Source organism: Narcine bancroftii, unplaced genomic scaffold, assembly GCF_036971445.1.
Source record: "Narcine bancroftii isolate sNarBan1 unplaced genomic scaffold, sNarBan1.hap1 Scaffold_294, whole genome shotgun sequence".
Taxonomy (NCBI): domain Eukaryota; kingdom Metazoa; phylum Chordata; class Chondrichthyes; order Torpediniformes; family Narcinidae; genus Narcine; species Narcine bancroftii.
In genome coordinates, this window is record NW_027212030.1 from 88,031 (window position 1) to 160,119 (window position 72,089).

The following is a 72,089-nucleotide window of genomic DNA, read 5'->3' on the forward strand; positions in this document are numbered from 1 at the left end:
CCACTCACCTTTAATACCTTGACTATTCAGATATGTCACGGAGTTGTGTTAACCTTTAATATTAATTTAATATTTCTCGTATATAAAAATGTCTTAGTAAATTAAATTACTGAGGTAAAATATTGTACCTGTATTCTTGATGAGTTAGCTTGGATGTTTCCAGGTGTACAGAAGCCATACCACTTGGGATCATTAAAGCAAACACTGTGTCTGGGGCTCGAGAAAAATTTTTTCAATTGGTTTGGTTTGCCTCAAGAAATGAAATCAGATCAGGGAAAGAATTTTATGTCAGATGTATTTCAACCGTTAGTTTATAAACAAGGAGCTCAACAAATTGCATTGTCAGGATTTAAATATGGCGGTTCGGAAATTATGTAAAGATAAAATGCCCAGGGTTTCTTTGGAAAAATTGACTTGGAAATATGAGTTGGTGGGGGGTGGGGGGGGGGGGTGGGTGTGGTTTGTGTCTTCCTCATTTTAAGAATTTTGAAAAGCAGCTCAATTGAGATTTATAAATATATTGAATAATTTAGATGATATTCCAGCTTGGGTTTCTGTTGAATTTAATGCAATAGGGAATACGAATCCCCAAGATTTTATTTACAAATGGAATCCTAAGCTTTATTTGGAAGTGGGGAATCATCTATTTTGAAACATTTGATTGAGTTGATAATGAAATTGGCATGAAAGGTTTAATATTGAAATAGGCATTTTCCTTCTTCAATAGACAACCAATCCTGGAAGATTTGGAGATGGAAGGGTATTAAGAAAATTAGTTTTGAGGATGTGAGATTGAAATCTTTGAAAGAATTATCTTGTTATTACCAAGTTAAAGCTTTTTTATCTGTAAAAATAGGTCTTACTTTGATGTTACCTAATCAAAGTGAATTAGAATTACTGATTTGTTATCCTACTGGAAATAAATTTATTTCAGTAATGTATAACTTGCTTCAATCTAAGACCTCCAAAACTGGAGTGAATAAATCTAGATGAAGATGGGAAATAGATTTAAATTCTCAAATAAGCGAAAAGGATTGGATGGATTTGTGTAAATAATATGACTAAGATATAGGTTGGTTCAATATAATTTTTTACATCAGTTCTATTTGACAACGTAGAAAAGTTTAATGAAGCTCATCAAGGCTGAGGGGGGTCGGGGACCCAGAAGGCTGAGGGGGGATGGGGACCCAGAAGGCTGAGGGGGGACGGGGACCCAGAAGGCTGAGGGGGGACGGGGACCCAGAAGGCTGAGGGGGGACGGGGACCCAGAAGGCTGAGGTGGGACGGGGACCCAGAAGGCTGAGGGGGGACGGCGACTCAGAAGGCTGAGGGGGACGGGGACTCAGAAGGCTGAGGGGGGTGGGGACCCAGAAGGCTGAGGAGGACGGGGACGGGGTCCCAGAATGCTGACGGGGGACGGGGACCCATAAGGCTGAGGTGGGACGGGGACGGGGACCCAGAAGGCTGAGGGGGGACGGGGACCAAGAAGGCTGAGGGGGGATGGGGACCCAGAAGGCTCAGGGGGGACTTGGACCCAGAAGGCTGAGTGGGGACGGGGACCCAGAAGGCTGAGGGGGGACGGGGACCCAAAAGGCTGAGGGGGGACGGGTCTGGGACCAAGAAGGCTAAGGGGGGACGGGGACAGGGACCCAGAATGCTGAGGGGAGACGGGGACCCCGAAGGCTGAGTGGGGACGGGGACCCACAAGGCTGCGGATGCCTGGAGCGCATGGCCGGGCAGGATAGTGGAGTCTGGAATAATAGGGACCTTTAACATTTAGACAGGCACATTGATGCAAGAAAAATAGTGGGTTACGGGTGTGAGGGGAGAACGGTTCAGTTTGTAGAAGGTTTGAGCTATTGTCTTGTGACACCAATACCCCTGAGCAAAAAGCTCTGCAAAAGTACGGACACCGCCCAGAACCCTCCACCATTGAGAACATTTGCAGGGAACGCTGCTGTCAGAGAGCAGCAGCAATCAAGGATCCACATCACCCGCTCTGTTCTCACTGCTCCCATCAGGGAAGAGGTATAGCCAGGTTCAGGAACAGCTGCTACCCCTTCACCACGAGACTCAACACACATTCAGGGACTCATTTAAAGACTCTCCCTTTTGCACTTTGAATTTTTTTCTCTCTGTTGCAGTTTGTTTTCATATCCACATTTTCAGAGATTACAAGTCGATGAGTCCAGTTGGGGAAACTTGGTTTTGGTCTATATAATGGTTACTTTCATCCCCTTTTATTGTTCATTTGTATTAGTGTCTGGGCCCCTATGTGGTCCAGGTACAGCTGACAGACCTTTACCAAAGGGTCACGTTTATGTGATTTTTTTTTCCCGTAGGTAACTGCAGTTCGTTTCCACAGCCCAACGTGCTATCGGACATCCAGTTGATCGTGATACATCTCTTCGCGAAGGCCAGTGCTATTTTTATAAATGAGATTAGATATTTGGTCAAGTTGTCGCTTGTTTCAATGAAGAGATTGTCAGGTCTCACGTGGAGGTCACTGCTGTGATCGTAGTTAATTTTTCTGCGCTTTCTTGCCAAAATGGCCTCACTTTCACGCACGACAACGTAGAAAAGTTTAATGAAGCTCATCATCCCATTGGCCTTCATAACTATCTTATCAACCTGAGCGGCAACCTTGAGGGATGTTTGGATTTGAACCCCAAAGTCCCTCTGTTTATCCTCACTCATGTAACCGACTGGTAACCTTGTACCCAGCCTTCTGGTTTGTCCTTCCAAAATGCATCACCTCACACTTACCTGGATTGAAATCCTTATCCTTCGACAACCTTCAGCATCATCCACAACTCCTCCAACCTTCACATCATCTGCAGACATACTGACCCATCTTCTGCCTCTTCATCCAGGTCATTTATAAAAATCATCAAGAGCAGGGGTCCCAGAACAGATCCATGTGGCACTCCACTCCTCTCTGCTTTCTTCCAACAAGACAATTTTTTATCCACAGCCAAAGTTACCCTGATCCTTTGCCAAATTGCTTTCTAATGAGTCTCGTCAAATTCTTGATAAAATCCATGTAGACCACATCTACCACACGACCCTCATTCATTTCCTTTGTTACCCCACTCAAATAAAACTCATTTAGACTCATGAGGCATGACCTTCCCATCACAAAGCCATGCTGACTGACCTTGAGAAGTCTGTACTTCTGCAAATGCTCATAGATCCTAACTGGTCTATAATTCCCAAGATTCTCCCCATTACCTTTTCTAAACAAGGCAACTGCATTTGATGGTTTGCGCTGGATTTTGGGGGCAGGGGGCTGGGTGTTTGTGGGCAAGGGCTGTGTTTGGGGGCTGTAGGGGACTCGGGGAATTCTCTTTTCCTCTTAACTGCAAGGAACACTATGTCTAACTTCCTGCTGATGTGACTCTGTCTGCTTTATGACTGAATGAAGTGAATTTTGTGTAATATTGCACTTTATACCATGACAATCAATTGAATTTTGATCTTGGCATGTTTGGAAGAATGTTCTTCGTGACAGTGACCCAGGTTCAAATCTGTCACCATGTAAGGGGTTTGAGTGTTTTTTTTTCTCACCCTTGTTGAAGTCGATTTCCTGTCAAGGTACAAAAAGGTACAGTAACAAACCACAAACTCTAAAACACAGTCTTTATTGAGTCATGCCAGCAGGAATGAGGGGTACCAGTGGTGGGTGAACAGACTCACCTCACTATCAATGTTTGAACGGCAGTTAAAGAACACACTCACATGGTAGAGCTTTTAAGACATTTTCCTGCCAACAAATTGGATAACATTTCTTGGAAGGTATTAGTACAGCTTCTGCTTTACATTTTGCACATCCTCTTCCTCAAGACATAGAAAGGATTTGTTGTTGGCAATTTAATCTCATGTGCCCATTATAATTAAGAACATCCTTCTGGTCTACAAAATTTCAACAGAAATCTGGAAGGGTTGCTCACAGTACACATTGGTAATCATTCTTTGCCTGTCTGATTTCTGGTTTCCAATTTACACATGTAAATGTCTAATTTCATAGGAATTTTTAATTCTTGAAGTTGACAATGGTGGCTAACAGTTCAAAGCAGAAACTGCCATTCTGGGACTGAGTGGTGCTGAAGGCTTATTGCAGCCTTTGGATCAGGCCTGATGAGCCTCCTTCAGGTGGCCAGAATACCCCCGATGTAAAGTCACATATTCTATCTGAATGCGGCTGATCGAGGTCTTTAAAATTACTAGGAGGATAGAACGAGTTGATGTGGATAGACTTTTTTCATTGCGGGAGCAGAGATTGAAACAGGAGGTAAAAGTTTGGAAGTAACATGAGGGGGAACTTCTTTACTCAGAGTGGTGGCTGAGTGGAGTGAGCTTCCGGGAGAAATAGTGGCGGCAGGGTCCATTTTGTCATTTCAGGGAAAATTGGAGGGGAGGGGAATGCAGAGAGGTGGTACGAGAGGAGAGTATTTAGTTCAGTGCAGACAAGAAGGGCCAAGTGACCTGTTTCTGTGCTGTAATTGTTATAGGGTTAAAATGTGTGGCAGTAACTTGGAAGTCCGATGCGTATTTGGGAATGGGTCGATAGCCACACTGAAATAGGCCGTTGTATCCCACTTGAAATAATTACATTGAATTCACGGAACAAATTTGAATTTCTCTTTTGAAGATTTGGGATGTGTATTTTCCAATTGTAGGAATTAAGTTGTAATCACCCAACACGAACTTTCTGACTCCTAAAACCAAGAAAAGCAAGATTTTATTTGAGAGTTTTGCTCAATTTTTATGAATACTATCTAGATGTTTCCTCTCTTTATTGTTTTCTATTGGGCAGCTGTGGGAGGGGTTACTTTTTAAATCACTATGCATTAATTTTATCTTATATTCAAATAAGAAATTTAGGTTTTTTCATGCATATGTTAAATTAAATGTAAAAATGTTACAAATAAGAAAAATGAAGAATTGTTTCAGGAACTGGCGATCTTCCATGAGTGCCATTAACCCCAGGCAGCAGGAATGTGTGAACGAAACACAAAACTGGCCAGAACAACTGAGGAAATACGGCTAAAAGTGCCCAAAAAGGTGCTGATGCCACCTTGATTTTAATGCAGGTGACACCGAGGAATGCGTTGGGGCAGAGATGGTACATGGACAGCCAATACGGACGTCTTGGGGAACAAAGCCCGCACCACCAGTCGGGATGGATAATGGTGGGTAATGAATTAGCAAATATTAGAGACACCGATAGAGAGCGACACACATACCCAGACAGACAGACAGACAGACAGACAGACACACACACACACACACACACACACACACACACACACACACACACACACACACACACACACACACACACACACACAGGCAGAGACAGAGAGAGACTCTGACAGCGAGAGAGAGACAGAGATACACACAGACGGAGACAGACACAGACAGACAGATAGAGAGACACACACAGACGGAGAGAGAGATACACACAGACAGAGACAGGGAGACACACATAGAGACAGAGAGACACACACACGACACAGAGACAGACATACACACAGACAGACACAGAGAGACACACATAGAGACACACACACGACACAGAGAGACAGATACACACACACACACAGAGACACACACACACAGACACAGAGAGAGTCACACATTGAGACACAGAGGGAGAGACAGAGAGAGAGACACACACACAGACAGCGACACACACAGAGACACAGAGAGGGAAACACACACAAACAGACAGAGAGAGAGACACAGAGAGAGAGAGAGAGAGACACACACACACACAGACCCACACAGAGAGAGACACAGACAGAGAGAGAGACATGGACAGAGAGACATGGACAGAGAGACATGGACAGAGAGACACAGACAGAGAGACACAGACAGAGAGACACAGACAGAGAGACACAGACAGAGAGACACAGACAGAGAGACACAGACACACGGACACAGACACAGACACACAGACACAGTGAGATACACAGAGAGAGAGAGAGACACACACACAGAGACAGACACAGAGACAGACACAGAGACAGACACAGATACAGAGACACAGACAGAGAGAGACACACACACACATACCCAGACAGACAGACACACTCACACACAGACACAGAGAGACAGATATACAGACACAGACACACAGAGAGACACATACAGACAGAGAGAGAGACACTGACAGCGAGAGAGAGACAGAGAGAGAGACACAGACAGAGAGAGACACAGCGAGAGAGTCACAGACATACACACAGACAGAGACAGACACAGAGACAAACACAGAGTGACACAAAGAGAGACACAGATAGAGAGACATAGACACAGACTGAGAGAGAGACACAGACTGAGAGAGAGACACAGACAGACTGAGAGAGAGACACAGACAGAGAGAGAGAGAGACACAGACAGACAGACAGAGAGAGAGAGAGAGACACAGAGAGATAGAGACACACACAGACTGACAGAGAGAGACCCCTTGGTTGTGCACTTAACTCCCTCATCTCTCCTGGCAGGATCTCATCACCTTTCCTACCCGTGGACCATGACATCTGTCTGCTCATCCTCCTTCCTGAGAATGGTGTGAACTCTACCCTAGAAACCCCACAGCAAAGAAAAGAGACCCTTCTGCCCTTCTCGTCCATGGTGAAATATCATTCTGCCAGTCTCATCGACCTGCACCCAGTCCCTAACCCTCCTGACTTCTCACATCCATGGATCTCTGCAATTGATTCTTAAAACGTAAGAGTTTGAATGTTAAATGGCAGACCATTGAGGAGTGTTGTCAAACAAAGGGATTGAGGAACTGTGGTACAGAACTGCCCGAAAGTGGAGTCCCTTGTAGAGATGGGGGGGTGGGGGGGAGTGAAGAAAGCTTCTGGTATTTTGGCCTTCAGAAATGAGAGGATTGAGTGCAGGAGGTGGGAGGCCACGAGGAAGTTGGACGAGGCATGGGTGAGGCCAACTTGGGAACGTTGTGTGCCGTTTGGGTGGCCGGAGGAGAGGAAGGATAGGAATGAGACAGCGCGTCGAGGAGAGGGACAAGAAGGTGGTCTGGCTTTCGGGGTTTGAGTTCCAGGGGAAGGTTGGACAGGCTGGGACTTTATTCCCTGGAGCGTAGAAGATTGAGGAAGATTTGAAAATTGTGAGGGGGGACGGATCGTGTCCATGGGGACAGGCTGTTTCCAAGGAGAGTGGGAGAGATTCAAAGAGGAGGACATGGATTGAGATTGAAGGGGGATTTTTTTCCCTCAGAGGAGGGTGGGAGCGTGGAATGAGCTTTGGGCCAAGGTGGTGGAGGTGGGATGGACTGGACTCTTGGGGGGGGGGGGAGGGAAATGTGGGGCAGGTTCTGGTGTGGAAATGTGCAGCCTGAAGGGGAGATGGACTGGAGGCCCGAGGCAGCTCTCGGACCCTTCCCCAGTTGGACGAGGTTCTCAGGAGAGAGGGGGCTCCAAAGGGCTGGAGCTCGAGCCCTGGGGCTCCATCCAGGGGCTCGGGGTGGTGGAGAGGAGATCCCGTGGAGGGGTGGCCCAAGCTCTCGCGAGAGCGACCCCTGGTGGCTGCCATGTTGTTGATCTTTGCCGCCTTTGGAGGAGTTGGTGGCGAGCGGGAGGGGGAGAGAGGTTCATGTCAGTTCCTCACGGGCGGGAATCGGGGCATTTTGGGAGCGAGACCAGGGAGGACAGAGATTCCACGGGTCGCCCTTTGGGTCGGGGGCGGCCGGAGCTCGGAGGGGAACGGGCAGGGGGATGGTTGTGAGGTGGGCCGGGGAACCGTGAGGGAGTTTGGGTCGGGGTGGCGTTAGGGTTTGTGGTAGTCGGGGACCCGCGAGGCTGAAGGGGGCGGTCGGGGTCTGTGAGGCTGTGGGGGGGAGGGGGATTCGCGAGGCTGAGTGGGATCGGGGACCCGCGAGGCTGAGGAGGTTTGCGGCCCGCGAGGTTGAGGTGGGTCGTAGCCCGCTACGCTGAGGGGCGTCGCGGCCCGCGAGTCTGAGGGGAGTCGGGGCCCACGAGGCTGAGGGGGGAACGCTCCAACGAGGCTGAGCGGTGTCGGGGCAAGCGAGGCAGACGGGTGTCGGGGCCCGCGAGGCAGAGGGGGGGGTTGGGGCCTGCGAGGCAGAGGGGGGAGAGGGACGGGGACCCAGAAAGGTGAGGGGGTCGGGGACCCAGAAGGGTGAGGGGATCGGGGACCCAGGAGGGTGAGGGGGTCGGGGACCCAGAAGGGTGAGGGGGGTCGAGGACCCAGAAGGATGAGGGGGACCCGCCAGAGGGGTGTGGGAGATCTGCCAGAGGAGTGAGGGACACGCAAGGCTGTGGGGGGCGGGAATCCTGCGAGACTGAGGGGGACGGGTATCCAGAAGTTTGAGGGACACGCAAGGCTGAGGTACTCGTGGAACCAGAAGGGTGAGGGGAATGAGGACCCAGAAGGGTAATGGTGATCAGGACACAGAAGGGTGAGGGTGATCAGGTCTCAGAAGGGTGAGGGTGATCAGGACCCAGAAGGGTGAGGGTGATCAGGACCCAGAAGGGTTAGGGTGATCAGGACCCAGAAGGGTGAGGGTGATCAGGACCAAGAAGGGTGAGGGTGATCAGGACCCAGAAAGGTGAGGGGGGACGGGGACCCAAAAAGCTGAGGGGGGATGGGGACCCAGAAGGCTGAGGGGGGACGGGGACCCAGAAGGCTGAGGGGGGACGGGGACCCAGAAGGCAGAGGGGGGACGGGGACCCAGAAGGCTGAGGGGGGACGGGGACCCAGAAGGCTGAGGGGGGACGGGGACCCAGAAGGCTGAGGGGGGACGGGGACCCAGAAGGCTGAGGGGGGACGGGGACCCAGAAGGCTGAGGGGGGACGGGGACCCAGAAGGCTGAGGGGGGACGGGGACCCAGAAGGCTGAGGGGGGACGGGGACCCAGAAGGCTGAGGGGGGACGGGGACCCAGAAGGCTGAGGGGGGACGGGGACCCAGAAGGCTGAGGGGGGACGGGGACCCAGAAGGCTGAGGGGGGACCGGGACCCAGAAGGCTGAGGGGGGACGGGGACCCAGAAGGCTGCTGGGGGACGGGGACCCAGAAGGCTGCTGGGGGACGGGGACCCAGAAGGCTGAGGGGGGACGGGGACGGGGACCCAGAAGGCTGAGGGGGGACGGGGACGGGGACCCAGAAGGCTGAGGGGGGACGGGGACGGGGACCCAGAAGGCTGAGGGGGGACGGGGACGGGGACCCAGAAGGCTGAGGGGGGAAGGGGACGGGGACCCAGAGGGTTGAGGAGGTACGGTGACCCAGAAGGCTGAGGGGGGACGGGGACCCAGAAGGCTGAGGGGGGAAGGGGACGGGGACCCAGAAGGTTGAGGAGGTACGGTGACCCAGAGGGCGGAGGGGGGACCGGGACGTGGACCCAGAAGGCTGAGGGCACCTGCGAGGCTGAAGGTGGGGGTGGGAACCCGCGTGGTTTGGTGGATCCGTATGGTTGAGGGGATCGGAGAACTGCGAGTGTGAGGGGGACCCGTGAGGTTGAGGGAATCCCGGCCCCATGGATGGGAATGAGCAGGAAGGTGTGCTGGTCAGTGGGACAAGAATATCAGTTCACCACAGACTGTAAGCTTTCAGCTCTGTAATGAGACGTCATTAACTATGACACCGACAGCCCAACCCTCTTTCTCCCAGTTTCACTGCAGACATTGGAAGACGGTCCTCTTTAAATTCTACAAATATGTTAATGGTAAGAGGAAAGCGAGAGACAAAATTGGTCCCTGAGAAAATCAGAGTGGAAAACTGTGTGTGGAACCTTGAGAAATGGGGGAGATATTGAACAGTTTCTTTTCTTCGGTATTCACTAAGGAGAAGGATATTGGGAGATGTGGGATAAAAAAAGCAAATTGGGTAAATATGGGGAATATAGAGATTACAAAAGGTGTAGTTTTAAGGCTTTTGAAGAATATAAAGGTGGATAAGTCTCCGGGACCAGACGGGATCTTCCCCAGGACATTGAGAGAAGTGAAGGAGGAAATAGCAGAGGCTCTGGCGGTAATTTTTCAAATGTCATTAGATATGGGGATAGTGCCGGAGGATTGGCGCATTGCGCATGTGGTTCCGTTATTTAAAAAAGGTTCAAGGAGGAAGCCTGGCAACTATCGGCCTGTAAGTTTGACGTATGTGGTAGGTAAATTAATGGAGAAAATTCTTAGAGATAGTACTTATAAACATCTGGATAGACAGGGTCTGATCAGGAGCACTCAACATGGATTTGTGGGAGGAAGGTCATGTTTGACCAATCTGATTGAATTTTTTGAAGAGGTGACTAGGAATGTGGATGAGGGTAGCGCAGTGGAAGTTGTCTATATGGACTTCAGTAAGGCCTTCGATAAGGTACCACATGGAAGGTTAGTTAGGAAGGTGCAGTCTTTAGGTATAAATTTTGAGATAGTCAAATGGATTGAACATTGGCTGAAAGGGAGAGGCCAGAGAGTGGTAGTGGATAATTGTCTGTCAGGTTGGAGGCCGGTGACCAGTGGTGTGCCTCAAGGATCTGTATTGGGCCCATTGTTGTTCGTTATATACATTAATGATCTAGATGATGGGGTGGTGAATTGGATTAGTAAATATGCAGACGATACTAAGATAGGTGGAATAGTGGATAATGAAGAAGGTTTTCAAGGATTGCAGAGGGATTTGGGCTGCTTAGAAAAGTGGGCTGAAAAATGGCAGATGGAATTTAATGCTGATAAGTGTGAGGTGCTTCATTTTGGTAAGAAGAATCAGAATAGGACATATGTGGTAAATGGGAGAGCATTGAGGAATACAGAAGAGCAGAAAGATTTAGGAGTGACGGTACATCGTTCCCTGAAGGTAGAAACTCACGTGAATAGGGTGGTGAAGAAGGCTTTTAGTATGCTGGCCTTTATCAATTATTGCATGGAATATAGGAGTTGGGAGGTGATGTTGAGATTGTATAAGACGTTGGTGCGGCCTAATTTGGAGTTCTGTGTGCAGTTCTGGTCGCCTAATTATAGGAAGGATATAAACAGAGTGGAGAGAGTGCAGAGAAGGTTTACCAGAATGTTGCCTGGGTTTAAGCATCTGGACTATGGGGAGAGATTGGACAGATTGGGTCTTTATTCTTTGGAGCGTAGAAGGTTGAGAGGGGATTTGATAGAAGTATTTAAGATTATGAAAGGGATAGACAGAATGGATGTGGATAGACTATTTCCGTTAAGAGGAGGAAAGTTTAAAACAAGAGGACATGAGTTAAGAATTAAGGGGCAGAGGTTTAGAGGTAACATGAGGGGGAACTTCTTTACTCAGAGAGTGGTAGCTGTGTGGAATGATCTTCCGGGAGAAATAGTGGCGGCGGAGTCAATTGTATTATTTAAGAAAAGGTTGGACAGGTATATGGATGAGGGGAAGATGGAGGGTTATGGGCATTGTGCAGGGAGGTGGGATTAGAAAGGGGTGTTTGGTTCGGTGCGGACTAGAAGGGCCTAATGGCCTGTTTCCGTACTGTAATTGTTATGTTGTTATGTTAAAATAATTCAAATACCCCTGGGAGCGGAACCGCCGAAGCCACAGATTAGAATCTGCATCTCAGATGGTGAAGTCTTCAGATTTTTCTTTAAAATATTGTTTACATTGTAAAACCATTTGGAAAGTGCATTAACATATATTGCAATGTTCAATTCAAAAGGAAAAACTAGCACTAAGCAAGGTTCAAAAAAAAACACAGGAATAAAGTGCCATCATCTTGGAGATGGATTTCACAGTGACTAAGGACAAGATTTGTTCTTGTCTCTACCTGTGCACACACGAGGATGAGAGCAGTGTTTGAGATGCTCTAGCCAGAAAGAATTCCGATCCATATCCCCACAGTTTTATTCCTCGTATTTCAGATTGAAATAGCAGAGAATGAGAATCCAGGCAAAAGGACGGAAGCCCAGACCAAGCAACAATTTGAGCAGAAGGATTTAGGTCCACCGGTATAGAGAGAGAGAGAGAGAGAGAGAGAGTGGAAGGACACTGTCAGAATGCCCATAGGATTTAACCTGTTTAAAAGCAGGTGGCACAAATCTGTGCAGAGGGGCACAATTTAAAGGCGATTGCAGATGTTTGATTGGGAAGCTGCAGGAATTCAGCCCATCAGAATGAAGTAAATGCAATATCCAGAGAGAGAAACCTTGGGCTTTTCTCTGGAGTGATGCAGGAAGCTCATAGAGTGAATGGATTTGAGGCAGAGCTTGGTGGAGGAGCAGGCAGTGCTGAGGAAACACAAGGCTGCTGAAGGACTTGTAGAAAGAGAACGTGCAGAAGGCTGCGGGTGCCTGGAGTGCATGGCCGGGCAGGATGGTGTAGTCTGGAATAATAGGGACCTTTAACATTTAGACAGGCACATTGATGCAAGAAAAATAGTGGGTTTACGGGTGTGAGGGGTGAAAGGTTCAGTTTGTAGTAGGTTTGATCAGTTGTCTTGTGACACCAATACCCCTGAGCAAAAATCTCTACAAAAGTATGGACACCGCCCAGGACATCTCATGTAAAAACCCGCCACATTTGGGAACATTTGCAGGGAACGCTGCTGTCAGAGAGCAGCAGCAATCAAGGATCCACATCACCCGCTCTGTCCTCACTGCTCCCATCAGGAAAGAGGTATAGCCAGGTTCAGGAACAGCTGCTACCCCTTCACCACGAGACTCAACACACATTCAGGGACTCATTTAAAGACTCTCCCTTTTGCACTTTGAATTTTTTCTCTCTCTATTGCAGTTTGTTTTCATATCCACATTTTCAGAGATTACAAGTAGATGAGTCCAGTTGGGGAAACTTGGTTTTGGTCTATATAATGGTTACATTCATCCCCTTTTATTGTTCATTTATATTAGTGTCTGGGCCCCTATGTGGTCCAGGTACAGCTGACAGACCTTTACCAAAGGGTCACGTTTATGTGATTTTTTTTTCCCGTAGGTAACAGCAGTTCATTTCCACAGCCCAGCGTGCTATCGGACATCCAGTTGATCGTGATACATCTTTTCGCGAAGGCCAGTGCTATTTTTATAAATGAGATTAGATATTTGGTCAAGTTGTCGCTTGTTTCCATGAAGATATTGCTCCAGGTCTCACGTGGAGGTCACTCCTGTGATCGTGGTTAATTTTTCTGCGCTTTCTTGCCAAAATGGCCTCACTTTCACGCACGACCACGTAGAAAAGTTTAATGAAGCTCATCATCCCATTGGCCTTCATTTCGGTTGAAGCACTGCATGCAGATTTTACAAAGCAGTCTGAAACCCTTTTTCCACGGGAATCCCAGTTCATTGGCCATGCAGTGTCTCAGGTTAGGAAGCCCTTGGTCCCATTTCCACTGGGACACAAGATTGCTTTTCCACTGAACACAACTCATCCCCGGGGAGCGGAGTGTTCTGCCTTCGACTGGAAACAGGTGATTTTCTGCTGTCTCTCTTCCACTGGTTTTACCATCAGGCCGACGTCGGCAAACGCCGCGGATATGAGTAGGGTTAGAGGTGGCGTGAAATGACATCGTTTGACACTGGCATTTGGACAGTGTCCCTTTTCCACTGGACCCTGTCCCAGTAAATTCCCGGGATTGGCCATGAGGGGCTGTACTTTTGAAGTTGAAACACTTTGCAGAGCAAAGTCTTGGAATTTAATTTCTTCAACTATGTACGCTATTCTGGCGCTCCATCCTGTAGGATGTAGATGGTTCCTTTCATAGCACCTGAATCAATTCCTGACTAATCACAGAGCACTTCTGGTGTAGGGATTGCTTCAAGTGGAATTTGAGTTTGAGAGCATTTTGAAAACCACAGGTCTAAGTTATAGGGAAAGGTTAAGCAAGATTTTTATTCTGCGGAGCATAAAAGGTTGAGGTTGGATTGGGTTGAGGTATTTAAAATTATTGGGGTATAGATTTGACGTGGGTTGAGAGAAAGGGGCAGAAGTTTCGAGGAAATGTGAGGGGGGGACTTTCACTCAGAGTGGTGGGTGTGTGGAATGGACTTGCAGATGAAGTGGAGGAGGCAGGCTCAATATTAGCTCTTAAGGAGAAGTTGGATATGTATTTGGACAGGAAAGGAATGGAGGGTCAAGGGGCGAGTGTAGGTCAATGGGATTAGGTAGGACAAAGTGTTCGGCGTGGACTCGAAGGGCAAAGTTGGCCTATTTCGATGCTGTAATAGTTGGAGAGGTAAAACGTGTATGTGAACATTTTGGGTCCAGTGACCATAGATTAGTTTCCAATCAATTATGGATAAGAGTGGGGTCTGCTGCAACAGCACCACTCAATCAATGCACCGGACACAGTTAATCAGGAAAGATGTTTATTCAGACTTGTTCCTCTCTTAGGTCTCTTGCCCACGACCTTACCAGAGAGAGGGGGATCTTTTTCTCTTCTATCCATTAGTGACTGGTGTCATCCTCTGTTCTGCTAATATTTCAAAACAGCACTGAGCCCACGTTAAATGTTCCACTTGAAACTCAAACATGTTACAGACTAAACCAAGCCAGTCATCTTTGCTAAAATTAATGATGAGGGAGAAAATGAAGGGAATAGAAAGCAAGGGAGTAACAGGGAGAGGATGCAGAAAATAATGCAGGCTGAATGAGAGGGGAAAGAAATCAGGCTTCAGATGATTAAGGAAGACGAGGCGAAAGAAGGAGACCCTAGGACACTGCCACCCTATGTTGAGAATGAGGACTCAAAAGATTCCTTGTGGGCAAGGCTATCTGCATGTGCTTCCCAGCAGCCACCGTGACCAGTCCTGCATCTCACTTGATTCAATAAAAGGTGGTTTCAGACTTGGCTCTGACGTAAACAATTTGCTCATTTTCAAACCAACTTTCCTCCCTCCGTCATTGACGGCCGTGACACTGTGCACGAGTGAGGAAGATGGGGTGAAAGATCTTGAACTGAAAGTTACCTGCAGTAATTGGAAAGCTGCCTTCCAGAGAGCTTCAATCATGTCAATGTTTCACCAGTTGTTGGACTTTACCAGCGATGAAACAGCGTCCCACTCCCACAGTGTTTCCTGTTACTAACTTGGACAGGAGTAAAAAAATGATTCACACAAAGAATTATAAACCAGGGGAAAGATATACTCTGAAAACAACAAGAAATGTTGTTCATATCCCACTGTGCTCCCGATAGAAGTCAAAATCCAATGGGCTTTATGAACTAAAACACAAATGGAACTTAACCCAAGATTATTCCCCCACCCCCCGTCCTATTAAATGTTGAATCCTGTTGTGTGAAGAAGGAGTTGCCTGGAACGTTAGCCCATCCCAGAAAGCTCACCAGACTTGGACTGCAGATCAACACTTAAGGATGACCAGCCGCAGCTTAATTTAATGCAATGCTTATTCCCCCCCCCCCCCCAGCAAAAATCTTCAGCATTGCTTCATTGAAACTGGTCTAATTCCAAATAAGATCAGCAATGTCTTTTGGACCGAGTACAAAAGAGAGAGAGCTGAGGTACCTTCGAAACCCAGAACCAAATACATGCAACATTCAGTGGCAGCTCTCCTTGCATCTAATCAAGCACTTTTGAGCCACTATGAACTGTTCCCCAAGAGAATTCATCCAACCATCCATGAGTGCATTCCTGTCAACTCGAAAGCCGAGAGGGGATTTGGTAGAGTATTTAAAATTACAAGAAGGATGGATAGAGTTGATGTGGATAGGCAATTCCATTGCAAGTGGGAGAGATTGAAACAAGAGGTCTTGAGTTAAGAGGCAAAAGTTTTGAAGTAACGTGAGGGGGAACTTCTTGACTCAATGGTGGCTGAGTGGAGTGAGCTTCCGGGAGAAATAGTGAAAGCAGGGTCCATTTTGTCATTTAAGAGAAAATTGGAGGGGTGGGGAATGCAGAGAGGTGGTACTAGAGGAGAGTATTTAGTTCAGAGCAGACGAGAAGGGCCAAATGACCTGTTTCTGTGCTGTAATTGTTCTTGGGGTAAAATGTGTGGCAGTAACTTGGAAGCTCAACATGAACCTTCCGACTCCTAAAATCAAGAAATTTAAGATGTTAGATTTTATTTGAAAGGTTTGGTAAATTTTTATAAATACTATCCAGATGTTTTTTTCTTTTTTTCTTTACATCAGGAAAAATTAAATGAAATGGTTCTTGCAGTCAAGAGCAAGAGAATTCCTCCAATCCAGCCCTTGCCCACAAACACCCCCCCCCCCCCCCCATTCTGGGATCAACCCATCAGCAGCGTCCACTTCAGAGACAAACCTCAGGCACGAACATCCCAAAACCATCATCCCAAGACAAGGGGTTAATTTTTTTTAATCACTATGCATTCATTTGATGTTATTTCAAATAAAAAATTAGTTTTTAATGCATATGTGAAATTAAATAATTTAAAAAATATAAGATGAATGAAGAATTATTTCAGGAATTATCAATCATCCACTACTCCCATTAACCCCAGACACCAGTACTGAATGAAAAACTAAACTGGCCAGATTGACTGAGTAAACACAGCTAAAATTGGCCAAAAGGTGCTGATGCCATCATTGATTTAAATGCAAGAGACACTGAGGACTGCATTGGGACAGAGATGGTCCATGGACAGCCAATACGGATGCCTTGGGGAACAAAGCCCGCACTGCCAGTTGGGATGAATTAGATTATGACATAAGCAAATATTAGATACCCCCCCCCCCCCCACAGAGAGACCCAGCCTTGATTTTCATTTTTTATATTGATAGAGAGATCCCAGACATCACCAAATGTACCGAGACCCCACCGCATGTTATCAGTTAAAGGCAACATATTCCTCTCTAATGGAACTTTTACTACCTCTATTACAGGAAACATCCTCCCTGCCTCATTTGCCATTGGAACGTTAGGCCCGCTTGTCGTCACAAGGCCAGAAAACGCTTGAGTCAGAATACTGATCATCGTTTGAGGAGTGACGAAGGAATTTGTGAGCACGATAAGAATCCTGTTTCACTCTGGTCTGAGATTGGATGGTGAGTCCTCAGCTACACATCCCTGCAACACACTCTCCTTCGCCAACAACTGCCTCACACTCCTATTCACCCCACCAGCTCCGTGCATTCCCCCTCATTCACCTGCGATTTTCCCCCCCACAAACCCCTGTTAACCTGCCACCTCCACTGAAGAGTGGGTGAACACACAAATCCCTTGCAGACGGGGCCAGATTTGATCCAGAGTCATGGACTTAACAGGACCATAACACCACCTGTGGCATAAATATTCCCAAACCAATGCTCTAGGGCACTGGGAGAGCAAACAGCTCAAATTCTGCATTTGAGAAGTTTGAACTGCTGCACAACCATCAGGATCAAAGAAAACCCTAGTTTGCTTAGTTTTCAGCTGTCATAGACCACAAAAGGCTTCCAAACCAAAATTCATAAGACAAGCCCCACAAACAAACAAATCTCTCATAAAGCTCTAACACTCCCCTATCGAGAGGTATCATCTCCTCAAACATCTCAATGCCACAGGTGAGAAAACTGTTTTAACTCCCACTCCAAATTAAAAAGGTGCTATTCCCTTAATTGCAGCTCTCTTGAAGGGCGGAGATGGGCCTTGTTTAAAGGGCCAGCCACAATTTACTGAGATATTTCACACCTGAATTAATTGTCCTCCTGATTCCAGCTCAGGGTTTCAAACAGGAGAGTTTCCCCACTCTCGTCACTTGCAGCTTTCAGGCAGAGATGAGGTGATGCTGCCATCAGTGGAAGGTAGGAAGCCTGGTTTTACTGTGGCTGCTTTTTCTGGGGTGGTTCTTTGAGTTGTTGGGGTGAAAGGAATCCGGTGTTTGTGGAAGCCCCTGTTTGTGGGTAGTTTGCAAACTGGTGTTCCATGTGGTTCGTGGGTATTGAGCCAGAGAAATGTGTTGTTTTAATGTGTGTGGTTTACGGTGCCTGCAACTTTAGCTCTTGTCTTGGGATGATGGTTTTGGGATGTTTGTGCCTGAGGTTTGGCTCTGAAGTTGTCGGACTCTGGCTTTCCCTTACTCTTAATTTAGTCTGTATGTGGTCTGAGTCCAGCGTGTTCTTTGAATGAAGTGATAGGAGAAGGTATTCGGTTCAACAGTCAATTTATTACCCAGCACAAGAATAAAACTTAACAGAGCTCTGGGTCAGTCGTTAGTTCATAGGTCACCTGCACAGTGAGCTATTCCCCAAGACTGACCCCTATTGTCCAGTTGGCTCAGTTTATATAGATCAACCTTATCATACAGAACAAAAGTTGGCTTCCTTTGCTAGATCTTTTTGCATAAGGGTTATCACAAGTCATCTCCTGTTTTGCAGATATCTGGGGTGTAGCGCTCCCATCTTAATCCTCCAGGCCAGACTATCCTGTTGTTTTGATCAGAAATTAATTCATCACCAGATATTTCTAATCACCATTCTGTTCCTGTCTGGCCAATTTCTGCTGTTCTCTTTAACACCTCCTCATGCCTTAATCTTCCTCCTGGACTGGTTTTCCATTTCCTTGGTTTCTTGCAGGCCATTCTTTGTTCTGGTCTGGCCTGTGTCTCCTGTGCTACTCACCACCTCCTTCAGTTGGAGCTTTCTTCCTAAATCGTTTTATGAATTTCCTCTCCCTGTATTTGGGAGCAGACAATTTTGCTCAGCCAACTTCGCTCCATGCTGTGATTGCCACTTAATCACATTCCTCTTTTTCCCTGAACCATGCAGTACATATCAACTTATTAATTAATCATTTCTTTCATAATGTTTTAACCCCTAGATTCCAACAAAGTGTAGGCTGCTGATGGTTTGATCCCAGAATTGGGGTGGGGAGGGGGGCGGGGGGTGTTATTTGTGGGCAAGGGCTGGTTTGGAGGCTGCAGGGAATTCTTTTGCTCTTGACTGTAAGAAGCATTTCATTTAATTTTTACTGATGTAACCATCTTACCTTACGTGTGTGTAATATTGCACTATGTTACAGGACAGTCAGTCGAATTTTGATCTTGGCATGTTTAACAGAAAATGACAGTGACCCAGGTTCAAATCTGTCCCTTGTGTCAGGATTTTCCCCCCATCACCTTTTACAAAATGGCAAGGTGAACAGGGGCATTTGTGTGGGTCAGGGTTTTTTTTTAATTAATTTTTAAGAGTTAGTTATATTCTTGTTAATTTTACAAGAATATAATTCAAATCCCGATACATGTGGTTGATTAATACAAATTGAGATCTACCCAGACCCACCCTCTCCACATCCCATATGAGGGACCAGAGATCTTCAACAGATGTTTTATTTAACCATAATATTGTGAATATTTCAAAACTTCACTTCAACCCACCTTTAGGAAATGTGGGCTCCAAAGATAGAATGTTCATCTCGTGAACGATACATTATTTTCTTGTGGTGAACAGTTCCGAACCTCAGCCAGTTTGCAAGATATGGCCACGCACTTTCTAGCTGTACAATTTGCAGCAATTTACACCTGGTAAATATTCAGTTCTAATTTAAATTTAATTCCTTAACATTTCTTTCTCATGGATCCTGTGGGAATTTTAAAAAAAATACTTATTTCAACCAAGCTGCCCAACTTTAGGACATTGCCAAGTCAAATGCAGAAAAGTACAAATGACTTGTTAACATTTGAAACAAATCCGATTCCATGTATTTTCTTTTGAGGTGTCTGGTGAATAAAATTGTATTGAACCAGTCTATCTCATTTATAACGATCAGTCCATTTTCTATGTTCAAATCTCCATCCCATCTTTGCCTCAGTTTATGAATTCCTAATTTCTCAGCTTTTGCAGTCATTTCTACATTACTGAATAAATTTATATTCCCATGACCTGTTTCAGATGGTCAGGGCTTGTTATGACCTGTTACTGTTCTATCTGCCACTGTATTTTACATTTTGCATATCCTCTTCCTAAAGACAAGGAAAGGACTTCTTGTTGGTCATCTAATCTCATGTACCAGTTAGGGTTAGGGAACACAAAAAAATCAACAGGAGTCTGGAAGAGTTGCTCACAGTTCACGTTAGTAATCATTCTCTGCCTGCCTGATTTCTGGTTTCCAATTTACCCAAATGTCTTAATTTCATAGCAGTCTTAAATTCTTCACTTCAAAGCAGAAACAATGCCATTCAGGGTCTGAGTGGTGCTGGGGGCTTATTGCAGCCTTTGGATCAGGTCTAACAATTTGCACCATTGTTTTGAAGATCAGGCAGGCATTTGGATATGTATGGCTCAGTAGAGGAGGTGAGAATTGATCCCTGTCTGGAATGTGCTTTTTAACTCTCTTTCCCAGCTTTCTGCCAAAGTGGTTTCTTCATCATAATTCCCAGAAGAAGATATTCTACAGCTAATATTCCACACACTTCACCAAATGAGGCTAGTTGTGGGAAAAAGAAGTTCCTGTCTGTGTGGATGGACAATTTAAGGGTGAAAAAATGACCTGATGTCCACATATAGTAACTCAACCAAATTCTGTAAGGACACAAATGCTGGAGAAGCTCATCTGATCAAGCAGTGAACCTTTATAGAGTACAGATACTCGTAGCCCTGTTAAAAGGCACAAGCCTGAAACACTGGTTGTGTATCTTTTTTTAAACTTTATTTATGAACATATAAAATACATAGTAAACAAAATAAACCAACCTCCCAAAAAAAACTATATTCCATCCCCCCTCCCCATAATTAACCCCCCCCAAACTCCCTCGACTGAGGGAGAGAAAAATCATATCAATTCGTTGCGGCAGAATGAAAACACCAAACCTAATTTTCCACGTCATCGCAATGCATTTACTGGCCACTGCTAATACTAACTGAATAAACTCAATTTGAGGTTTATCCATTCTTAATCCCGTTGTTCAAGTTGTAATATACCGCATTAGAAAAAGCAGTGGATCGAACATAAAAAGAGTTTCTTTAAAGTAGTTTCAAATAAATCCTCAAAGGCTTAACTTTATCACACAACCAGATAGACAAAAAAAAGTATTAATTTGAATCCCACAATGAAAACATTAGTCTGAATGACTAAATCCTTATCTTTTTTTCCTGGAGTTAAATACAACTGATGTAAAAAAAAATGATAATTCACCCAATTATATCGCACATTCATCAATTTAATCCACCATCTTCACACATAGTAAGTAGTCCGTTCTTCTTGGGTTAATTCAAAAGAAGAATCTCCCATTTAATCTAAAGTTGGTTTAGCCATTTTCTGTTGTCACAAACATTTCTGAAATAGATCCCTTTTTTTGCCCCATTTACAATTTTCAATTTTAGTTAACTTGGGTATCTTCAATTCCCGCCCAAATCCACCTGTGACAGCACTTGCATGGAATGACACCCGTTTACCATGTCCCTCTGTTCAACCTCACTCCTCAGTGCCCGACCGTTCACCGTGTCTATCTTTTCTTGGTTTGCCCTTCAAAATGTGACACCTCACACTTGTCTGCATTAAATTCCATCTGCCCTTTCTCCAGCTGGTCCAGATCCTTCTGCAAGATTTTCTGGCTGTCCACAACTCCTCCGTTCTTGGTGTCACCTGCCAACTTGCTAATCCAATTCACCACATTATTGTTCCAGCACCTATCCCTGAGGCACATCTCTCATCACAGGCCTCCAGTCTGAAGAGCAATTGGTCTCACCAACTCACTGGCTTCTCCTGCACAGCCGTTGTTTCACATCCAAAATACAGAGGACATATGGATGGATGTTAAAATTCTCAAAGGTACATTAGTTAAAATGGTGTCAAATCACAAGGAACAGAAGTTGGCCATTCAGCCCACTGTGTCTGCTATCCCCTGATCTAAACAGTTCTCGCCTCTCATTCCAAGTTATGGCTTTTTCCCCTGATCCCTTGATACCCTGACTCATTAAACATCTATTAATTCCGCCCCCCCCCCCACCACTTAAACTCTCTCAACAATCCAGCAACAAATTCCATGACCTTCTGGTGAAATAAATTTCTCATCTGCTTTAAATAGGTACCTTCCAATTCTAAGACAATTTCTTTTTATCCAAGGGAAACATTATTCACATCTACTGTCCAATCCTTTCAGCATTGGAAAGGTTTCTGAAATCTCCTCTCCTTCTTCTATAATCCAATGAAGAGTGGAGATATATCATCCTGGTAAATCTCTGCTCTCTCTCCAACATCAGCACATCCTTTTTAAGATAAACTTCGCAGTTCTCCAAATGAGGTCTCTCCCATGCCCCATCAACACCTCCCTACCCTAGAAACAAAGGCCAACATAGAATTTGCTTTCTTTTCCTGCCGATCCAACCTGGTGGTTACCCACTCACTATGTTTTCCTGAACGAGAACCCCCCAAGTCCCTTGACACTTGAAATAATTACATGTAATTTCTGTAACAAATTTGAAATTTTTGGAAAGATTTGGGAATCCTATTTATAAACTGTAGGAATTAAGTTGTAATCGCCCAACCTGAACCTTCTGACTCCTAAAATCAAGAAAATTTGTTAGATTTTATTTGATAGTTTTTTAGTAATTTTTTTATAAATACTTTCCAGACGTTATCTATCTTTTCTATTGGGTTGTTGGGCAGGGGGAATTAAAAAAAATACTATGTATTAATTTTTCATTATCTTTGAATGAGAAATTTACGTACGCATTTAATGCATGTGAAATTAAAATTTTCAAAGAGAAGCTTAACATAACGTAATACATTTGGCTTATTTTCAAGAGTTGTGGAGAGTGAGGAGGGTTTTCATGGAGTACAAAAGGATTTGGACTGTTTGGAAAGATGGCAGATGGAGTTTAATATAGGTAAGTGTGAGGGGCTTTATTTTGGTAAGAATAACCAAGACGTATGCAGTGAAGGGGAGGGCATTGAGGAACAGAGGGATCTTGGAAGAATGGTTCAATAGACAATAGGAGCAGGAGTAGGCCCTTCTGCCTGTCGAGCCTTCAGTGACCGCCATTTCACAGATCATGGCTGATCACTACTATCAGTACCCCTTTCCAGCCTTATCCCCATAACCCTGAACTCCTTTGCCCACAAGAGTCTTATCTAACTCTCTTTTGAACATAATCAGCGAATCTGCCTCTACCACCCTCTGTGGCAGAGCATTCCACAGATTCACACTTCTCTGGGTAAAACAATGTTTTCTCATCTCCGTCCTAAAGGGCCTACCCTGTATTCTTAAACTATGCCCTCTAGTCTTCGTCTACCCCATCACTGGGAACAAGTAATCCGACTTCACCCTGTCCATCCCACTGATAATTTTGTATACCTCAATCATGTCCCCCCTCATCCTTCTAAACTCCATCGGATACAAGTCTAGTTTTTCTAGCCTTTCAGCATATGTAAACCCCGCCATCGCTGCAACTAACCTTGTAAATCTGCGCTGCATATCCTCTATAGCTAGTATGTCCTTCCTCAAAATTGGAGACCAGTACTGGGTGCAATACTCCAGGTGGGGTCTCACCAGGGCCCTGTACAACTGCAGAAGGGCGTCTCTGTTCCTATACTCCAATCCGCTCTTTATGAAAGCCAACATGCCATTTGCCCATTTCACAGCTTTCTGAACGTGCATGTTAGCCTTCAGTGACCGGTGAACAAGTACACCCAGATCCATTTGCTCCTCCCCACTCCCTCGCTTGTCTCCATTTAAATAATACTCAGCTTTCCTATTATTGCCCCCGAAATGGATAACCTCACATTTGCTCACATTGAACGTCATCTTCCATTCAGCAGCCCACACCCCCAACCTGTCCAAGTCCCTCTGCATTTTCCTGACGTCCTCCTCACACCCCACACTGCCACCCCGTTTAGTGTCAGCTGCAAATTTGCTCATGTTATTAATAATCCCCTCATCGAAATCATTTACATAAATTACAAACAACTGAGGACCCAATACCGATTCCTGCGGGAATCCACTCGTCATATCCTGCCATCCTGAAAAAGACCCGCTTACTCCAACCTTTTGTTTTCTATTTCTTAACCAATTTCCTATCCATGTCAGCACCTTACCTCCAATACCATGCTCCCTGATCTTACCCACTAGTCTCCCCTGCGGTACCTTATCAAAGGCCTTCTGGAAGTCCAAATACACCACATCCACTGGCTCTCCCAAGTCCACCCTCTTTGTCACATCCTCGAAAAATTCCAGAAGGTTAGTCAAGCATGACTTACCCTTAAGGAATCCATGCTGACTAGCCCTTATACTATTATTTCTGCCTAAGTGTTCTGGTATTACTCCTTTTATGATAGATTCCAATATCTTCCCCACCACTGACATCAGGCTGACCGGTCTATAATTTCCCGTTTTCTCCCTCCCTCCCTTCTTAAAAATCGGCACCACATCAGCCACTCTCCAATCCTCAGGGACCTCCCCCGAATCTATGGAACTTTGGAAAATGTCGACCAGTGCCTCCACAATTTCCATAGCAACTTCTTTAAGCACCCTGGGATGCAGCCCATCAGGCCCTGGGGATTTATCAGCCCTCAGTCCCAACAATTTTCTCACAACCTCCTCCTTCTAGATCTGGATATGCATTAGATCCCCTACTTACCCAGGAAAGTTCCCCAAGTCTCTTGATACCGCATGACCACTACCCCCTAACTGACCATAACCTATATCCTCCTTGGTGAAGACAGATGCAAAGTATTTGTTAAATTCCTCAGCTAACTCCTTGTTTCCGGTAATAATTCCACCCTTTTCCATTCTTAATGGGCCAATTTTAGAACGAACCAATTTCTTCCTCTTCACATATTTAAAAAAGCTTTTGCTATCCTCCATTATATTATTTGCTAATTTCCTCTCATACTTCATTTTCCCCTCTCTTATGACTTTCTTAGTTACCCTCTGATGCTCTTTGAAGGTTTCCCAATCCTCTAACTTCCCACTCCGCTTCGCTATCTTATACTTACACCCTTTGGATTTGATATTGCACTTGATTTCATTAGTTAGCCACGGCTGCCATTTGCATCTCCTAGAGCCTTTCCTCCACTTTGGAATAAATTTGTCTTGAATCCTGTAAAAAAAAATGTCCAAAAATACCTGCCATTTTCCCCAGTTGTCCTCCCAGCTAGTGTATCTTTCCATTTTATTTTGGCTAGCTCCTCCCTCATAGCTGCATCATCCCCTTTATTTAACTGCAGTACAGATGCTTCCGACTTCCTTTCTTTTTCCCTTTCTAATTGCAGCTCAAAAGTAACCATACCATGCTCACTATTCCCTAATGGCTCTCCTACATCGAAGTCACTTATTAACTCTGCGTTGCTGCACAGCACCAAGTCCAGAATCGACTTCCCCATGCTATGTTCCTCCACTAGCTGCTCCAAGAAAGTATCTCGTAGACATTCAATAAACTCACTCATGTGTTCCTGCCCCCGTCTGATTATCCCATTCCACCTTCATGTTGAAGTCCCCCATAACTACTGTATTGCTACCACTTTGACATGCCACTGTTAATTCCTGATTTATACTTCTACCGAGATCTGAGTTAATTTTCGGAGGCCTGTAAATGACTCCCATTATGGTCTCATGCCTTTACAATTTCTTAATTCTATCCAAACAGACTCTACCCACCTGTTTCAATATCTTTCCTTTCAAACGCCTGAATTTCATTTCTTACCAACAGAGCTACCCCACCTCCTCTTCCTAACTTTCTGTTTTTTCTATAGGACGTGTACCCGGGAACATTGATTTCCCAATCCTGCCTTTCCCGCAGCCATGTCTCCGTAACTCCGACAATGTCATAACCTCCCATTGCCATTTGCGCCTCAAGCTCATCCATTTTATTCCTTACACTCCGTGCATTCATACACAATACCTTGATACCATATCTCCATTCTCCCTCCATCTTTGTTCTCGATGCACTTGCCCCTACTCTCCTATCACTTTTAGTTCCCTTTTTCCTTATTGTTTCACCGTCTAACAGAACCACCCCTATATTCACTCTCCTATCTGCTTCCCTATCAGTCCTGTTCCCTTCCCCCTGCCAAATTAGTTTTAAATTTGAAGGTGGATTCCCATGGAGATAGAAGGCTTTGGGTACGCTGGCCTTTATAAATCATAGCATGGAATATAGGATCTGGGGAGGTGATGTTCAGAGTGTTGGTGAGGCCAAGTTTGGAGTATTGTATGCCGTTCTGGACTCCAAATTATAGGAAGGATATCAATAAGGTAGAGAGAGTGCAAAGAAGTTTGACGAAAATGTTGCCTGGATTGCAGTATTTTGAATACGTAGAAAGATTGAGTAGACTGGGACTTCATTCATTGGAGCGTAGAGGGTTGAGCGGGGATTTGATAGAGGTATTTAAAATTATCAAGGGAATAGATAGAGTAGCCGTGAATAGGCTCTTTCCCCTAAGGGGAGCAGAGATTGGAACAAGGGGTCATAAGTTAAGGGGCAAAACTTAAGTAATACAAGAGGATGCTTCTTCACTCAGAGTGGTGGCTGAGTGGAATGATCTACTGGAAGAAGTTGCGCCAGGGTCAATTCTGTCATTTAAGATGAGGTTATATGAGTACATGGATGCGAGGGGGTGGGAGGGTTATGGGCAAGGGAAGTAGGTAGGTGGAACTCGTGGAGTTTCACGTAAATCGGTGCTTTAGGTGCCATGAGCAAGTTGGCTCTTTCTTGCACTCGACTTGATTACGTGAAACCTTTCTGGGATAGAATCAAGGAACTTATTAAAATTTAAACTTTCACTTGATCCTAAGGTATTTTTATTGGGTGATATGAAGAAATTGAGTTTAGAATTAAAATTAGATGAATCTCAAATTGCTCTTTGAGATTGGCTTTAGCTGGGGCTAGAAAATGACGAGTATTCAATGGTGGCATTCAGAAAGGAGGTCTTGTATTCCATTAGAAAAGATAACGTATAATACAAGCCTCGTCTCCCAGTGGAAATATTAAACAGGCGGAAAACTATTCATAGTCTGAAAATGAGAGGTTATCCATATAAAAGAGATCAGGAAGAACTTCTTTAGCCAGAGGGTCGTGGATGTGTGGAACTCACTGCGGCATAAAGCAGTGGAAGCCAGATCGCTGGGAGTATTTTAAAAAGAACGACAAATATCTCATTAGTGAGGGCATCAAGGGATTATGGGGGAAAGGCCAAAAATGAGAACTAGTGTAGAGTAGCTTAGTGTAGATTTATGGAACAGACTCGATGGGCCTAGTGGCCTGGTTCTGTTCCTTTGTCTGTGATCACTAATGGAGTTATTTCAGAAATGTACAGAAAAAACGCTCCTAAATTAGAAATTCATAAATCAAGATTAAAATGGGAATCTGATTTGAAAGTTAAAATATGAAAATCATTAAGTACAACTAAAATTATTAATGTCAGGTCGAGACTGGCACAATATAATCTTTTTTACATCGATTATACTTGAAACCCAATTTAAATAAATTTAATTTGACATTATCAGATTTGTCTTGGATGTAATAAAGTAGGTTCTTTTATGTGGATAAATGTGAGGTGATCCACTTTGGAGGCAAGAACAGGAAAGAGGACTATTATCTCAACGGTATCTGTTCAGGAAATGCAGAGAGACTTGGGTGTTGCTGTGCATCAGTCGTTGAAAGTGGGCATGCAGGTGCAACAGGCGGTGAGGAAGGCATTCATAGCAAGAGGATTTGAGTACAGAGATCCTGCTGCAGCCATACACGGCCTTGGTGAGACCACACCTGCAATACTGCGTGCCGTTTTGGCCTCTTTAATCCGAGGAAGGACATCCTCGCTGTGGAGTGGGTGCAGAGAAGATTCACTAGACTGATACCATTGAAGGAAGGACTTGCAGATGAAGAAAGGTTGGATAGACTAGGCTTTTATTCTCTGGAATTTAGGAAATTGAAGGGGGATCTTATAGAAACAAAATTCTAAAGGGTTTAGACAGACTAGATGCGGGTAGGTTGTTTGCAATGCTGGGAAAAACAGAACCAGGGGTTACAGTTTAAGGATAACCATACTATAACCATATAACCATTTACGGAGCGGAAACAGGCCATGTTGGCCTTTCGAGTCCGCACCAGTTCACTGATTTTATGCGCCCTCTTCAGGCATTGGGGGAAGGTTTTCAGGACCGAGATGAGGAAAGATTTCCTCTCTTGGAGGATGATGGATCTATGGAATTCTTTGCTACAGAAAGTAGTTGAGGCTGGTTCCTTGTCAATGTTCAAGAGTAGGTTAGAATTGGCCCTTGTGGCTAAGGGGATCAGGAGGTATGGAGAGAAGGCAGGAACTGGGTACTGATCAGCCATGATCGTATTGAATGGCAGGGTAGGTTTGAAGGGCCAAATGGCCGAATCCTGCACCTATTTTTCTATGTTTATATATTCTACTTGGGTTTGTCCAAAATATATACATTTTGGTCCAAAATTAAAATTTTGAACACTCCCAATGGATCCTAGAATATTTTTCCTGGAAGAGACTAAAAATATTTGGATTAAACTGGATTTTTACAGGTTGCTTTAGCTGGTTCATATTTGGAGGACCAAGTCACCAAATTGCAGAATCCATGTGATTGAAGAAGTGCAGAGATTGGTTAGGATATTGCTGGGACTTGAAGGTGAACCCACCAGGGCCTACAGCTGGTCCTCAATGTTGTCGACACATTCTTGGAAAGTGTGACTTGAAGTGAAATGAAGGTTTTACCATGGGCTCAATGATCAAAAATAAGAGAAGTTCCTATTGGGCGATCCTGTCTCTCAATCCACCACAATCTCTGAACCTCTGAATTGTAGTTGTGGCCTCCCCGTTCTTTTCTGAGCTGAGACCAATATTGACGTTTAGGTCATGGTTGCAGATGGGTTGGAAATACTGAAGAAGTTTCCTCTTGCCTTACTCAGTTGCAGTGTCCATACTGGATGGGTAACCCTGGCCATTGATCAGCAGATCCAGAGAACACAGCACAGTACAGGCCCTTCAGGCCTTGATGTTGTTCTAGCCCATATATTCACTCCTTAAATATAATGTACTAAACCAATGGTTCTCAACCTTTTTCCTTGCACTCACATACCACTTTTAGTGGTAAGTGGGTGGAAAGAAAGTTCAAACCCTATTTTAAAATAATCATATGAACAATCTAGAACCGTCATTCTCAAGCTTCCCTTCCCACTCACCTACCACATGAAGCAATCCCTTAATGTTCAGAGATTACTTAAGGTGGTAGGTGAGTGAGAAGATAAAGGTTGAGAACCTTTTTCTGCAGGCAATCTAATTCTGAATCCACACAACCAAGGTTCCACAGATCCTTTGCCTCATGACTATCAGAATGAATCTACCCTGGGCAACCCTGTCAAAGGCCTGACTAAAATCCACACACCCCACATCCACTCCCCTGCCCTTCATTTGTTATTTCATTGTTTTCAAACACTTTCTTTCCCCCCCATTCATGTGTCATCCCTGACTAATCACGGAACCAACAGTCAAAGGACAAGGCCAGTGCCATTTTTATAAATGAGATTTGATATTTGCTTAAGTTGTCGTTTGTTTCCATGAAATTACCTCAAAGATATAGCTGCGGGTCGCCTGTGGAGGCCACTCCTGTGATCGCGGTTCGTTTTACTGCGCTTTTTTGGCCAAAATGGCCACACTTTCACACACGACCACGCGGTACATAGAAAGATTAATGATGCCTGGCGTCCCATTGGCCTGAAATATTCTATTAAATTTTATTAAAATTTTCAAAGAAAAGCTTAACATAACGTAATACATTTTGCTTATTTTCAAGTTGTGGAGAGTGAGGAGGGTTTTCATGGATTACAAAAGGATTTGGACTGTTTGGAAAGAGGGCAGATGGAGTTTAATGTAGGTAAGTGTGAGGGGCTTTATTTTGGGAAGAATAACCAAGACGTATGCAGTGAAGGGGAGGGCATTGAGGAACAGAGGGATCTTGGAGGAATGGTTCAATAGATAATAAGAGCTGGAGTAGGCCCTTCGGCCTGTCGAGCCAGCACCGCCATTTTACGGATCATGGCTGATCACTACTATCAGTACCCCTTTCCAGCCTTATCCCCATAACCCTTAACTCCTTTGCCCACTAGAGTCTTATCTAACTCTCTTTTGAACATAATCAGCGAATCTGCCTCTACCACCCTCTGTGGCAGAGCATTCCACAGATTCACACTTCTCTGGGTAAAAAAATGTTTTCTCATCTCCGTCCGAAAGGACCTACCCTGTATTCTTAAACTATGCCCTCTAGTCCTCGTCTCCCCATCACTGGGAAGAAGTAATCCGACTTCACCCTGTCTGTGCCCCTGATAATTTTGTATGCCTCAATCATGTCCCTCCTCATCCTTCTAAACTTCATCGGATACAAGTCCAGTTTTTCTAGCCTTTCAGCATATGTCAACCCCGCCATCCCTGGAACTAACCTTGTAAATCTGCTCTGCACATCCTCTATAGCTAGTATGTCCTTCCTCAAAATTGGAGACCAGAACTGGACGCAATACTCCAGGTGGGGTCTCACCAGGGCCCTGCACAACTGCAGAAGGGCGTCTCTGTTCCTATACTCCAATCCCCTCTTTATGAAAGCCAACATGCCATTTGCCTTCTTCACAGCTTTCTGAACGTGCATGTTAGCCTTCAGTGGCCGGTGAACAAGTACACCCAGATCCATTTGCTCCTCCCCACACCCTAGCCTGTCTCCATTTAAATAATACTCACCTTTCCTATTATTGCCCCCAAAATGGATAACCTCACATTTGCTCACATTGAACGTCATCTTCCATTCAGCAGCCCACACCCCCAACCTGTCCAAGTCCCTCTGCATTTTCCTGACATCCTCCTCACACCCCACACCGCCACCCAGTTTAGTGTCATCTGCAAATCTGCCCATGTTATTAATAATCCCCTTATCCAAATCATTTACATAAATTACAAACAACTGAGGACCCAATACCGATCCCTGCGGCACTCCACTCGTCACATGCTGCCATCCTGAAAAAGACCCGCTTACTCCAACCCTTTGTTTCCTATTTCTTAACCAATTTCCTATCCATGTCAGCACCTTACCTCCAATACCATGCTCCCTGATCTTGCCCACTAGTCTCCCGTGTGGTACCTTATCAAAGGCCTTCTGGAAGTCCAAATACACCACATCCACTGGCTCTCCCAAGTCCACCCACTTTGTCACATCCTCGAAAAATTCTAGAAGGTTAGTCAAGCATCACTTACCCTTAAGGAATCCATGCTGACTAGCCCTTATACTATTATTTCTGCCTAAGTGTTCTGCTATTACTCCTTTTATGATAGATTCCAATATCTTCCCCACCACTGACGTCAGGCTGACCGGTCTATAAATTCCTGTTTTCTCCCTCACTCCCTTCTTAAATATCGGCACCACATCAGCCACTCTCCAATCCTCAGGGACCTCCCCCGAATCTATGGAACTTTGGAAAATGTCGACCAGTGCCTCCACAATTTCCATAGCAACTTCTGGGATGCAGCCCATCAGGCCCTGGGGATTTATCAGCCCTCAGTCCCAACAATTTACTCACAACCTCCTCCTTCTAGTTCCAGACATCCATTAGATCCCCTACTTCCCCAGGAAAGATCCCCAAGTCTCTTGACTTATATCCTCCTTGGTGAAGACAGATGCAAAGTATTTGTTAAATTCCTCAGCCAACTCCTTGTTTCCGGTAATAATTCCACCCTTTTCCATTCTTAATGGACCAATTTTAGACCGAACCAATTTCTTCCTCTTCACATATTTAAAAAAGCTTTTGCTATCCTCCATTATATTATTTGCTAATTTCCTCTCATACTTCATTTTCCCCTCTCTTATGACTTTCTTAGTTACCCTCTGATGCTCTTTGAAGGTTTTCCAATACTCTAGCTTCCCACTCCACTTCGCTATCTTATACTTACTCCCTTTGGATTTGATATTGCACTTGATTTCATTAGTTAGCCACGACTGCCATTTGCATCTCCTAGAGCCTTTCCTCCACTTTGGAATAAATTTGTCCTGAATCCTGTGGAAAATGTCCAAAAGCACCTGCCATTTTTCCCGAATTGTCCTCCCAGCTAGTGTATCTTTCCATTTTATTTTGGCTTGCTCTTCCCTCATAGCTGCATAATCCCCTTTATTTAACTGCAGTACAGATGCTTCCGACTTCCTTTCTTTTTCCCTTTCTAATTGCAGCTCAAAAATAACCATACCATGGTCACTTTTCCCTAATGGCTCCCCTACATCGAGGTCACTTATTAACTCTGCGTCGCTGCACAGCACCAAGTCCAGAATCGACTTCCCCCTGGTAGGTTCCTCCAATAGCTGCTCCAAGAAAGTATCTCGTATTGGGTAGGACACGTAACAGCAGCATCGTATAATTCAAAAGCAAGAGGAGTAGCTATATTAATTAGTAAAAATGTGCCATTTAAAATAGAAGAGGAAATAATAGATCCAGCAGGGAGATATGTAATGATAAAATGTCAGATATATTCGGAGTTTTGGAATCTACTCAATGTATATTCACCTAACGAAGAAGATCAAAAGTTTATGCAAGATATCTTTTTGAAGGTAGCAGATATGCAAGGGAACATATTAATAGGAGGGGATTTCAACCTGAATTTGGATTCAAATATGGATAAAACTGGGAAAAAAATTAACAGAAAGAACAGAGTAACCAAATTTATAATTAAATCAATGGAAGAAAGTATCTCGTAGACATTCAATAAACTCACTCTCTTGTGTTCCTGCCCCCGTCTGATTATCCCAGTCCACCTTCATGTTGAAGTCCCCCATAACTACCGTATTGCTACCACTTTGACATGCCACTCTTAATTCCTGATTTATACTGCCACCGATATCTGAGCTACTTTTCGGAGGCCTGTAAATGACCCCCATTATGGTCCTCATGCCTTTACAATTTCTTAATTCTATCAAAACAGACTCTACCCACCTCTTTCAATGTCTTTCCTTTCAAAGGCCTGAATTTCATTTCTTACCAACAGAGCTACCCCACCCCCTCTTCCCAACTTTCTGTCTTTTCTATAGGACGTGTACCCGGGAACATTGATTTCCCAATCCTGCCCTTCCCGCAGCCATGTCTCCGAAACTCCGACATCTCCTGTCCAAGCTGCAGATTGCAAGGGCTGTAAAGTGCTGCCACCGCCTGTTCACACCGAGTACTGCATGCATGAAGAGAGAGGGAGAGAGAGAGAGAGAGATCTAGGTATAATACCACCACCTGGTGTCCGGACTCGCGAACTACAGGATACATGATTTTTATTTTTCATGGGAGTGTCGGAGAATGAGAGGAGACTTGATTAAGGTTAACAAAATAGAGCAAGATGGATAATATGGAGCTCCAATGAACAGGGAGGTCTCACCTGTGAAGGAGCAAGTGTGAGATCTCCCAGTTCATTCTTGCTCGGGCAGTGGTGGCCAATTCAAGACAGCTCCAATTAGGGGAAGAGAATATGCTGTTTCAGGTCATGGGTTTGAAATGGTTTCCCCAGTTGTGCCATTCAGACTCAAGAGAGCAGATGCTTGCAGACACGAAGGAAACCTAGTTTTATTGTGGAGAATTGCTTGTTTTTCGGGGTGAAGGTTGTTTGAGGTCTGAGATTCCTAAATACTTTACAATGGAAGCAGCAATTTTCCTTGTGCCTGATTGCTACATAGCGGGTAAAATGTCTCAAATCTATCGCTCAGCCAGGACTTTGGGTCATTGATTTGGAGAGAGAGTGATGGCTTGGCAATATTTATAGCATGGTGAGTCCAAAGCTCTCAAAGTGACAGTGTGGAAGGAGTTTGTCTGTTGTTTGTGTTTTCTGCCACCCTTGAGAACTTTAAAAATGTCCATGAATTGTGGTATTGGTGAGACACAAGCTTGTTTTGCCCTCTTTTTGTTCTGTATGTCTATAAAGTTTCAGTTTAGGGATAAAATGTCCAGACACTGTTCTGTTCAAAAGTCTAGTAACCAAATCAGATTCTCCCGAGTTCTTGTCATGGATATGTATCAAGAAGCCTGTTTTGCAGCAGTCGTGTTGCATTAGAGGTGCACATACAATTTTCAAAAATAATGAGTTTGAAACCAGAAAAAGATCAGGTCGTGCCCAAAGGTTCATCTGTGCTGTTGAATTGAATTGATGCCCCCAGGTCCAGAATGTGCCCTTCCACCCCATGGTCTTGAGCTTTCCAAATCGCCAATGAACTTACGGCCCCCTTGAGCTGTGGAGTGTGGGAGGAAATCCACACAGACACCAAGAGGATGTAGAAACTTCTTGCAGTCAGTGCTGACTTGATCCTGGGGTGACTCGTGCTGGAGAGGTGAGACTACTGTCCTGCCTTCACCTTGTGATGGCTGATTTTTATCTGATGGTGGATGGAGGTCTGACATGATATTCCCTTGGCCTTGAGGGAAAGAAGAGTAGAAATTGCAAGGGCTCTGACAGAAATGTTTAAAACCTGTTTATCCACGGTTGAGGTGCCAGAGGAATGGATGTAATCTAATGTTCCCTTGTTTAAAAACGGCTTCAAAAGCCAACCAGGTGAGCCTGACAGTGATAGGTTAATTATTGGAGGGTAATCAGAGAGTCCCTCGAAAAGAATCTGTTCAAATAGCTGGCCTTGATCAACCATAGCATAGAATACGGGAGTTGGGCAGTGAGGTTGAGACTAGACAAGATATTGGTGAGGCCCTGTTGAGATACTGTGTACACTTCTGGTCACCAAATGAGAGGAAAGCTATCAACAAAGTAGAGAGGGTGCAGAGAAGATTTACGTCAATGTTACCTGGATATCAGCAACTAGATTACAAAGAAAGATTGAGCAAATGAAGTCTTTATTCTTTGGATTGCAGATGGTTGAGAGGGGATTTGATCGAGGTCTTTAAAATTACTAGGAGGATAGAACGAGTTGATGTGGATAGACTTTTTTCATTGCGAGAGCAGAGATTGAAACAGGAGGTAAAAGTTTGGAAGTAACATGAGGGGGAACTTCTTTACTCAGAGTGGTGGCTGAGTGGAGTGAGCTTCCGGGAGAAATAGTGGCGGCAGGGTCCATTTTGTCATTTCAGGGAAAATTGGAGGGGAGGGGAATGCAGAGAGGTGGTACGAGAGGAGAGTATTTAGTTCAGTGCAGACAAGAAGGGCCAAGTGACCTGTTTCTGTGCTGTAATTGTTATAGGGTTAAAATGTGTGGCAGTAACTTGGAAGTCCGATGCGTATTTGGGAATGGGTCGATGGCCACACTGAAATAGGCCGTTGATTCCCACTTGAAATAATTACATCGAATTCACGGAACAAATTTGAATTTCTCTTTTGAAGATTTGGGATGTGTATTTACCAATTGTCGGAATTAAGTTTTAACCACCCAACACGAACTTTCTGACTCCTAAAACCAAGAAAACCAAGATTTTATTTGAGAGTTTTGGTCAATTTTTATAAATACTATCTAGATGTTTTCTCTCTTTATTGTTTTCTATTGGGTAGCTGTGGGAGGGGTTACTTTTGAAATCACTATGCATTAATTTTATCTTATTTTCAAATAAGAAATTTAAGTTTTTTAATGCATATGTTAAATTAAATGTAAAAATGTTACAAATAAGATGAATGAAGATTTGTTTCAGGAACTGGCGATCTTCCACGAGTGCCGTCAACCCCAGGAAGCAGGAATGTGTGAACGAAACACAAAACTGGCCAGAAGAACTGAGGAAACACAGCTAAAAGTGTCCAAAAAGGTGCTGATGCCATCTTGATTTTAATGCAGGTGACACCGAGGAATGCGTTGGGGCAGAGATGGTCTATGGGCAGCCAATATGGACGCCTTGGGGAACAAAGCCCGCACCACCAGTAGGGATGGATAATGGTGGGTAATGAATAAGCATATATTAGAGACACCGAGAGAGAGCGACACACACATACCCAGACAGACAGACACACACACACAGACACAGAGAGACAGATACACACACACAGACACACACAGAGACACACACAGACACACACGTAATATTTGCTTAAGTTGTCGTTTGTTTCCATGAAATTATCTCAAAGATATTGCTGCGGGTCGACTGTGGAGGCCAGTCCTGTGATCGCGGTTCGTTTTACTGCGCTTTTTTGGCCAAAATGGCCACACTTTCACGCACGACCACGCCGTACATGGAAAGATTAATGATGCCTGGCGTCCCATTGGCCTGAAATATTCTATTAAATTTTATTAAAATTTTCAAAAAAAAGCTTAACATAACGTAATACATTTTGCTTATTTTCAAGTTGTGGAGAGTGAGGAGGGTTTTCATGGACTACAAAAGGATTTGGACTGTTTGGAAAGATGGCAGATGGAGTTTAATGTAGGTAAGTGTGAGGTACTTTATTTTGGTAAGAATAACCAAGACGTATGTAGTGAAGGGGAGGGCATTGGGGAACAGAGGGATCTTGGAGGAATGGTTCAATAGACAATAGGAGCAGGAGTAGGCCCTTCGGCCTGTCGAGCCAGCACCACCATTTTACAGATCATGGCTGATCACTACTATCAGTACTCCTTTCCAGCCTTATCCCCATAACCCTTAACTCCTTTGCCCACTAGAGTCTTATCTAATCTCTTTTGAACATAAACAGCGAATCTGCCTCTACCACCCTCTGTGGCAGAGCATTCCACAGATTCACACTTCTCTGGGTAAAACAATGTTTTCTCATCTCCGTCCTAAAGGGCCTACCCTGTATTCTTAAACTATGCCCTCTAGTCCTCGTCTCCCCCATCACTGGGAACAAGTAATCTGACTTCACCCTGTCCATCCTCCTGATAATTTTGTACACCTCAATCCTTCTAAACTCCATCGGATAGAAGTCCAGTTTCTCTAGCCTTTCAGCATATGTCAACCCCGCCATCCCTGGAACTAACCTTGTAAATCTGCGCTGCACACCCTCTATAGCTAGTATGTCCTTCCTCAAAACTGGAGACCAGTACTGGACGCATTACTCCAGGTGGGGTCTCACCATGGCCCTGTACAACTGCAGAAGGGCGTCTCTGTTCCTATACTCCAATCCCCTCTTTATGAAAGCCAACATGCCATTTGCCTTCTTCACAGCTTTCTGAACCTGCATGTTAGCCTTCAGTGACCGGTGAACAAGTACACCCAGATCCATTTGCTCCTCCCCACTCCCAAGCTTGTCTCCATTTAAATAATACTCAGCTTTGCTATTATTGCCCCCAAAATGGATAACCTCACATTTGCTCACATTGAACGTCATCTTCCATTCAGCAGCCCACACCCCCAACCTGTCCAAGTCCCTCTGCATTTTCCTGACATCCTCCTCACACCCCACACCGCCACCCAGTTTAGTGTCATCTGCAAATTTGGTCATGTTATTAATAATCCCCTCATCCAAATCATTTACATAAATTACAAACAACTGAGGACCCAATACCGATCCCTGCGGCACTCCACTCGTCACATCCTGCCATCCTGAAAAGGACCGGCTTACTCCAACCCTTTGTTTCCTATTTCTTAACCAATTTCCTATCCATGTCAGCACCTTACCTCCAATGCCATGCTCCCTGATCTTGCCCACTAGTCTCCCGTGCGGTACCTTATCAAAGGCCTTCTGGAAGTCCAAATACACCACATCCACTGGCTCTCCCAAGTCCACCCTCTTTGTCACATCCTCGAAAAATTCTAGAAGGTTAGTCAAGCATCACTTACCCGTAAGGAATCCATGCTGACGAGCCCTTATACTATTATTTCTGCCTAAGTGTTCTGCTATTACTCCTTTTATGATAGATTCCAATATCTTCCCCACCACTGACGTCAGGCTGACCGGTCTATAATTTCCCGTTTTCTCCCTCCCTCCCTTCTTAAAAATCGGCACCACATCAGCCATTCTCCAATCCTCAGGGACCTCCCCCGAATCTATGGAACTTTGGAATATGTCGACCAGTGCCTCCACAATTTCCATAGCAACTTCTTTAAGCACCCTGGGATGCAGCCCATCAGGCCCTGGGGTTTTATCAGCCCTCAGTCCCAACAATTTACTCACAACCTCCTGCTTCTAGATCCGGATATCCATTAGATCCCCTACTTCCCCAGGAAAGTTCCCCAAGTCTCTTGATACCGCATGACCACTACCCCCTAATTGACCATAACCTATATCCTCCTTGGTGAAGACCGATGCAAAGTATTTGTTAAATTCCTCAGCCATCTCCTTGTTTCCGGTAATAATTCCAGCCTTTTCCATTCTTAATTGACCAATTTTAGACCGAACCAATTTCTTCCTCTTCACATATTTAAAAAAGCTTTTGCTATCCTCCAAGATATTATTTGCTAATTTCCTCTCATACTTCATTTTCCCCTCTCTTATGACTTTCTTAGTTACCCTCTGATGCTCTTTGAAGGTTTCCCAATCCTCTCGCTTCCCACTCCACTTCGCTATCTTATACTTACTCCCTTTGGATTTGATATTGCACTTGATTTCATTAGTTAGTCACGGCTGCCATTTGCATCTCCTAGGGCATTTCCTCCACTTTGGAATAAATTTGTCCTGAATCCTGTGGAAAATGTCCAAAAACACCTGCCATTTTTCCCCAGTTGTCCTACCAGCTAGTGTATCTTTCCATTTTATTTTGGCTAGATCCTCCCTCATAGCTGCATAATCCCCTTTATTTAACTGCAGTACGATGCTTCCAACTTCCTTTCTTTTTCCCTTTCTAATTGCAGCTCAAAATAACCATACCATGCTCACTATTCCCTAATGGCTCTCACTTATTAACTCTGCGTTGCTGCACAGCACCAAGTCCAGAATCGACTTCCCCATGGTATGTTCCTCCACTAGCTGCTCCAAGAAAGTATCTCGTAGACATTCAATAAACTCACTCTTGTGTTCCTGCCCCCGTCTGATTATCCCAGTCCACCTTCATGTTGAAGTCCCCCATAACTACTGTATTGCTACCACTTTGACATGCCACTCTTAATTCCTGATTTATACTTCTACCGATATCTGAGTTAATTTTCGGTGGCCTGTAAATGACCCCCATTATGGTCTCATGCCTTTACAATTTCTTAATTCTATCCAAACAGACTCTACCCACCTGTTTCAATGTCTTTCCTTTCAAACGCCTGAATTTCATTTCTTACCAACAGAGCTACCCCACCTCCTCTTCCTAACTTTCTGTCTTTTCTATAGGACTGTCTTGGGTAAACTTGTACCTTTCACTTTGTTCGTTTTAGATTGGTCACAGTGTTTGAGCTACCGAAAGAAAATAGAGACACACACCGAGAGCAGTTCAGTCTACACAAATGTTTATTCCAAATATAAAGCAGGTTTCAAACTACAATATGCAAGCCTGCCTAATCATACTTAACAACGCCTGGACTGGTCCCAACTGCCGAAGCGAGGCAATGACGGCACACTTGTAGTAGGCTGCCGGGGCGCCGGTAGCAGCTCCTTCACCTCCCCCGACCGGGACGTTGCTCGGACTCTAGCTGTTCTTCCTTCTTGACAAAGGATGTTCCCATCCCTCGGAGAGTCTAAACTTCAGCAGCAGGACCACAGGCTTTTATACCCCAAAAACAATTAATCATGCACCCACTCCCTCTAACATTTGTCAGTCAAAATCAAAGCTGAGCATACTATTCTACAATTTAGAAGATGAATTATTATGGAGAAGGATGCTATGATATCCTGGTTTATCTCGTAGATACAAAGACTTATTGAAACTTTTAAGGCTTTAGCAATACCGTGCCATCCTGTATTTCGGAAAGAACAATTAATCATGCACCCACTCCCTCTAACATTTGTCAGTCAAAATCAAAGCTGAGCATACTATTCTACAATTTAGAAGATTGATTATTATGGAACCAGGATGCTATGATTTCCTGGTTTATCTCGTAGATACAAGGACTCATTACAACTTCTTGAGCAAGACAGGTTGTGACCAAAACGTCAATTTCAGAGTGTCGTATTTGACAACTGCTTTCCCTGGGCCTCACGGTGGAATTCCATTTCAAAGTGTATCTTCAGATAAATCCCCATGGCTGAGTTTAATTACATCTGCTAATTCTGAAAGTAAGGTGACCTGAGTGTGGCCCCAGTGTTGTCAGTTTCACATAAGCAAGGAAGCATCTGAGCACATGGTTTTAACCCTCCATTACAAGGATGTGTACCCGGGAACATTGATTTCCCAATCCCGCCTTTCCCGCAGCCATGTCTCCGTAACTCCGACAACGTCATAACCTCCCATTGCCATTCGCGCCTCAAGCTCATCCCTTTTATTCCTTACACTCAGTGCATTCATACACAATACCTTGATACCATATCTCCTTTCTCCCTCCATCTTTGTTCTCGATGCACTTGCCCCTACTCTCCTATCACTTTTAGTTCCCTTTTTCCTTACTGTTTCACCGTCTAACAGAACTACTCCTATATTCACTCTCCTATCTGCTTCCCTATCAGTCCAGTTCCCTTCCCCCTACCAAATTCGTTTTAAATTTGAAGGTGGATTCCAATGGAGATAGAAGGCTTTGGGTACGCTGGCCTTTATAAATCATAGCATGGAATATAGGATCTGGGGAGGTGATGTTCAGAGTGTTGGTGAGGCCAACTTTGGAGTATTGTATGCCTTTCTGGTCCCCAAATTATAGGAAGGATATCAATAAGGTAGAGAGAGTGCAAAGAAGTTTGACGAAAATGTTGCCTGGATTGCGGTATTTTGAATACGTAGAAAGATTGAGTAGACTGGAACTTCATTCAGTGGAGCAGAGAGGGTTGAGCGGGGATTTGATAGAGGTATTTAAAATTATCAAGGGAATAGATAGAGTAGCTGTGAATAGGCTCTTTCCCCTAAGGGGAGCAGAGATTGGAACAAGGGGTCATATGTTAAGGGGCAAAACTTGAGAAGTAATACAAGAGGATGCTTCACTCAGAGTGGTGGCTGAGTGGAATGATCTACTGGAAGAAGTTGCGCCAGGGTCAATTCTGTCATTTAAGATGAGGTTATATGAGTACATGGATGCGAGGGGGTGGGAGGGTTATGGGCAAGGGAAGTAGGTAGGTGGAACTCGTGGAGTTTCACGTAAATCGGTGCTTTAGGTGCCATGAGCAAGTTGGCTCTTTCTTGCACACGACTTGATTACGTGAAACCTTTCTGGGTTAGAATCAAGGAACTTATTAAAATTTAAACTTTCACTTGATCCTAAGGTATTTTTATTGGGTTATATGAAGAAATTGAGTTTAGAATTAAAATTAGATGAGTCTCAAATTGCTCTTTGAGATTGGCTTAAGCTGGGGCTAGAAAATGATGAGTATTCAATGGTGGCATTCAGAAAGGAGGTCTTGTATTCCATTGGAAAAGATAACGTATAATACAAGCCTCGTCTACCAGTGGAAATATTAAACAGGCAGAATACTCTTCATAGTCTGAAAATGAGAGGTTATCCGTATAAAAGAGATCAGGAAGAACTTCTTTAGCCAGAGGGTCGTGGATGTGTGGAACTCACTGCGGCATACAGCAGTGGAAGCCAGATCGCTGGGAGTATTTTAAAAAGAACGACAAATATCTCATTAGTGAGGGCATCAAGGGATTATGGGGGAAAGGCCAAAAATGAGAACTAGTGTAGAGTAGCTTAGTGTAGATTTATGGAACAGACTCGATGGGCCTAGTGGCCTGGTTCTGTTCCTTTGTCTGTGATCACTAATGGAGTTACTTCAGAAATGTACAGATAAAAAGCTCCTAAATTAGAAATTCATAAATCAAGATTAAAATGGGAATCTGATTTGAAAGTTAAAATATGAAAATGATTAAGTACAACTAAAATTATTAATGTCAGGTCGAGACTGGTACAATATAATCTTTTTTACATCGATTATACTTGACACCCAATTAAAATAAATTTAATTTGACATTATCAGATTTGTCTTGCATGTAATAAAGTAGGTTCTTTTTGTGTGGATAAATGTGAGGTGAACCACTTTGGAGGCAAGAACAGGAAAGAGGACTATTACCTCAACGGTATCTGTTCAGGAAATGCAGAGAGACTTGGGTGTTGCTGTGCATCAGTCGTTGAAAGTGGGCGTGCAGGTCCAACAGGCGGTGAGGAAGGCATTCATAGCAATAGGATTTGAGTACAGAGATCCTGCTGCAGCCGTACACGGCCTTGGTGAGACCACACCTGGAGTACTGCGTGCCATTTTGGCCTCTTTAATCCGAGGAAGGACATCCTCGCCGTGGAGTGGGTGCAGAGAAGATTCACTAGACTGATACCAGGGATGGAAGGACTTGCAGATGAAGAAAGGTTGGAAAGACTAGGCTTGTATTCTCTGGAATTTAGGAAATTGAAGGGGGATCTTATAGAAACAAAATTCTAAAGGGTTTAGACAGACTAGATGCGGGTAGGTTGTTTGCAATGCTGGGAAATACAGAACCAGGGGTTACAGTTTAAGGATAACCATACTATAACCATATAACCATTTACGGAGCGGAAACAGGCCATGTTGGCCTTTCGAGTCCGCACCAGTTCACTGATTTTATGCGCCCTCTTCAGGCATTGGGGGAAGGTTTTCAGGACCGAGATGAGGAAAGATTTCCTCTCTTGGAGGATGATGGATCTATGGAATTCTTTGCTACAGAAAGTAGTTGAGGCTGGTTCCTTGTCAATGTTCAAGAGTAGGTTAGAATTGGCCCTTGTGGCTAAGGGGATCAGGAGGTATGGAGAGAAGGCAGGAACTGGGTACTGATCAGCCATGATCGTATTGAATGGCAGGGTAGGTTTGAAGGGCCAAATGGCCGAATCCTGCACCTATTTTTCTATGTTTATATATTCTACTTGGGTTTGTCCAAAATATATACATTTTGGTCCAAAATTAAAATTTTGAACACTCCCAATGGATCCGAGAATATTTTTCCTGGAAGAGACTAAAAATATTTGGATTAAACGGGATTTTTACAGGTTGCTTTAGCTGGTTCATATTTGGAGGACCAAGTCACCAAATTGCAGAATCCATGTGATTGAAGGAGTGCAGAGATTGGTTAGGTTGTTGCTGGGACTTGAAGGTGAACCCACCAGGGCCTACAGCTGGTCCTCAATGTTGTCGACATATTCTTGGAAAGTATGACTTGAAGTGAAATGAAGGTTTTACCATGGGCTCAATGATAAAAAATAAGAGAAGTTCCTATTGGGCGATCCTGTCTCTCAATCCACCACAATCTCTGAACCTCTGAATTGTAATTGTGGCCTCCCCGTTCTTTTCTGAGCTGAGACCAATATTGACGTTTAGGTCATGGTTACAGATGGGCTGGAAATACTGAAGAAGTTTCCTCTTGCCTTACTCAGTTGCAGTGTCCATACTGGATGGGTAACCCTGGCCATTGATCAGCAGATCCAGAGAACACAGCACAGTACAGGCCCTTCAGGCCTTGATGTTGTTCTAGCCCATATATTCATTCCTTAAATATAATGTTCTAAACCAATGGTTCTCAACCTTTTTCCTTCCACTCACATACCACTTTTAGTGGTAAGTGGGTGGAAAGAAAGTTCAAACCCTATTTTAAAATAATCATATGAACAATCTAGAACCGTCATTCTCAACCTTCCCTTCCCACTCACCTACCACATGAAGCAATCCCTTAATGTTCAGAGATTACTTAAGGTGGTAGGTGAGTGAGAAGATGAAGGTTGAGAACCTCTTTCTGCAGGCCAACTAATTCTGAATCCACACAACCAAGGTTCCACAGATCTTTTGCCTCATGACTATCAGAATGAATCTACCCTGGGCAATCCTGTCAAAGGCCTCACTAAAATCCACACACCCCACATCCACTCCCCTGCCCTTCATTTGTTATTTCATTGTTTTCAAACACTTTCTTTCCCCACCACACTTTTAAGTCATCCCTGTCTAATCACGGAACCAACAGTCAAAGGACAAGTCCAGTGCCATTTTTATAAATGAGATTTGATATTTGCTTAAGTTGTCGCTTGTTTCCATGAAATTACCTCAAAGATATTGCTGCGGGTCGACTGTGGAGGCCACTCCTGTGATCGCGGTTCGTTTTACTGCGCTTTTTTGGCCAAAATGGCCACACTTTCACGCACGACCACGCCGTACAGAGAAAGATTAATGATGCCTGGCGTCCCATTTTCCTGAAATATTCTATTAAATTTTATTAAAATTTTCAAAGAAAAGCTAAACATAACGTAATACATTTTGCTTATTTTCAAGTTGTGGAGAGTGAGGAGGGTTTTCATGGACTACAAAAGGATTTGGACTGTTTGGAAAGATGGCAGATGGAGTTTAATGTAGGTAAGTGTGAGGTACTTTATTTTGGGAAGAATAACCAAGACGTATGCAGTGAAGGGGAGGGCATTGAGGAACAGAGGGATCTTGGAGGAATGGTTCAATAGTCAATAGGAGCAGGAGTAGGCCCTTCGGCCTGTTGAGCCTTCAGTGACCGCCATTTCACAGATCATGGCTGATCACTACTATCAGTACCCCTTTCCAGCCTTATCCCCATAACCCTTAACTCCTTTGCCCACTCGAGTCTTACCTAACTCTCTTTTGAACATAATCAGCGAATCTGCCTCAACCACCCTCTGTGGCAGAGCATTCCACAGATTCACACTTCTCTGGGTAAAAAAATGTTTTCTCATCTCCGTCCTAAAGGACCTACCCTGTATTCTTAAACTATGCCCTCTAGTCCTCGTCTCCCCCATCACTGGGAACAAGTAATCCGACTTCACCCTGTCCATCCCCCTGATAATTTTGTACACCTCAATCATGTCGCCCCTCATCCTTCTAAACTCCATCGGATACAAGTCCAGTTTCACTAGCCTTTCAGCATATGTCAACCCCGCCATCACTGGATCTAACCTTGTAAATCTGCGCTGCACACCCTCTATAGCTAGTATGTCCTTCCTCAAAACTGGAGACCAGAACTGGACGCAATACTCCAGGTGGGGTCTCACCAGTGCCCTGTACAACTGCAGAAGGGCGTCTCTGTTCCTATACTCCAATCCCCTCTTTATGAAAGCCAACATGCCATTTGCCTTCTTCACAGCGTTCTGAACCTGCACGTTAGCCTTCAGTGACCGGTGAACAAGTACATCCAGATCCATTTGCACCTCCCCACTCCCTAGCTTGTCTCCATTTAAATAATACTCAGCTTTCCTATTATTGACCCCAAAATGGATAACCTCACATTTGCTCACATTGAACGTCATCTTCCATTCAGCAGCCCACACCCCCAACCTGTTCAAGTCCCTCTGCATTTTCCTGACATCCTCCTCACACCCCACACCTCCACCCAGTTTAGTGTCATCTGCAAATTTGCTCATGTTATTAATAATCCCCTCATCCAAATCATTTACATAAATTACAAACAACTGAGGACCCAATACCGATCCCTGCGGCACTCCACTCGTCACATCCTGCCATCCTGAAAAGGACCGGCTTACTCCAACCCTTTGTTTCCTATTTCTTAACCAATTTCCTATCCATGTCAGCACCTTACCTCCCATTCCATGCTCCCTGATCTTGCCCACTAGTCTCCCGTGCGGTACCTTATCAAAGGCTTTCTGGAAGTCCAAATACACCACATCCACTGGCTCTCCCAAGTCCACCCTCTTTGTCACATCCTCGAAAAATTCCAGAAGGTTAGTCAAGCATGACTTACCCTTAAGGAATCCATGCTGACTAGCCCTTATACTATTATTTCTGCCTAAGTGTTCTGCTATGACTCCTTTTATGATAGATTCCAATATCTTCCCCACCACTGACGTCAGGCTGACCGGTCTATAATTTCCCGTTTTCTCCCTCCCTCCCCTCTTAAAAATCGGCACCACATCAGCCACTCTCCAATCCTCAGGGACCTCCCCCGAATCTATGGAACTTTGGAAAATGTCGACCAGTGCCTCCACAATTTCCATAGCAACTTCTGGGATGCAGCCCATCAGGCCCTGGGGTTTTAACAGCCCTCAGTCCCAACAATTTACTCACAACCTCCTGCTTCTAGATCCGGATATCCATTAGATCCCCTACTTCCCCAGGAAAGTTCCCCAAGTCTCTTGATACCGCATGACCACTACCCCCTAACTGACCATAACCTTTATCCTCCTTGCTGAAGACCGATGCAAAGTATTTGTTAAATTCCTCAGCCATCTCCTTGTTTCCGGTAATAATTCCAGCCTTTTCCATTCTTAATGGAGCAATTTTAGACTGAACCAATTTCTTCCTCTTCACATATTTAAAAAAGCTTTTGCTATCCTCCATGATATTATTTGCTAATTTCCTCTCGTACTTCATTTTCCCCTCTCTTATGACTTTCTTAGTTACCCTCTGATGCTCTTTTTTTTTTAAATTTTTTATTTTTCACACCATAAATCACAATAGCCATGATATACACTTTTTCTTTTCCACACATTTACAGTGACTTTTTTCTCCCTCCCCCCTCCCTCCTCCCAAGCCACCCCCCCCACCCCCCCCCCCCTCTCATCCATTTTAGGTATACAATATAGGTTGCATTAATTCAGTTAGACAATGTTGTCATTCAACAAAAATACACCAGAAATTCTACTGAGTCCATTCTTTTCTTTTCTTCTCCTTCCATCAACTTAGGTAATGTTTGTTCCCGGTAGGTTTTCGCTATTGTATTTAATGTAAGGCTCCCATACTTGTTCGAATATTTCAATATTATTTCTTAAACTATATGTTATTTTTTCTAATGGAATACATTTATTCATTTCTATATACCATTGTTGTATTTTCAAATTATCTTCCAATTTCCAGGTTGACATAATACATTTTTTTGCTACGGCTAGGGCTATCTTGACAAATCTTTTTTGTGCATCTTCCAAGTCAATTCCAAATTCTTTATTTTTTATGTTACTTAGGAGAAAGATCTCTGGATTCTTTGGTATATTGTTTTCTGTTATTTTATTTAATATCTGATTGAGATCATCCCAAAATTTTTCTACTCTCTCACATGTCCAGATTGTATGAATTGTTGTTCCCCTTTCTTTTTTACATCGAAAACATCTATCAGATACTGTTGGGTCCCATTTATTTAACTTTTGCGGTGTAATGTATAGTCTGTGTAACCAATTATATTGTATCATACGCAGCCTCGTATTTATTGTATTTCTCATCGTTCCAGAGCATAACTTCTCCCATGTTTCCTTTTTTATCTTTATATTTAAATCTTGTTCCCATTTTTGTTTAGTTTTACCATTTGTTTCCTCATTCTCCTTTTCTTGCAGTTTAATATACATATTTTTTATAAATCTTTTGATTAACATTGTATCTGTAATCACATATTCAAGGTTACTTCCCTCTGGTAAACTCAAGTTGCTTCCTAATTTATCTTTCAAGTAGGAAAGATATTATATCTTTCAGTTGGTAATATGCCAGCGCTGTATCTCCAGTTATATTGTACTTATCTCTCATTTGTTCAAAGGATAAGAATCTACTTCCTGAAAAACAATTTTCTATTCTTTTAATCCCTTTTTTTTCCCATTTTCTAAAGGCAAGGTTGTCTATTGTAAAAGGGAGTAGCTTATTTTGCGTCAATATTAGTTTTGGTATTTGGTAATTTATTTTATTTCTTTCTACATGAATCTTCTTCCATATATTGAGGAGATGGTGTAATACTGGAGAAGTTCTATGTTGTACCAATTTTTCGTCCCATTTATATAATATGTGTTCAGGTATCTTTTCCCCTATTTTATCTAATTCTAGTCTCGTCCAGTCTGGTTTTTCCCTTGTTTGATAAAAATCTGATAGGTACCTTAATTGTGCGGCTCTATAATAATTTTTGAAGTTTGGCAATTGTAAGCCTCCTTGTTTATACCATTCTGTTAATTTATCTAGTGCTATCCTCGGTTTCCCCCCTCTCCATAAAAATCTCCTTATTATTTTCTTTAACTCTTTGAAGAATTTTTCTGTCAGTTGTATTGGCAATGCCTGAAATAAGTATAGTATCCTTGGAAAAATGTTCATTTTAATACAGTTTATCCTTCCTATCAGTGTTAGTGGTAGCTCTTTCCAATGCTCTAAATCGTCCTGTAATTTTTTCATTAGTGGATTGTAATTGAGTTTATATAATTGGCCTAGATTTTTGTTTATTTGCACACCTAGGTATCTTATTGCCTGCGTTTGCCATCTGAATGGGGATTCCTCCTTAAATTTTGAGAAATCCGCGTTATTCATAGGCATTGCTTCACTTTTATTTACGTTTATCTTGTATCCCGACACTTCTCCATATTCCTTCAATTCCCTCTGATGCTCTTTGAAGGTTTCCCAATCCTCTAACTTCCCACTCCGCTTCTCTATGTTATACTTAATCCCTTTGGATTTGATAGTCCACTTGATTTCATTAGTTAGCCACGGCTGCCATTTTCATCTCCTAGAGCCTTTCCTCCACTTCAGAATAAATTTGTCTTGAATCCTGTAAAAAATGTCCAAAAATACCTGCCATTTTCCCCAGTTGTCCTTCCAGCTAGTGTATCTTTCCATTTTACTCTGCGTCGATGCACAGCACCAAGTCCAAGTCCAGAATCGACTTCCCCCTGGTAGGTTCCTCCACTAGCTGCTCCAAGAAAGTATCTCGTAGACATTCAATAAACTCACTCTCTTGTGTTCCTGCCCCCGTCTGATTATCCCAGTCCACCTTCATGTTGAAGTCCTCCATAACTACCGTATTGCTACCACTTTGACATGCCACTCTTAATTCATGATTTATACTGCCACCGATATCTGAGCTACTTTTCGGAGGCCTGTAAATGACCCCCATTATGGTCCTCATGCCTTTACAATTTCTTAATTCTATCCAAACAGACTCTACCCACCTGTTTCAATGTCTTTCCACCCCCTCTTCCCAACTTTCTGTCTTTTCTATAGGACGTGTACCCGGGAACATTGATTTCCCAATCCATTCGTGGGAATTCGGCCGTGTCCACAGGAAAAAGGGAATCTCAGGGTTGGATGTGATGTCGTGTATGTTCTCTGCAAATCAATGGGAAATCTCCAAATCTTCAATCTTGGTGCAAGAGCCCACGAGGTGCAAACCAACCATCTCCTGTCCAAGCAGCAGATTGCAAGGGCTGTAAAGTGCTGCCACCGCCTGTTCACACCGAGTACTGCATGCATGAAGCGAGGGAGAGAGAGAGAGATCTAGGTATAATACCACCACCTGGTGTCCGGACTCGCGAACTACAGGATACATGATTTTTATTTTTCATGGGAGTGTTGGAGAATGAGAGGAGACTTGATTAAGGTTAACAAAATAGAGCAAGATGGATAATATGGAGCTCCAATGAACAGGGAGGTCTCACCTGTGAAGGAGCAAGTGTGAGATCTCCCAGTTCATTCTTGCTCGGGCAGTGGTGGCCAATTGCAAGACAGCTCCAATTAGGGGAAGAGAATATGCTGTTTCAGGTCATGGGTTTGAAACGGTTTCCCCAGTTGTGCCATTCAGACTCAAGAGAGCAGATGCTTGCAGACAGGAAGGAAACCTAGTTTTATTGTGGAGAATTGCTTGTTTTTCGGGGTGAAGGTTGTTTGTGGTCTGAGATTCCTAAATACTTTACAATGGAAGCAGCACTTTTCCTTGTGCCTGATTGCTACATCGCGGGTAAAATGTCTCAAATCTATCACTCAGCCAGTACTGTTGGTCATTGATTTGGAGAGAGAGTGATGGCTTGGCAATATTTATAGCATGGTGAGTCCAAAGCTCTCAAAGTGACAGTGTGGAAGGAGTTTGTCTGTTCTTTGTGTTTCCTGCCACCCTTGAGAACTTAAAAAGTGTCCGTGAATTGTGGTATTGGTGAGACACAAGCTTGTTTTGCACTCATTTTGTTCTGTATGTCTATAAAGTTTCAGTTTAGGGATATAATGTCCAGACACTGTTCTGTTCAAAAGTCTAGTAACCAAATCAGATTCTCCCGAGTTCTTGTCATGGATATGCATCAAGAAGCCTGTTTTGCAGCAGTCGTGTTGCATTAGAGGTGCACATACAATTTTCAAAAATAATGAGTTTGAAACCAGAAAAAGATCAGGTCGTGCCCAAAGGTTCATCCGTGCTGTTGAATTGAATTGATGCCCCCAGGTCCAGAATGTGCACTTCCACCCCATGGTCTTGAGCTTCCCAAATCGCCAATGAACTTACGGCCCCCTTGAGCTGTGGAGTGTGGGAGGAAATCCACACAGACACCAAGAGGATGTAGAAACTTCTTGCAGTCAGTGCTGACTTGATCCTGGGGTGACTCGTGCTGGAGAGGTGGGACTACTGTCCTGCCTTCACCTTGTGATGGCTGATTTTTGTCTGTTGGTGGATGGAGGTCTGACAAGATATTCCCTTGGCCTTGAGGGAAAGAAGAGTAGAAATTGCAAGGGCTTTGACAGAAATATTTAAAACCTGTTTATCCACGGGTGAGGTGCCAGAGGAATGGATGTAATCTAATGTTCCCTTGTTTAAAAACGGCTTCAAAAGCAAACCAGGTGAGCCTGACAAAATAGGTAAATTATTGGAGGGTAATCAGAGAGTACCTCGAAAAGAATCTGTTCAAATAGCTGGCCTTGATCAACCATCGCATAGAATACAGGAGTCGGGCAGTGAGGTTGAGACTAGACAAGATATTGGTGAGGCTCTTTTGTGAGTACTGTGTGCAGTTCTGGTCACCAAATGAGAGGAAAGCTATCAATAAAGTAGAGAGGGTGCAGAGAAGATTTACGTCAATGTTACCTGGATATCAGCAACTAGATTACAAAGAAAGATTGAGCAAATGAAGTCTTTATTCTTTGGATTGTAGATGGTTGAGAGGGGATTTGATCGAAGTCTTTAAAATTACTAGGAGGATAGAACGAGTTGATGTGGATAGACTTTTTTCATTGCGGGGAGCAGGGATTGAAACAGGAGGTAAAAGTTTGGAAGTAACATGAGGGGGAACTTCTTTACTCAGAGTGGTGGCTGAGTGGAGTGAGCTTCCGGGAAAAGTAGTGGCGGCAGGGTCCATTTTGTCATTTCAGGGAAAATTGGAGGGGAGGGTAATGCTGAGAGGTGGTACGAGAGGAGAGTATTTCGTTCAGTGCAGACAAGAAGGGCCAAATGACCTGTTTCTGTGCTGTAATTGTTATAGGGTTAAAATGTGTGGCAGTAACTTGGAAGTCCGATGCGTATTTGGGAATGGGTCGATAGCCACACTGAAATAGGCCGTTGTATCCCATTTGAAATAATTACATTGAATTCACGGAACAAATTTGAATTTCTCTTTTGAAGATTTGGGATGTGTATTTACCAATTGTAGGAATTAAGTTGTAATCACCCAACACGAACTTTCTGACTCCTAAAACCAAGAAAAGCAAGATTTTATTTGAGAGTTTTGCTCAATTTTTATGAATGCTATCTAGATGTTTCCTCTCTTTATTGTTTTCTATTGGGCAGCTGTGAGAGGGGTTACTTTTTAAATCACTATGCATTAATTTTATCTTATTTTCAAATAAGAAATTTAAGTTTTTTAATGCATATGTTAAATTAAATGTAAAAATGTTACAAATAAGATAAATGAAGAATTGTTTCAGGAACTGGCGATTTTCCACGAGTGCCGTGAACCCCAGGCAGCAGGAATGTGTGAACGAAACACAAAACTGGCCAGAACAACTGAGGAAATACGGCTAAAAGTTCCCAAAAAGGTGCTGATGCCACCTTGATTTTAATGCAGGTGACACCGAGGAATGCGTTGGGGCAGAGATGGTCCATGGACAGCCAATACGGACGCCTTGGGGAACAAAGCCCGCACCACCAGTCGGGATGGATAATGGTGGGTAATGAATAAGCAAATATTAGAGACACTGATAGAGAGCGACACACATACCCAGACAGACAGACACACACACACAGACACACACACACACACACACACACAGACACACACAGGAAGAGACAGAGAGAGACTCTGACAGCGAGAGAGAGACAGAGAGACACACACAGACGGATACACACACAGACACACACAGACAGATAGAGAGACACACACAGATGGAGAGAGAGATACACAGAGACAGAGAGACACACATAGAGACAGAGAGAGACACACACACACACGACACAGAGAGACAACACACACACACGACACAGAGAGACACACACACACACACACACACACACACAGAGAGAGAGAGAGACACACACACATACAGACACAGAGAGAGTCACACATTGAGACACAGAGGGAGAGACAGAAAGACACACACAGACAGTGACACACACAGAGAGAGAAAGACACACAAACAGACAGAGAGAGAGACACACAGAGAGAGAGAGAGAGACACACACACACAGACCCACACAGAGAGAGACACAGACAGAGAGAGAGAGATAGAGAGAGAGACATGGACACAGAGAAACAGACAGAGAGACACAGACAGAGAGACACAGACAGAGAAACACACACACACACAGACACACACACACACAGACACACAGACACAGAGAGAGACACAGACACAGAGAGACACACACACACTGAGACAGACACAGAGACAGAGACACAGACAGAGAGACACACACACATACCCAGACAGACAGACACACTCACACAGAGACACAGAGAGACAGATATATAGACACAGAGAGACAGATATATAGACACAGAGAGACAGATATACCGACACAGACACACAGAGAGACACATACAGACAGAGAGAGAGAGACTGACAGCGAGAGAGAGACACACAGACAGAGAGAGACACACAGACAGAGAGAGACACACAGACAGAGAGAGACACACACACACAGAGACAGACACAGAGACAGACACAGATACAGAGACACAGACAGAGAGAGACACACACACATACCCAGACAGACAGACACACTCACACACAGACACAGAGAGACAGATATATAGACAAAGAGAGACAGATATACAGACACAGACACACAGAGAGACACATACAGACAGAGAAAGAGACACTGACAGCGAGAGAGAGACAGAGAGAGAGACACAGACAGAGAGAGACAGAGAGAGAGAGTCACAGACATACACACACAGAGACACACACAGACAGACACACACAGACAGAGAGAGACACACAGACAGAGAGAGACACACAGACACAGAGACACACACAGAGAGACACAGAGTGACACAAAGAGAGACACAGATAGAGAGAGAGACACAGACAGAGAGAGAGACACAGACAGAGAGAGAGACACAGACAGACAGAGACACAGACAGACAGAGACACAGACAGAGAGACACAGACAGAGAGAGAGAGAGACACAGAGAGATAGAGACACACACAGACTGACAGAGAGAGACCCCTTGGTTGTGCACTTAACTCCCTCATCTCTCCTGGCAGGATCTCATCACCTTTCCTACCCGTGGACCATGACATCTGTCTGCTCATCCTCCTTCCTGAGAATGGTGTGAACTCTACCCTAGAAACCCCACAGCAAAGAAAAGGGACCCTTCGGCCCTTCTCGTCCATGGTGAAATATCATTCTGCCAGTTTCATCGACCTGCACCCAGTCCCTAACCCTCCTGACTTCCCACATCCATGGATCTCTGCAATTGATTCTTAAAACGTAAGAGTTTGAATGTTAAATGGCAGACCATTGAGGAGTGTTGTCAAACAAAGGGATTGAGGAACTGTGGTACAGAACTGCCCAAAAGTGGAGTCCCTTGTAGAGATGGGGGGGGGTGGGGGGGAGTGAAGAAAGCTTCTGGTATTTTGGCCTTCAGAAGTGAGAGGATTGAGTGCAGGAGGTGGGAGGCCACGAGGAAGTTGGACGAGGCATGGGTGAGGCCAACTTGGGAACATTGTGTGCCGTTTGGGTGGCCGGAGGAGAGGAAGGATAGGAATGAGACAGCGCGTCGAGGAGAGTGACAAGAAGGTGGTCTGGCTTTCGGGGTTTGAGTTCCAGGGGAAGGTTGGACAGGCTGGGACTTTATTCCCTGGAGCGTCGAAGATTGAGGAAGATTTGAAAATTGTGAGGGGGGACGGATCGTGTCCATGGGGACAGGCTGTTTCCAAGGAGAGTGGGAGAGATTCAAAGAGGAGGACATGGATTGAGATTGAAGGGGGATTTTCTTCCCTCAGAGGGGGGTGGGAACGTGGAATGAGCTTTGGGCCAAGGTGGTGGAGGTGGGATGGACTGGAATCTTGGGGGGGAATGTGGGGCAGATCCTGGTGTGGAAATGTGCAGCCTGAAGGGGAGATGGACTGGAGGCCCGAGCCAGCTCTCGGACCCTTCCCCAGTGGGACGAGGTTCTCAGGAGAGAGGGGGCTCCAAAGGGCTGGACCTCGAGCCCTGGGGCTCCATCCAGGGGCTCGGGGTGGTGGAGAGGAGATCCCGAGGAGGGGTGGATCAAGCTCTCGCGAGAGCGACCCCTGGTGCCTGCCATGTTGTTGATCTTTCCCGCCTTTGGAGGAGTTGGTCGCGAGCGGGAGGGGGAGAGAGGTTCGTGTCGGTTCCTCACGGGCGGGAATCGGGGCATTTTGGGAGCGAGACCAGGGAGGACGGAGTTTCCACGGGTCGCCCTTTGGGTCTGGAGCGGCCGGAGCTCGGAGGGGAACGGGCAGGGGGATGGTTGTGAGGTGGGGCCGGGGTACCGTGAGGAAGTTTGGGTCGGGGTGGCGTTAGGGTGTGTGGTAGTCGGGGACCCGCGAGGCTTAAGGGGGGGGGGGTCGGGGTCCGTGAGGCTGTGGGGGGGAGGGGGATCCGCGAGGCTGAGGGGGCTCGGGGCCCGCGAGGCAGAGGGGGGAGAGGGACGCAGAAGGGTGAGGGGGTCGGGGACCCAGAAGGGTGAGGGGGTCGGGGACCCAGAAGGGTGAGGGGGTCGGGGACCCAGAAGGGTGAGGGGTTCGGGGACCCAGAAGGGTGAGGGGGACCCGCCAGAGGGGTGTGGGATATCTGCAAGAGGAGTGAGGGACATGCAAGGCTGTGGGGGGCGGGGATCCTGCGAGGCTGAGGGGGACGGGTATCCAGAAGGTTGAGGGACACGCAAGGCTGAGGTACTCGTGGAACCAGAAGGGTGAGGGGAATGAGGACCCAGAAGGGTAATGGTGATCAGGACACAGAAGGGTGAGGGTGATCAGGACCCAGAAGGGTGAGGGTGATCAGGACCCAGAAGGGTGAGGGTGATCAGGACCCAGAAGGGTGAGGGTGATCAGGACCCAGAAGGGTGAGGGTGATCAGGACCCAGAAAGGTTAGGGGGGACGGGGACCCAAAAAGCTGAGAGAGGACAGGGACCCAGATGGCTGACGGGGACCCAGAAGGCTGAGGGGAAGTGGGGACCCAGAAGGCTGAGGGGGGAAGGGGACGGGGACCCAGAAGGTTGAGGAGGTACGGGGACCCAGAGGGCGGAGGGGGGGACCGGGACGTGGACCCAGAAGGCTGAGGGCACCTGCGAGGCTGAAGGTGGGGGTGGGAACCCGCGTGGTTTAGGGGATCCGTGTGGTTGAGGGGATCGGAGAACTGCGAGTGTGAGGGGGACCCGTGAGGGTGAGTGAGTCCCGGCCCCATGGATGGGAATGAGCAGGAAGGGGTGCTGGTCAGTGGGACGAGAATATCAGTTCACCACACACTGTAAGCTTTCAGTTCTGTAATGAGACGTCATTAACTATGACACCGACAGCCCAACCCTCTTTCTCCCAGTTCCACTGCAGACATTGGAAGACGGTCCTCTTTAAAATAATCCAAATACCCCTTGGCGCGGACCCGCCGAAGCCACAGATTAGAATCTGCATCTCAGATGGTGAAGTCTTCAGATTTTTCTTTAAAATATTGTTTACATTGTAAAACCATTTGGAAAGTGCGTTCACATATATTGTTATGTTCAAATCAAAAGGAAAAACTAGCACTAAGCAAGGTTCAAAAAAAAACACACAGGAATAAAGTGCCAGCATCCTGGAGATGGATTTCACAGTGACTAAGGACAAGATTTGTTCTTGTCTCTAGCTGTGCACACACGAGGATGAGAGCAGTGTTTGAGATGCTCTAGCCAGAAAGAATTCCAATCCATATCCCCTCGGTTTTATTCCTCGGGCTGACGGCAAGGTTCAGACTGAAATAGCAGAGGATGAGAATCCAGGCAAAAGGACAGAAGCCCAGACCAAGCAACAATTTGGGCAGAAGGATTTAGATCCACTGGTAGAGAGAGAGAGAGAGAGAGAGTGGAAGGATACTGTCAGAATGCCCATAGGATTTAACCTGCTTAAAAGCAGGTGGCACAAATCTGTGCAGAGGGGCACAATTTAAAGGCGATTGCAGATGTTTGATTGGGAAGCTGCAGGAATTCAGCCCATCAGAATGAAGTAAATGCAATATCCAGAGAGAAACCTTGGGCTTTTCTCTGGAGTGATGCAGGAAGCTCATAGAGTGAATGGATTTGAGGCAGAGCTTGGTGGAGGAGCAGGCAGTGCTGAGGAAACACAAGGCTGCTGAAGGACTTGTAGAAAGAGAACGTGCAGAAGGCTGCGGGTGCCTGGAGTGCATGGCCGGGCAGGATGGTGTAGTCTGGAATAATAGGGACCTTTAACATTTAGACAGGGACATTGATGCAAGAAAAATAGTGGGTTTACGGGTGTGAGGGGTGAAAGGTTCAGTTTGTAGTAGGTTTGATCAGTTGTCTTGTGACACCAATACCCCTGAGCAAAAAGCTCTGCAAAAGTTAAGACACCACCCAGGATATCTTAGGTAAAAACCCTCCACCATTGAGAACATTTGCAGGGAACACTGCTGTCAGAGAGCAGCAGCAATCAAGGATCCACATCACCCGCTCTGTTCTCACTGCTCCCATCAGGAAAGAGGTATAGCCGGGTTCAGGAACAGCTGCTTCCCCTTCACCACCAGACTCAACACACATTCAGGGACCCATTTAAAGACTCTTCCTTTTGCACTTTGAATTTTTTCTCTCTCTATTGCAGTTTGTTTTCATATCCACATTTTCAGAGATTACAAGTAGATGAGTCCAGTTGGGGAAACTTGGTTTTGGTCTATATAATGGTTACATTCATCCCCTTTTATTGTTCATTTATATTAGTGTCTGGGCCCCTATGTGGTCCAAGTACAGTTGACAGACCTTTACCAAAGGGTCACGTTTATGTGATTTTTTTTTCCCGTAGGTAACAGCAGTTCATTTCCACAGCCCAGCGTGCTATCGGACATCCAGTTGATCGTGATACATCTTTTCGCGAAGGCCAGTGCTATTTTTATAAATGAGATTAGATATTTGGTCAAGTTGTCGCTTGTTTCCATGAAGATATTGCTCCAGGTATCACGTGGAGGCCACTCCTGTGATCGTGGTTAATTTTTCTGCGCTTTCTTGCCAAAATGGCCTCACTTTCACGCACGACCACGTAGAAAAGTTTAATGAAGCTCATCATCCCATTGGCCTTCATTTCGGTTGAAGCACTGCATGCAGATTTTACAAAGCTGTCTGAAACCCTTTTTCCACGGGAATCCCAGTTCATTGGCCATGCAGTGTCTCAGGTTAGGAAGCCCTTGGTGCCATTTCCACTGGGACACAAGATTGCTTTTCCACTGAACACAACTCATCCCCGGGGAGCGGAGTGTTCTGCCTTCGACTGGAAACAGGTGATTCTCTGCTGTCTCTGTTCCACTGGTTTTACCATCAGGCCGACATCGGCAAACGCCGAGGATATGAGTAGGGTTAGAGGTGGCGTGAAATGACATCATTTGACACTGGCATTTGGACAGTGTCCCTTTTCCACTGGACCCTGTCCCAGTAAATTCCCGGGATTGGGCATGAGGGGCTGTACTTTTGAAGTTGAAACACTTTGCAGAGCAAAGTCTTGGAATTTAATTTCTTCAACTATGTACGCTATTCTGGCGCTCCATCCTGTAGGATGTAGGTGGTTCCTTTCATTGCACCTGAATCAATCCCTGACTAATCACAGAGCACTTCTGGTGTAGGGATTGCTTCAAGTGGAACTTGAGTTTGGGAGCATTTTGAAAACCACAGGTCTAAGTTATAGGGAAAGGTTAAGCAAGATTTTTATTCTGCGGAGCATAAAAGGTTGAGGTTGGATTGGGTTGAGGTATTTAAAATTATTGGGGTATAGATTTGAGGTGGGTTGAGAGAAAGGGGCAGAAGTTTAGAGGAAATGTGAGGGGGGACTTTCACTCAGAGTGGTGGGTGTGTGGAATGGACTTGCAGATGAAGTGGAGGAGGCAGGCTCAATATTAGCTCTTAAGGAGAAGTTGGATATGTATTTGGACAGGAAAGGAATGGAGGGTCAAGGGGCGAGTGTAGGTCAATGGGATTAGGTAGGACAAAGTGTTCGGCGTGGACTCGAAGGGCAAAGTTGGCCTATTTCGATGCTGTAATAGTTGGAGAGGTAAAACGTGTATGTGAACATTTTGGGTCCAGTGACCATAGATTAGTTTCCAATCAATTATGGATAAGAGTGGGGTCTGCTGCAACAGCACCACTCAATCAATGCACCGGACACAGTTAATCAGGAAAGATGTTTATTCAGACTTGTTCCTCTCTTAGGTCTCTTGCCCACGACCTTACCAGAGAGAGGGGGATCTTTTTCTCTTCTATCCATTAGTGACTGGTGTCATCCTCTGTTCTGCTAATATTTCAAAACAGCACTGAGCCCACGTTAAATGTTCCACTTGAAACTCAAACATGTTACAGACTAAACCAAGCCAGTCATCTTTGCTAAAATTAATGATGAGGGAGAAAATGAAGGGAATAGAAAGCAAGGGAGTAACAGGGAGAGGATGCAGAAAATAATGCAGGCTGAATGAGAGGGGAAAGAAATCAGGCTTCAGATGATTAAGGAAGACGAGGCGAAAGAAGGAGACCCTAGGACACTGCCACCCTATGTTGAGAATGAGGACTCAAAAGATTCTTTGTGGGCAAGGCTATCTGCATGTGCTTCCCAGCAGCCACCGTGACCAGTCCTGCATCTCACTTGATTCAATAAAAGGTGGTTTCAGACTTGGCTCTGACGTAAACAATTTGCTCATTTTCAAACCAACTTTCCTCCCTCCGTCATTGACGGCCGTGACACTGTGCACGAGTGAGGAAGATGGGGTGAAAGATCTTGAACTGAAAGTTACCTGCAGTAATTGGAAACCTGCCTTCAAGAGAGCTTCAATCATGTCAATGTTTCACCAGTTGTTGGACTTTACCAGCGATGAAACAGCGTCCCACTCCCACAGTGTTTCCTGTTACTAACTTGGACAGGAGTAAAAAAATGATTCACACAAAGAATTATAAACCAGGGGAAAGATATACTCTGAAAACAACAAGAAATGTTGTTCATATCCCACTGTGCTCCCGATAGAAGTCAAAATCCAATGGGCTTTATGAACTAAAACACAAATGGAACTTAACCCAAGATTATTCCCCCACCCCCCGTCCTATTAAATGTTGAATCCTGTTGTGTGAAGAAGGAGTTGCCTGGAACGTTAGCCCATCCCAGAAAGCTCACCAGACTTGGACTGCAGATCAACACTTAAGGATGACCAGCCGCAGCTTAATTTAATGCAATGCTTATTCCCCCCCCCCCCAGCAAAAATCTTCAGCATTGCTTCATTGAAACTGGTCTAATTCCAAATAAGATCAGCAATGTCTTTTGGACCGAGTACAAAAGAGAGACAGCTGAGGTACCTTCGAAACCCAGAACCAAATAAATGCAGCATTCAGTGGCAGCTCTCCTTGCATCTAATCAAGCACTTTTGAGCCACTATGAACTCTTCCCAAGAGAATTCATCCAACCATCCATGAGTGCATTCCTGTCAACTCGAAAGCCGAGAGGGGATTTGGTAGAGTATTTAAAATTACAAGAAGGATGGATAGAGTTGATGTGGATAGGCAATTCCATTGCAAGTGGGAGAGATTGAAACAAGAGGTCTTGAGTTAAGAGGCAAAAGTTTTGAAGTAACGTGAGGGGGAACTTCTTGACTCAATGGTGGCTGAGTGGAGTGAGCTTCCGGGAGAAATAGTGGCAGCAGGGTCCATTTTGTCATTTAAGAGAAAATTGGAGGGGTGGGGAATGCAGAGAGGTGGTACTGGAGGAGAGTATTTAGTTCAGAGCAGACGAGAAAGGCCAAATGACCTGTTTCTGTGCTGTAATTGTTCTAGGGGTAAAATGTGTGGCAGTAACTTGGAAGCTCAACATGAACCTTCCGACTCCTAAAATCAAGAAATTTAAGATGTTAGATTTTATTTGAAAGGTTTGGTAAATTTTTATAAATACTATCCAGATGTTTTTTCTTTTTTTCTTTACATCAGGAAAAATTAAATGAAATGGTTCTTGCAGTCAAGAGCAAGAGAATTCCTCCAAACCAGCCCTTGCCCACAAACACCCCCCCTCCCCCCCCCCCCGCCATTCTGGGATCAACCCATCAGCAGCGTCCACTTCAGAGACAAACCTCAGGCACAAGCATCCCAAAACCATCATCCCAAGACAAGGGGTTAATTTTTTAAATCACTATGCATTCATTTGATGTTATTTCAAATAAAAAATTAGTTTTTAATGCATATGTGAAATTAAATAATAAAAAAAAAAATAAGATGAATGAAGAATTATTTCAGGAATTATCAATCATCCACTACTCCCATTAACCCCAGACACCAGTACTGAATGAAAAACTAAACTGGCCAGATTGACTGAGTAAACACAGCTAAAATTGGCCAAAAGGTGCTGATGCCATCATTGATTTAAATGCAAGAGACACTGAGGACTGCATTGGGACAGAGATGGTCCATGGACAGCCAATACGGATGCCTTGGGGAACAAAGCCCGCACTGCCAGTTGGGATGAATTAGATTATGACAAGCAAATATTAGATACCCCCCCCCCCCCCCCCACAGAGAGACCCAGCCTTGATTTTCATTTTTTATATTGATAGAGAGATCCCAGACATCACCAAATGTACCGAGACCCCACCGCATGTTATCAGTTAAAGGCAACGTATTCCTCTCTAATGGAACTTTTACTACCTCTATTACAGGAAACATCCTCCCTGCCTCATTTGCCATTGGAACGTTAGGCCCGCTTGTCGTCACAAGGCCAGAAAACGCTTGAGTCAGAATACTGATCATCGTTTGAGGAGTGACGAAGGAATTTGTGAGCACGATAAGAATCCTGTTTCACTCTGGTCTGAGATTGGATGGTGAGTCCTTAGCTACACATCCCTGCAACACACTCTCCTTCGCCAACAACTGCCTCACACTCCTATTCACCCCACCAGCTCTGTGCATTCCCCCTCATTCACCTGCGATTTTCCCCCCCACAAACCCCTGTTAACCTGCCACCTCCACTGAAGAGTGGGTGAACACACAAACCCCTTACAGACGGGGCCAGATTTGATCCAGAGTCATTGACTTAACAGGACCATAACACCACCTGTGGCATAAATATTCCCAAACCAATGCTCTAGGGCACTGGGAGAGCAAACAGCTCAAATTCTGCATTTGAGAAGTTTGAACTGCTGCACAACCATCAGGATCAAAGAAAACCCTAGTTTGCTTAGTTTTCAGCTGTCATAGACCACAAAAGGCTTCCAAACCAAAATTCAAAAGACAAGCCCCACAAACAAACAAATCTCTCATAAAGCTCTAACACTCCCCTATCTAGAGGTATCATCTCCTCAAACATCTCAATGCCACAGGTGAGAAAACTGTTTTAACTCCCACTCCAAATTAAAAAGGTGCTATTCCCTTAATTGCAGCTCTCTTGAAGGGCGGAGATGGGCCTTGTTTAAAGGGCCAGCCACAATTTACTGAGATATTTCACACCTGAATTAATTGTCCTCCTGATTCCAGCTCAGGGTTTAAAACAGCCCCACTCTAGTCACTTGCAGGTTTCAGGCAGAGATGAGGTGATGCTGCCATCAGAGGAAGGTAGGAAGCCTGGTTTTACTGTGGCTGCTTTTTCTGGGGTGGTTCTTTGAGTTGTTGGGGTGAAAGGAATCCGGTGTTTGTGGGTCGTTTGCAAACTGGTGTTCCATGTGGTTCGTGGGTATTGAGCCAGAGAAATGTGTTGTTTTAATGTGTGTGGTTTACGGTGCCTGCAACTTTAGCTCTTGTCTTGGGATGATGGTTTTGGGATGTTTGTGCCTGAGGTTTGGCTCTGAAGTTGTCGGACTCTGGCTTTCCCTTACTCTTAATTTAGTCTGTATGTGGTCTGAGTCCAGCGTGTTCTTTGAATGAAGTGATAGGAGAAGGTATTCGGTTCAACAGTCAATTTATTACCCAGCACAAGAATAAAACTTAACAGAGCTCTGGGTCAGTCGTTAGTTCATAGGTCACCTGCACAGTGAGCTATTCCCCAAGACTGACCCCTATTGTCCAGTTGGCTCAGTTTATATAGATCAACCTTATCATACAGAACAAAAGTTGGCTTCCTTTGCTAGATCTTTTTGCATAAGGGTTATCACAAGTCATCTCCTGTTTTGCAGATATCTGGGGTGTAGCGCTCCCATCTTAATCCTCCAGGCCAGACTATCCTGTTGTTTTGATCAGAAATTAATTCATCACCAGATATTTCTAATCACCATTCTGTTCCTGTCTGGCCAATTTCTGCTGTTCTCTTTAACACCTCCTCATGCCTTAATCTTCCTCCTAGACTGGTTTTCCATTCCCTTGGTTTCTTGCAGGCCATTCTTTGTTCTGGTCTGGCCTGTGTCTCCTGTGCTACTCACCACCTCCTTCAGTTGGAGCTTTCCTCCTAAATCGTTTTATGAATTTCCTCTCCCTGTATTTGGGAGCAGACAATTTTGCTCAGCCAACTTCGCTCCATGCTGTGATTGCCACTTAATCACATTCCTCTTTTTCCCTGAACCATGCAGTACATATCAACTTATTAATTAATCATTTCTTTCATAATGTTTGAACCCCTAGATTCCAACAAAGTGTAGGCTGCTGATGGTTTGATCCCAGAATTGGGGTGGGGAGGGGGGCGGGGGTGTTATTTGTGGGCAAGGGCTGGTTTGGAGGCTGCAGGGAATTCTTTTGCTCTTGACTGTAAGAAGCATTTCATTTAATTTTTACTGATGTAACCATCTTACCTTACGTGTGTGTAATATTGCACTATGTTACAGGACAGTCAGTCGAATTTTGACCTTGGCATGTTTAACAGAAAATGACAGTGACCCAGGTTCAAATCTGTCCCTTGTGTCAGGATTTTCCCCCCATCACCTTTTACAAAATGGCAAGGTGAACAGAGGCATTTGTGTGGGTCAGGGTTTTTTTTTTAATTAATTTTTAAGAGTTAGTTATATTCTTGTTAATTTTACAAGAATATAATTCAAATCCCGATACATGTGGTTGATTAATACAAATTGAGATCTACCCAGACCCACCCTCTCCATATCCCATATGAGGGACCAGAGATCTTCAACAGATGTTTTATTTAACCATAATATTGTGAATATTTCAAAACCTCACTTCAACCCACCTTTAGGAAATGTGGGCTCCAAAGATAGAATGTTCATCTCGTGAACGATACATTATTTTCTTGTGGTGAACAGTTCCGAACCTCAGCCAGTTTGCAAGATATGGCCACGCACTTTCTAGCTGTACAATTTGCAGCAATTTAAACCTGGTAAATATTCAGTTCTAATTTAAATTTAATTCCTTAACATCTCTTTCTCATGGATCCTGTGGGAATTTTTAAAAAAATACTTATTTCAACCAAGCTGCCCAACTTTAGGACATTGCCAAGTCAAATGCAGAAAAGTACAAATGACTTGGTAACATTTGAAACAAATCCGATTCCATGTATTTTCTTTTGAGGTGTCTGGTGAATAAAATTGTATTGAACCAGTCTATCTCATTTATAACGATCAGTCCATTTTCTATGTTCAAATCTCCATCCCATCTTTGCCTCAGTTTATGAATTCCTAATTTCTCAGCTTTTGCAGTCATTTCTACATTACTGAATAAATTTATATTCCCATGACCTGTTTCAGATGGTCAGGGCTTGTTATGTCCTGTTACTGTTCTATCTGCCACTGTATTTTACATTTTGCATATCCTCTTCCTAAAGACAAGGAAAGGACTTCTTGTTGGTCATCTAATCTCATGTACCAGTTAGGGTGAGGGAACACAAAAAAATCAACAGGAGTCTGGGAGAGTTGCTCACAGTTCACGTTAGTAATCATTCTCTCCCTGCCTGATTTCTGGTTTCCAATTTACCCAAATGTCTTAATTTCATAGCAGTCTTAAATTCTTCACTTCAAAGCAGAAACAATACCATTCAGGGTCTGAGTGGTGCTGGGGGCTTATTGCAGCCTTTGGATCAGGTCTAACAATTTGCACCATTGTTTTGAAGATCAGGCAGGCATTTGGATATGTATGGCTCAGTAGAGGAGGTGAGAATTGATCCCTGTCTGGAATGTGCTTTTTAACTCTCTTTCCCAGCTTTCTGGCAAAGTCTGTGTGATGGTTTCTTCATCATAATTCCCAGAAGAAGATATTCTACAGCTAATATTCCACACACTTCACCAAATGAGGCTAGTTGTGGGAAAAAGAAGTTCCTGTCTGTTTGGATGGACAGTTTAAGGGTGAAAAAATGACCTGATGTCCACATATAGTAACTCAACCAAATTCTGTAAGGACACAAATGCTGGAGAAGCTCATCTGATCAAGCAGTGAACCTTTATAGAGTACAGATACTCGTAGCCCTGTTAAAAGGCACAAGCCTGAAACACTGGTTGTGTATCTTTTTTTAAACTTTATTTATGAACATATAAAATACATAGTAAACAAAATAAACCAACCTCCCAAAAAAAACTATATTCCATCCCCCCTCCCCATAATTACCCCCCCCAAACTCCCTCGACTGAGGGAGAGAAAAATCATATCAATTCGTTGCGGCAGAATGAAAACACCAAACCTAATTTTCCACGTCATCGCAATGCATTTACTGGCCACTGCTAATACTAACTGAATAACCTCAATTTGAGGTTTATCCATTCTTAATCCCGTTGATCAAGTTGTAATATACCGCATTAGAAAAAGCAGTGGATCGAACATAAAAAGAGTTTCTTTAAAGTAGTTTCAAATAAATCCTCAAAGGCTTAACTTTATCACACAACCAGACAGACAAAAAAAAGTATTAATTTGAATCCCACAATGAAAACATTAGTCTGAATGACTAAATCCTTATCTTTTTTTCCTGGAGTTAAATACAACTGATGTAAAAAAAAATTATAATTCACCCAATTATATCACACATTCATCAATTTAATCCACCATCTTCACACATAGTAAGTAGTCCGTTCTTCTTGGGTTAATTCTAAAGAAGAATCTCTCATTTAATCTAAAGTTGGTTTAGCCATTTTCTGTTGTCACAATCATTTCTGAAATAGATCCCTTTTTTTGCCCCATTTACAATTTTCAATTTTAGTTAACTTGGGTATCTTCAATTCTCGCCCAAATCCACCTGTGACAGCACTTACATGGAATGACACCCGTTTACCATGTCCCTCTGTTCAACCTCACTCCTCAGTGCCCGACCGTTCACCGTGTCTATCTTTTCTTGGTTTGCCCTTCAAAATGTGACACCTCACACTTGTCTGCATTAAATTCCATCTGCCCTTTCTCCAGCTGGTCCAGATCCTTCTGCAAGATTTCTTGGCTGTCCACAACTCCTCCGTTCTTGGTGTCACCTGCCAACTTGCTAATCCAATTCACCACATTATTGTTCCAGCATCTATCCCTGAGGCACATCTCTCATCACAGGCCTCCAGTCTGAAGAGCAATTGGTCTCACCAACTCACTGGCTTCTCCTGCACAGCCGTTGTTTCACATCCAAAATACAGAGGACATATGGATGGATGTTAAAATTCTCAAAGGTACATTAGTTAAAATGGTGTCAAATCACAAGGAACAGAAGTTGGCCATTCAGCCCACTGTGTCTGCTATCCCCTGATCTAAACAGTTCTCGCCTCTCATTCCAAGTTACGGCTTTTTCCCCTGATCCCTTGATACCCTGACTCATTAAACATCTATTAATTCCGCCCCCCCCCCCACCACTTAAACTCTCTCAACAATCCAGCAACAAATTCCATGACCTTCTGGTGAAATAAATTTCTCATCTGCTTTAAATAGGTACCTTCCAATTCTAAGACAATGTCTTTTTATCCAAGGGAAACATTATTCACATCTACTGTCCAATCCTTTCAGCGTTGGAAATGTTTCTGAAATCTCCTCTCCTTCTTCTATACTCCAATGAAGAGTGGAGATATATCATCCTGGTAAATCTCTGCTCTCTCTCCAACATCAGCGCATCCTTTTTAAGATAGACTTCGCAGTTCTCCAAATGAGGTCTCTCCCATGCCCCATCAACACCTCCCTACCCTTGAAACAAAGGCCAACATAGAATTTGCTTTCTTTTCCTGCCGATCCAACCTGGTGGTTACCAACTCACTATGTTTTCCTGAACGAGAACCCCCCCAAGTCCCTTGACACTTGAAATAATTACATGTAATTTACGTAACAAATTTGAAATTTTTGGAAAGATTTGGGAATCCTATTTATAAACAGTAGGAATTAAGTTGTAATCGCCCAACCTGAACCTTCTGACTCCTAAAATCAAGAAAATTTGTTAGATTTTATTTGATAGTTTTTTAGTAATTTTTTTATAAATACTTTCCAGATGTTATCTTTCTTTTCTATTGGGTTGTTGGGCAGGGGGAATAAAAAAAATGCTATGTATTAATTTTTCATTATCTTTGAATGAGAAATTTACGTACGCATTTAATGCATGTGAAATTAAAATTTTCAAAGAAAAGCTTAACATAACGTTATACATTTTGCTTATTTTCAAGTTGTGGAGAGTGAGGAGGGTTTTCATGGATTACAAAAGGATTTGGACTGTTTGGAAAGATGGCAGATGGAGTTTAATGTAGGTAAGTGTGAGGTGCTTTATGTTGGGAAGAATAGCCAAAACGTATGCAGTGAAGGGGAGGGCATTGAGTAACAGAGGGATCTTGGAGGAATGGTTCAATAGACAATAAGAGTTGGAGTAGGCCCTTCGGCCTGTCGAGCCAGCACCGCCATTTTACAGATCATGGCTGATCACTACTATCAGTACCCCTTTCCAGCCTTATCCCCATAACCCTTAACTCCTTTGCCCACTAGAGTCTTTTCTAACTCTCTTTTGAACATAATTAGCGAATCTGCCTCTACCACCCTCTGTGGCAGAGCATTCCACAGATTCACACCTCTCTGGGTAAAAAAATGTTTTCTCATCTCCGTCCTAAAGGACCTACCCTGTATTCTTAAACTATGCCCTCTAGTCCTCGTCTCCCCCATCACTGGGAACAAGTAATCCGACTTCACCCTGTCTGTGCCCCTGATAATTTTGTATACCTCAATCATGTCCCCCCTCATCCTTCTAAACTCCATCGGATACAAGTCCAATTTTCTAGCCTTTCAGCATATGTCAACCCCGCCATCCCTGGAACTAACCTTGTAAATCTGCTCTGCACATCCTCTATAGCTAGTATGTCCTTCCTCAAAATTGGAGACCAGAACTGGACACAATACTCCAGGTGGGGTCTCACCAGGGCCCTGCAGAACTGCAGAAGGGCGTCTCTGTTCCTATACTCCAATCCCCTCTTTATGAAAGCCAACATGCCATTTTCCTTCTTCACAGCTTTCTGAACGTGCATGTTAGCCTTCAGTGACCGGTGAACAAGTACACCCAGATCCATTTGCTCCTTCCCATTCCCTAGCCTGTCTCCATTTAAATAATACTCACCTTTCCTATTATTGCCCCCAAAATGGATAACCTCACATTTGCTCACATTGAACGTCATCTTCCATTCAGCAGCCCACACCCCCAACCAGTCCAAGTCCCTCTGCATTTTCCTGACATCCTCCTCACACCCCACACCGCCACCCAGTTTAGTGTCATCTGCAAATCTGCTCATGTTATTAATAATCCGCTCATCCAAATCATTTACATAAATTACAAACAACTGAGGACCCAATACCGATCCCTGCGGCACTCCACTCGTCACATGCTGCCATCCTGAAAAAGACCCGCTTACTCCAACCCTTTATTTCCTATTTCTTAACCAATTTCCTATCCATGTCAGCACCTTACCTCCAATACCATGCTCCCTGATCTTGCCCACTAGTCTCCCGTGTGGTACCTTATTAAAGGCCTTCTGGAAGTCCAAATACACCACATCCACTGGCTCTCCAAGTCCACCCACTTTGTCACATCCTCGAAAAATTCCAGAAGGTTAGTCAAGCATGACACCCTTAAGGAATCCATGCTGACTAGCCCTTATACTATTATTTCTGCCTAAGTGTTCTGCTATTACTCCTTTTATGATAGATTCCAATATCTTCCCCACCACTGACATCAGGCTGACCGGTCTATAATTTCCCGTTTTCTCCCTCCCTCCCTTCTTAAAAATCGGCACCACATCAGCCACTCTCCAATCCTCAGGGACCTCCCCCGAATCTATGGAACTTTGGAAAATGTCGACCAGTGCCTCCACAATTTCCATAGCAACTTCTGGGATGCAGCCCATCAGGCCCTGGGGATTTATCAGCCCTCAGTCCCAACAATTTACTCACAACCTCCTGCTTCTAGATCCGGATATCCATTAGATCCCCTACTACCCCAGTAAAGATCCCCAAGTCTCTTGACTTATATCCTCCTTGGTGAAGACAGATGCAAAGTATTTGTTAAATTCCTCAGCCAACTCCTTGTTTCCGGTAATAATTCCAGCCTTTTCCATTCTTAATGGACCAATTTTAAACCGAACCAATTTCTTCCTCTTCACATATTTAAAAAAGCTTTTGCTATCCTCCATTATATTATTTGCTAATTTCCTCTCGTACTTCATTTTCCCCTCTCTTATGACTTTCTTAGTTACCCTCTGATGCTCTTTGAAGGTTTCCCAATCCTCTAGCTTCCCACTCCGCTTCGCTCTCTTATACTTACTCCCTTTGGATTTGATAGTGCACTTGATTTCATTAGTTAGCCACGGCTGCCATTTGCATCTCCTAGAGCCTTTCCTCCACTTTGGAATAAATTTGTCTTGAATCCTGTAAAAAATGTCCAAAAATACCTGCCATTTTCCCCAGTTGTCCTCCCAGCTAGTGTAACTTTCCATTTTATTTTGGCTAGCTCCTCCCTCATAGCTGCATAATCCCCTTTATTTAACTGCAGTACAGATGCTTCCGACTTCCTTTCCTTTTCCTTTTCTAATTGCAGCTCAAAAGTAACCATACCATGGTCACTATTCCCTATGGCTCCCCTACATCGAGGTCACTTATTAACTCTGCGTCGCTGCACAGCACCAAGTCCAGAATCGACTTCCCCCTGGTAGGTTCCTCCACTAGCTGCTCCAAGAAAGTATCTCGTAGACATTCAATAAACTCACTGTCTTGTGTTCCTGCCCCCGTCTGATTATCCCAGTCCACCTTCATGTTGAAGTCCCCCATAACTACCGTATTGCTACCACTTTGACATGCCACTCTTAATTCCTGATTTATACTGCCACCGATATCTGAGCTACTTTTCGGAGGCCTGTAAATGACCCCCATTATGCTCCTCACGCCTTTACAATTTCTTAATTCTATCCAAACAGACTCTACCCACCTGTTTCAATGTCTTTCCTTTCAAACGCCTGAATTTCATTTCTTACCAACAGAGCTACCCCACCCCCTCTTCCCAAGTTTCTGTCTTTTCTATAGGACGTGTACCCGGGAACATTGATTTCCCAAACCATTTGTGGGAATTCGGTCGTGTCCACAGGAAAAAGGGAATCTAAGGGTTGGATGTGATGTCGTGTATATTCTCTGCCAATCAATGGGAAATCTCCAAATCTTCAATCTTGGTGCAAGAGCCCACGAGGTACAAAGCAACCATCTCCTGTCCAAGCTGCAGATTGCAAGGGCTGTAAAGTGCTGCCACCGCCTGTTCACACCGAGTACTGCATGCATGAAGCGAGAGGGAGAGAGAGAGAGAGAGAGAGAGATCTAGGTATAATACCACCACCTGGTGTCCGGACTCGCGAACTACAGGATACATTATTTTTATTTTTCATGGGAGTGTTGGAGAATGAGAGGAGACTTGATTAAGGTTAACAAAATAGAGCAAGATGGATAATATGGAGCTCCAATGAACAGGGAGGTCTCACCTGTGAAGGAGCAAGTGTGAGATCTCCCAGTTCATTCTTGCTCGGGCAGTGGTGGCCAATTCAAGACAGCTCCAATTAGGGGAAGAGAATATGCTGTTTCAGGTCATGGGTTTGAAACGGTTTCCCCAGTTGTGCCATTCAGACTCAAGAGAGCAGATGCTTGCAGACAGGAAGGAAACCTAGTTTTATTGTGGAGAATTGCTTGTTTTTCGGGGTGAAGGTTGTTTGTGGTCTGAGATTCCTAAATACTTTACAATGGAAGCAGCACTTTTCCTTGTGCCTGATTGCTACATCGCGGGTAAAATGTCTCAAATCTATCACTCAGCCAGTACTGTTGGTCATTGATTTGGAGAGAGAGTGATGGCTTGGCAATATTTATAGCATGGTGAGTCCAAAGCTCTCAAAGTGACAGTGTGGAAGGAGTTTGTCTGTTCTTTGTGTTTTCTGCCACCCTTGAGAACTTAAAAAGTGTCCGTGAATTGTGGTATTGGTGAGACACAAGCTTGTTTTGCCCTCATTTTGTTCTGTATGTCTATAAAGTTTCAGTTTAGGGATAAAATGTCCAGACACTGTTCTGTTCAAAAGTCTAGTAACCAAATCAGATTCTCCCGAGTTCTTGTCATGGATATGCATCAAGAAGCCTGTTTTGCAGCAGTCGTGTTGCATTAGAGGTGCACATACAATTTTCAAAAATAATGAGTTTGAAACCAGAAAAAGATCAGGTCGTGCCCAAAGGTTCATCCGTGCTGTTGAATTGAATTGATGCCCCCAGGTCCAGAATGTGCACTTCCACCCCATGGTCTTGAGCTTCCCAAATCGCCAATGAACTTACGGCCCCCTTGAGCTGTGGAGTGTGGGAGGAAATCCACACAGACACCAAGAGGATGTAGAAACTTCTTGCAGTCAGTGCTGACTTGATCCTGGGGTGACTCGTGCTGGAGAGGTGGGACTACTGTCCTGCCTTCACCTTGTGATGGCTGATTTTTGTCTGATGGTGGATGGAGGTCTGACATGATATTCCCTTGGCCTTGAGGGAAAGAAGAGTAGAAATTGCAAGGGCTCTGACAGAAATATTTAAAACCTGTTTATCCACGGGTGAGGTGCCAGAGGAATGGAGGTAATCTAATGTTCCTTTGTTTAAAAACGGCTTCAAAAGCCAACCAGGTGAGCCGGACAAAATAGGTAAATTATTGGAGGGTAATCAGAGAGTACCTCGAAAAGAATCTGTTCAAATAGCTGGCCTTGATCAACCATAGCTTAGAATACGGGAGTCGGACAGTGAGGTTGAGACTAGACAAGATATTGGTGAGGCCCTGTTGAGAGTACTGTGTGCAGTTCTGGTCACCAAATGAGAGGAAAGCTATCAACAAAGTAGAGAGGGTGCAGAGAAGATTTAAGTCAATGTTACCTGGATATCAGCAACTAGATTACAAAGAAAGATTCAGCAAATGAAGTCTTTATTCTATGGATTGTAGATGGTTGAGAGGGGATTTGATCGAGGTCTTTAAAATTACTAGGAGGATAGAACAAATTGATGTGGATAGACTTTTTTCATTGCGGGAGCAGAGATTGAATCAGGAGGTAAAAGTTTGGAAGTAACATGAGGGGGAACTTCTTTACTCAGAGTGGTGGCTGAGTGGAGTGAGCTTCCGGGAGAAATAGTGGCGGCAGGGTCCATTTTGTCATTTCAGGGAAAATTGGAGGGGAGGGGAATGCAGAGAGGTGGTACGAGAGGAGAGTATTTAGTTCAGTGCAGACAAGAAGGGCCAAGTGACCTGTTTCTGTGCTGTAATTGTTATAGGGTTAAAATGTGTGGCAGTAACTTGGAAGTCCGATGCGTATTTGGGAATGGGTCGATGGCCACACTGAAATAGGCCGTTGATTCCCACTTGAAATAATTGCATCGAATTCACGGAACAAATTTGAATTTCTCTTTTGAAGATTTGGGATGTGTATTTACCAATTGTCGGAATTAAGTTTTAACCACCCAACACGAACTTTCTGACTCCTAAAACCAAGAAAACCATGATTTTATTTGAGAGTTTTGGTCAATTTTTATAAATACTATCTAGATGTTTTCTCTCTTT

At 44.3% G+C, this 72,089-nt stretch overlaps 1 long non-coding RNA gene across 1 annotated transcript; it reads left to right on the forward strand.

The window, feature by feature from the left end:
* The first annotated feature begins 21,610 nt into the window (after positions 1-21,610).
* On the forward strand, positions 21,611-35,567 carry LOC138750888 (uncharacterized). Its single transcript, XR_011349574.1, has 3 exons — positions 21,611-21,670; positions 29,649-29,729; positions 35,491-35,567. It is a non-coding gene; the product is annotated as an uncharacterized lncRNA (long non-coding RNA).
* The last annotated feature ends 36,522 nt before the right edge of the window (positions 35,568-72,089 follow it).